At 34.9% G+C, this 60,948-nt stretch overlaps 9 protein-coding genes, 1 long non-coding RNA gene and 1 pseudogene across 11 annotated transcripts; 3 read left to right on the forward strand and 8 right to left on the reverse strand.

Moving 5' to 3' along the window:
* Positions 1 to 1,350: 1,350 nt before the first annotated feature.
* LOC108813648 (wall-associated receptor kinase-like 14) lies at positions 1,351 to 4,101 on the forward strand. Its single transcript, XM_056989085.1, has 4 exons — positions 1,351 to 1,509; positions 1,710 to 2,507; positions 2,578 to 2,649; positions 2,737 to 4,101. Exons 2-4 carry the CDS (start codon positions 1,739 to 1,741, stop codon positions 4,002 to 4,004), a joined length of 2,109 nt encoding a protein of 702 aa, XP_056845065.1. The 5' UTR covers positions 1,351 to 1,509; positions 1,710 to 1,738; the 3' UTR covers positions 4,005 to 4,101.
* Positions 4,102 to 10,980: 6,879 nt separating this feature from the next.
* LOC130496082 (uncharacterized) lies at positions 10,981 to 11,857 on the reverse strand. Its single transcript, XR_008935114.1, has 2 exons — positions 11,510 to 11,857; positions 10,981 to 11,422 (listed from the first exon to the last, which is right to left on the reverse strand). It is a non-coding gene; the product is annotated as an uncharacterized LOC130496082 (long non-coding RNA).
* A 3,058-nt stretch (positions 11,858 to 14,915) lies between these two features.
* Positions 14,916 to 15,725, reverse strand: LOC130495843 (secreted RxLR effector protein 161-like). Its single transcript, XM_056987382.1, has one exon. The coding sequence runs from the start codon at positions 15,723 to 15,725 to the stop codon at positions 14,916 to 14,918; it is 810 nt and encodes a 269-aa protein (XP_056843362.1).
* A 2,952-nt stretch (positions 15,726 to 18,677) lies between these two features.
* Positions 18,678 to 20,707, reverse strand: LOC108808565 (uncharacterized). The gene is made up of 2 exons (XM_018580689.2): positions 20,499 to 20,707; positions 18,678 to 19,844 (listed from the first exon to the last, which is right to left on the reverse strand). The coding sequence occupies exon 2, from the start codon at positions 19,842 to 19,844 to the stop codon at positions 18,810 to 18,812; it is 1,035 nt and encodes a 344-aa protein (XP_018436191.2). The 5' UTR covers positions 20,499 to 20,707; the 3' UTR covers positions 18,678 to 18,809.
* Positions 20,708 to 28,144: 7,437 nt separating this feature from the next.
* LOC108811418 (precursor of CEP3-like) lies at positions 28,145 to 28,416 on the reverse strand. Its single transcript, XM_018583468.2, has one exon. The coding sequence runs from the start codon at positions 28,394 to 28,396 to the stop codon at positions 28,145 to 28,147; it is 252 nt and encodes an 83-aa protein (XP_018438970.1). The 5' UTR covers positions 28,397 to 28,416.
* A 2,773-nt stretch (positions 28,417 to 31,189) lies between these two features.
* Positions 31,190 to 32,667, forward strand: LOC108807014 (cyclin-dependent kinase inhibitor 1). 2 transcript variants are annotated; one of them, XM_018579246.2, is made up of 4 exons: positions 31,190 to 31,424; positions 31,629 to 31,678; positions 31,789 to 32,049; positions 32,233 to 32,667. In XM_018579246.2, the coding sequence occupies exons 1-4, from the start codon at positions 31,272 to 31,274 to the stop codon at positions 32,300 to 32,302; spliced, it is 534 nt and encodes a 177-aa protein (XP_018434748.2). In that variant the 5' UTR covers positions 31,190 to 31,271; the 3' UTR covers positions 32,303 to 32,667. The 2 variants fall into 2 exon arrangements, with proteins under 2 accessions (XP_018434748.2, XP_018434749.2); XM_018579247.2 differs by having other exon boundaries at positions 31,638 to 31,678.
* A 3,584-nt stretch (positions 32,668 to 36,251) lies between these two features.
* Positions 36,252 to 39,680, reverse strand: LOC108805982 (nicotinate phosphoribosyltransferase 2). Its single transcript, XM_018577992.2, has 15 exons — positions 39,407 to 39,680; positions 39,186 to 39,330; positions 38,993 to 39,112; positions 38,781 to 38,915; positions 38,641 to 38,702; positions 38,449 to 38,524; positions 38,107 to 38,208; positions 37,895 to 38,011; positions 37,760 to 37,818; positions 37,496 to 37,670; positions 37,271 to 37,405; positions 37,098 to 37,196; positions 36,896 to 37,004; positions 36,712 to 36,824; positions 36,252 to 36,608 (listed from the first exon to the last, which is right to left on the reverse strand). The coding sequence occupies exons 1-15, from the start codon at positions 39,550 to 39,552 to the stop codon at positions 36,531 to 36,533; spliced, it is 1,671 nt and encodes a 556-aa protein (XP_018433494.1). The 5' UTR covers positions 39,553 to 39,680; the 3' UTR covers positions 36,252 to 36,530.
* Positions 39,681 to 40,961: 1,281 nt separating this feature from the next.
* On the forward strand, positions 40,962 to 43,156 carry LOC108813788 (protein IN CHLOROPLAST ATPASE BIOGENESIS, chloroplastic). Its single transcript, XM_018586443.2, is given in 12 exon segments — positions 40,962 to 41,039; positions 41,041 to 41,152; positions 41,278 to 41,361; positions 41,444 to 41,518; positions 41,608 to 41,650; positions 41,719 to 41,776; positions 41,864 to 42,031; positions 42,115 to 42,177; positions 42,257 to 42,351; positions 42,439 to 42,520; positions 42,614 to 42,724; positions 42,810 to 43,156. Coding segments are annotated over 12 exon segments (1,110 nt in total). The 3' UTR covers positions 42,951 to 43,156.
* Positions 43,157 to 43,196: 40 nt separating this feature from the next.
* LOC108813787 (filament-like plant protein 7) lies at positions 43,197 to 47,073 on the reverse strand. The gene is made up of 6 exons (XM_018586442.2): positions 46,728 to 47,073; positions 46,202 to 46,313; positions 45,774 to 45,897; positions 44,031 to 45,672; positions 43,897 to 43,945; positions 43,197 to 43,820 (listed from the first exon to the last, which is right to left on the reverse strand). The coding sequence occupies exons 2-6, from the start codon at positions 46,277 to 46,279 to the stop codon at positions 43,311 to 43,313; spliced, it is 2,403 nt and encodes an 800-aa protein (XP_018441944.1). The 5' UTR covers positions 46,280 to 46,313; positions 46,728 to 47,073; the 3' UTR covers positions 43,197 to 43,310.
* Positions 47,074 to 47,796: 723 nt separating this feature from the next.
* On the reverse strand, positions 47,797 to 50,914 carry LOC108812739 (polyadenylate-binding protein 4). Its single transcript, XM_018585085.2, has 8 exons — positions 50,482 to 50,914; positions 50,086 to 50,204; positions 49,317 to 49,979; positions 49,151 to 49,228; positions 48,969 to 49,058; positions 48,587 to 48,892; positions 48,314 to 48,499; positions 47,797 to 48,216 (listed from the first exon to the last, which is right to left on the reverse strand). The coding sequence occupies exons 1-8, from the start codon at positions 50,729 to 50,731 to the stop codon at positions 47,977 to 47,979; spliced, it is 1,932 nt and encodes a 643-aa protein (XP_018440587.1). The 5' UTR covers positions 50,732 to 50,914; the 3' UTR covers positions 47,797 to 47,976.
* Positions 50,915 to 53,664: 2,750 nt separating this feature from the next.
* LOC108811772 (probable cadmium/zinc-transporting ATPase HMA1, chloroplastic) lies at positions 53,665 to 59,538 on the reverse strand (annotated as a pseudogene).
* Positions 59,539 to 60,948: the final 1,410 nt, after the last annotated feature.

The raw sequence follows: 60,948 nt of genomic DNA on the forward strand, positions 1-60,948 counted from the left end.
GATCAATGGGAATCATAATCTTCTCCACTTGTTCTTACATCATCAGCAATGTTGTTATTCTTTGGAAGTTTCGACTTCTGTCTTTCCATGAGGGAGGAACAAAGTGGTGTCTCTTTTTCTTTTGAGGACGAAGAGGAGACGGACATCGATAACCAAAACAACAAGAAAACATTTCTTTTACAAAATATTAGCGCAACATATTAAATAAATCAAATATATGCAAAATATATGCATAATAATATAAGTACAATATATAAAAAATTATCATATATTTTAGTACTTTTGAGATTGGATTCTATATCCCTAACTTCTTGATTGCTTAATATTGTAAGTGATTATAGTATTCTACATTTTGTATCTCAAAGACTTAGATCAATTTTTTTTTTACATTTTGGTGTTGCAACTGAAATTTTCAGAGAAAATGTTATCAAAAAAATTATTATTGATTGCACAGAAGTTTGTTAAAGGATCCTTACACACATTTGGTAGGAGGTTATTATAATGGTGAAAAAGCTATTAGATACTACATCCTCATGCATTATGCCATAACAATGATGAGTTGAAGCATTATTGAGAATAGCTTCAAGTACAAGCTGCTGGCGAATTCAGCCATGTTGAAAAATTCACTAACTATTGTTTTGTTACAAGAGTTTTCTTTGTTTTTTTAAATCAATTTTTTTTGTAACGGAAAGAAATGTTGACAGTAAGGATGTTCAATACAGTAAAACCGAACAAACTAAAATCGAATCGAACCAAAATAGAGAAAATAGTTTGAATTTTGCCATACCGAATATACCGAATGAATGTCAGTTTTACGTAGGATTGTCTAATCCATATATCGGTTCAATTTTTTTGGTTTTTGGTTTTTCGGTTTCTAAAAAATACTTACCATATTAAAAACATATTTATTTTGGTTTGGTTCAGTTTATATACCGTTGATTTTTTTGATATATTCAGTTAGTTAGTTATATATATATATATATATATCCTAATGGTGGATTTGTTTTTCTGATAAACACAAAACGGTGGCTGGGATTTGTTTGATAAACACAAAACGATGGTTCGAGGGGTTCAACAGCTACTAATAATTTCCTCACGTAATATTTTATCGAAAAGGAACGAAAATCACTCGATTAAATCAAAAGTCTGTTCTGAAAAAAAAAAAAAAATGGTATGCTGTCCACTCACACACGCATCAATTAAAATTGAGAAAAAAAGAAAAATCTCAATGCCAAGTCAAAGATTACCAAGTTGCTCGCTGACCTTGACCATACAAGGGTATATCCGTCATTTAAATAACGTTCCCACCATTTTCCCAAGGGTTCATCCGTCTTTATAGAAAAAATAAACACCCACTAGTCACGCTACCTTACCTGCCTACCATCCGTCTCTCTCTAATCAAACTTCAATTCACGATTACGAAGAAGCAGATCACCGGAAAAAAAAAACTCAAAACGGAGATTTCGACTCGCCGATCAAACAGATGAACTGAAGCTCGTAGTCGAAGAGGTATTTTGATTAATATATATATCTATGGAAATGATGTGGACGAATCAGTCTCTCTCTCTAGTCTCCATGTGTGTATTTATTTCAGTGTGTAGTTGTACCGTTGAGGAGGTGGAGAGCTTTAATAGCTCTAAGTCTCTAACTAATCTCCACGTCTTAGGGTTTTAGCCTCACCACATGATATTCTTATGATATGGTTTCAGGAAGCTGCTTATCGGATTCTATCACGAAGATGTTGAATTTGATTTTGATCGCAATCTTCATCATCGTCGTCGGATCCGTCTCTTCATCGTCTCCGTTTAACTCCACAACAGAGCCTTGTAACGGACGATGCGGCGGAACGATCCTACCCCACCCCTTCGGATTCTCACCCGCCTGTCCGATCCAACTCACCTGCTCCGCCGCCGGAGCGCAGATCGGAGGCATCTTCTCCGTGCAGAACGTGACGGAGAGGAGCATATTCGTCGGCGTTCCGCACGACTGCAACCGTAGCGTCGAAGCCATGGGACCGTTATTCAGCGAGCATTACGCGCCGACGTCGGAGAACAGTTTCCTCATGGAGGAGTGCGCGAACGCGACCGACGAAGGGTGCTCAATCAAGCAGAAGTTTCTCGAGACTCAGCTGAATCTCAAGAGCTGCGATCCTCTCGGGAAGGATAGGGTTAGCTGTTTCTCCACCGATGCGAACTCGAGCAGCTCCAACGGCTCCTCGTCGCCGTCAGAGTTTTTCAGGATGGAGGATCTGAGGAGGAGCTCGTGCAAGAAGCTGTTCTCGTCGATTGCGTTCGAGTCTGTGGGTGGGAATGCGGGGATAGCGCTGGAGTTTGAGCGTGTTAGGTTGGGTTGGTGGGTGAAGGGAGAGTGTGGGACGAGTGAGTCTACTTGCGAGGTTAATGCCACGTGTAAGAGAGTTCGTACTCCTGATGGGAGTGCGGGGCACAGGTGCTCGTGTATGAAGGGATACCACGGGGACGGATTCATCAAATCTCCTTGCCGAAAAGGTTAAAAGCAAGAGTTACTTGTTAATGATGTTGCTTCTTGATTCAAAGTTTCAATTTTTAACCTTTGCAGTGATACCGAACTGCCATGGTTCAAGGCTTGTCCGGGGACATTGTAGATCGAATCTTGCTATTGTTGTAGGAGGTAGGTAACTCTTGCTTTAGTGTGTTTATAAATACTCGGAACTTTTTGTTCTTTGTTCATTGTTTTTATGGATCTTTGGCTGCATAGGAACTGTTGGTGGAGCAATTTTGCTAGCTGGATTGGCGATTTTGTGCGTTTGTAAGCGGAGACGGTCTGCTTCTTTGAGAAGCCATTTAAGCGCAAAGCGTCTTTTGAGTGAAGCTACAGGGAACACAAGTGTGGCGTTTTTCCCTTACAAGGACGTGGAGAAAGCAACGAATTGTTTCTCTGAGAAGCAGAGGCTAGGAACAGGTGCCTACGGTACAGTCTATAAAGGAAAGCTCCAAAACGATGAATGGGTTGCTATCAAAAGACTCAAACACAGAGATTCAGAGAGTGTTGAACAAGTCATGAATGAGATCAAGCTTCTTTCCTCTGTGAGTCACCCAAACCTTGTCCGTCTCTTGGGTTGCTGTATAGACCAAGGTGACCCGGTTCTCGTTTACGAGTTCATGCCAAACAGAACTTTATCAGAACATCTACAGAGAGAGATAGGGGACGGTCTTCCGTGGACTGTGCGTCTCACTGTCGCAACTCAAACAGCTAAAGCTATCGCGTATCTCCACTCTGCAATGAACCCACCTATCTATCACCGTGACATCAAATCCAGCAACATCCTTCTCGACTACGATTTCAACTCCAAAGTTGCCGACTTCGGACTCTCTAGGCTCGGAATGACTGAAACTTCACACATTTCCACGGCTCCTCAAGGGACCCCTGGCTATCTAGACCCGCAGTACCATCAGTGCTTCCATCTTTCTGATAAGAGCGACGTCTACAGCTTTGGTGTCGTTCTTGCTGAGATTATTACGGGACTGAAAGTTGTCGATTTCACCCGACCGCATACTGAAATCAACTTGGCAGCACTTGCTGTTGACAAAATCGGGTCAGGTTGTCTTGACGAGATTATAGACCCGGTTCTCGACCTGAATCTTGACGCATGGACTCTCTCGTCTATACACAGCGTGGCTGAGCTCGCATTCCGATGCTTAGCCTTTCACAGTGACATGAGACCTACGATGACTGAAGTAGCGGACGAGCTTGAGCAGATACGGCTCAGCGGTTGGATCCCAAACATGAGCTTGGATTCACCAACCGGTTCTCTCAGGTCATCTGATCAAGGAAGCGAAAGATCAGCATCGGTTAAGAAAACATTAGCAGGAAGCAGAAGACTTGTTGTCCCTCCCAAGCAACCTGATATCCTCGCTTCTGTCGAAGAGATGAATGATAACTCTCCAGTCTCGGTTCAAGATCCTTGGTTAAGTGCACAGAGCTCACCGTCTACAAATACATTACTCGGTAACATGCCTAGGTGATGATACAGAACGCTTTGTTCCACTTTATTGTTTGTAAGTTCATCTTTGTGTAGCTTGTAACATCATTTTTCATAATGATAAGTAGAGAGATTAACGATGGAGGCTGCAATTTCTCGCAAGAGAAATATTACTACATAAAGTCTAGTAAGAATGTTCTAATTGTACGTATCAGATTACAAGTTACAATATTCAGGCTGTCTTAACATTTTTGCAGACCCTAAACAGGAAATATTTTAATACCTTAAAAATTTCGTATTTTAAAAGACTATTAAATCTTTCTAAGAGATTATGAATAATTTTCTAATGCAAGGAAAATTTATACGAAAAGTATATTTGGGTCTTTTTAATATTTACAAAATTTAATAGACTTCTTGTGAAATATCATCAAATAATTTCATAAAAAACCTCTCTCTAAGTTTCTCTCTCTAATGTCTCTCTAAAGTTCTCTAGTTTTCCAGACCTTATCTCATTTTTGATAAGCTCTGATTCCTATCTTCCATACACAAGATGCGATCCAACTCTTAGCTGTAATTCTTCTTGATCGGTTTTCGTCAATACGACTCTGTCAACACGACTTTCGGGGTAGGTGATTATCCTAACAGTGGTTGAGCTTGATCGAAAGGGCCGAGGTAGTGCCTAAATCGCTCCCAATACCTGGAAAATCACCGAGCTCGTCTGATCAATAAGACTTTGTCAACACGACGTAATCGGTTTAAAGACAGCTATTATTATGGTATCAGAGCCTTCATCTTGGGTTTTGGATGATAGAATCTTTGTTTATTAATGAATGTTTTGAGTGTTCTGGAAAACATTCTTCTTAATGATGATATTTCACAAGGGGGTACACACATATTTATAGATGAGGATAAGGCGCTGACATAAGCGCTTACCTCATTGCTTGCATCATGCTTACATAGCGATTACATCATCGCTTGCCTCATGCTTACCTAGCGATTACATCATCGCTTTATTTGATTTAAAGCACACATATTTTACATAATTATACATTAATAACGGATGCTTATTTTAATGATCGATCTCGAACTCGATGATGTGCTTGTCGCAGCATCCGTAATATTCACCTGGGCAGACGTACTCTTCTTCATAATCTTCAATCATTTTTGCTGCCTCTTCGTCGATTTCAATGTTGAACTTCTTTTCTATCTCGTCGATATTCATCTCGTCGTCTGGAAGTTGCGCATCTTGAAAGAACTCTGGAGGGCATTCTTGTGGTTGTTCGTTTTCTTGCGTTGCTTGGGCTTCTATGGGAACTTGGGCTTCTATGGGCCTTTTCTTCTTGGGCTCTATGCTAGCCGACAGAGGGGCACGTTTCTCCATAAAGAATTGGAGATCTTCATCAAGATCCATCTGGTAATCAATAGGGTAGTAGAACCAATTCGGGTTGAAAGGAATAGGGAATGTCTGACTTGCATTGTTGAGTCGGAATGCATGAGTCTGGAAGTCTTCATAGGCTTTGGTGTCATTAAGGTTGAAATCAGGTCTGACTCCTCTTGATAGTCGTTGTGGTGGATGAGTGTAGGTAGTGCATGGACCTTTTTTGTTTTGTTGTTGACTTGAACAGGACGGTGAAAGAAATAGATGGTGTGAGGATTGAAGAAGGGGTTAAGACCTCCTTGGCCTCTTAACTTCTTGAATGGTAATCCAGTTGTTTTTGCTGATTTTCTTAATTTACCGTTCCAGGCAGATAACGGCGCGAACCATGTTAAGAAAGTGGAGAGGCATTCGTTGTGTCCACGAAGAGGGCCGTTGAATTGAGCATTGATGTATTGGTACAGCCATTGAATATCAAAGACTATACTGATGGTGTAGCTCGAGCAAAGATACCAGAGGAAGCAGAAGACTTCTTCTGGCATGAAGGTGTTCTCGATCCTGTAGAGATATGCGAATGAGAAGTCAGGGTGAATCCCCATTGGGCTGATGAAGTGATTGCTGGGTCCATATCTTGACAGAATAGTTGACTGGTATCGAAAGATCATTTGTCTGAGACGCTCGTGTAAAGTGTTTTTGTTGATGAGTTCTTGGGCGTCTTCAGGCATGTTGGCTGCGAAGTTGTAGAAACTTTTTGAGTTAGAGCTCTCCATCATATGTATTTCTTTCGGTGGGTTTCTACTGAGCATGTCTGCTAGAGTGTTCTTCGAGCCTTTTAAATAGACGGATTCGAAATCGTATTTCGAAAACCACTCGCTCAATTTCAATAATTGTTGGTGTGGGACCATCTTCTGCTTGAATTGTAACATCTTTGGAAAAGATGACATATCCATTTCGATTCGAAATTTATGTCCAATCAGATGAAACTCGAACTTCTCGATAGCTTTCTTGACCGCCAATATCTCTTTGAACGTGGAGTGATAATGCATTTCAGAATCTTTAAAGCGTCCGCTTCTGTATCCGCAGATTTGACGTTTCCCGTTTATCTCTTCAAATAAAATAGCTCCCCAATATTTGTCACTCGCATCAGTCTGCAGTATGCGCGTTCCTGTGGAAGGAATCTTTAAAGGTGGTAGCCTCTGCACCTCTAGTTTTAGGCTTTTGACCGCCTCGATTTGTCGGTTTGCCCATTGAAGTGGATTCTTTGTCAGCATCTTCTGGAGTGGTCTTGTCAGTTGCGAAAGTTGCGGGATGAGGTCGCTTACATAATTGATTACACCAAGAAATTGCTGGACTTGTCGCTTAGTTAGGTTTTCGTCGGAAAAATCGAGAAGCGTCGTAGCTAAATGGGCCTAAGGTGTAAAGTTGCCATCTTTTATCTGCATTCCAAGGAATTCAATGTCGGGCTGGGCTATGACCATTTTGCGGGCTGATAGCATAATTCCATACTGTAGGACGATACTTTGGAACTGTTGAAGAAGTTGAATATGTTATTTCTCATTTGACGAGAACAATAGGATGTCGTCTATGTATATCAAAGCTGATTCGAGAAGAGGCTTGAATATACGTAGCATTGCCTCCTGAAACAGTGACGGTGCTGTCTTAAGACCAAAAGGTAGGACATTCCATTGAAGGTGCCGATTTGGTAAACAAAATGCGGTCTTGTATCTTTCTTCTGGTTGAACGCCAAGTTGCCAAAATCCAGACTTGAGGTCAAACTTTGAGAATACAGTTGCTCCTTGAAGGTGCTGAAGGAGCGCATTTTTGTTTGGTAGAGGAAACTTGAAGTCTTGGAGGAATTGGTTTAGTGGCTTGTAGTCAATTACTAGCCGAAGTTTTCCTCTTGCTTGCTCTGCACGGTTGTTGACGTAGAATGCCTTACATGCCCATGGAGAAGTTGTGTTTGAAACTACTCCTTGCTCTACTAGTTGATCGCATTCTTCATTAGCCTGCTTTAAAAGGGTTGGTGGCATCCCTGCGTGACTTGCTTTTGTCGTTGACTGTAGATCAGACTCTCTAAGCTCCGTTGGAGGTCTTTTAATTGATTTTTGAGGCTTGCCGTCTCTGCTTCTTTGCTTCGAAATTGAGTCGTGTCAACCATCATGTGCTTCGCCATCGTCATCATTTCCTGATGGAGACTGTTGAGCCGACCGTGTATTTCTGTTATTGAGTTTTGAAGACTAAGATGCCTTTTGTTAACTCCTTCAGTCAGCTGATCGACCTTCTGGTTTATTGTTGTTAACAGATAATTCTGAGCAAGAGAATTTTCTGTTTGCCAGTTTATAACCTTTTCTGCTTGGCTAAGCTGAGTAGGTCCAGAAGAACCTATTGCTGCAGAAAGGATTTTTGGGGTATGAGCAATGTCGTTTTTGATGAAATCTTCTGGTGGAGGAAAGTTGTTTGGGCTGATCATCAATAAGTCTTGCTCTGGTTCTTTCTTTGCGCTGGGGTATTCAACTATAAAGTCATACCTATCATCGCCTAACGGACCAACAGAAGGATCTCCTTCGAGATACCTTTTGTATAGAGGGTCTTTTTTCTTTTTTCTTTGTCTTCGTTTTTCATCGTCGGATTCGTAGCTCCAGTAGGCATCTGAACAGGCTGTGCAGTTGCAACGTTAGCTTTCATTCTTCTTTGTTTATTAATGAATGTTTTGAGTGTTCTGGAAAACATCCCTCTTAATGATGATATTTTACAAGGGGGTACACACATATTTATAGATGAGGATAAGGCGCTGACATAAGCGCTTACCTCATTGCTTGCATCATGCTTACATAGCGATTACATCATCGCTTGATATCTGGCGAGGAATTTGTATCGAATTTGGTGCCTGAGATGCTGATGTGACTTCGAGATATAGGGCTTCGTCAGTCGAAGGTAGTACAAGATCGAGAGCGTGGTCTTGAATTCGGTAGACGATCTGATGATGCAAAGTGGCTGCTACACTCTTCTCTTGCATAGGTGCTCCAATTAATTGAAGCTGTACCTTGAGCGTTTTCAACAGATTTGGATCTTGTAGCGAAACATTAAAATTTGGAAACAGCGTTACGAATATTGTTCCTGCATTTAATGTTGTCTGGACTGTTCCGATACATGCTTGTTGATATGACTTTAATCGGGAATCGATTAAAGCTATCTTAGCAATGACAGGTAGACCTTTTCTGGCGTGTAAGGTCAGACCAATTCTCACTACACCGAAGTGGAGATGGGTGTAGCCTTGTTGTTGCCATAATCTGGATAGGTGCTCCGGAATGTTCAATGATATGAACTGTTCTTCTTCAGTGGCTGGTACTTGGCAAGATGAGAACTTGCTGGATTGAACATACTCCATAACCTTTCGGTTTGAGGATGGTTTTATGAGTTCACGAACGCTTTTAACAGAGAAGGCGCTAGGCTTTTTTGCAAAGTATTCATATGGATTTACTAAAGGAAGAGTTGTTTCTGGTAACTGGTCACCCGGAATATACTCGATTTCGTAAAGGAAGTTTATAGCGGAGGAGGAAGAAGAAGTGCGACTTTTGCTTTTAGGAAGAGTTGAGATTGCAAACTGGGAATTGATTGAAGAAGGTTGTGAAGTAGACGTCATTAAGACGCCTACTGAAGCTAAAAATCCGACGATGAAAAACGAAGACGAAAAAGAAAGAAAAAAATAATAGCTGTCTTTCTCGAAAATTAAGATTTTTATTTAGTAAGGTACGGATAATCGGTCGCATTGTCCCATCTAAGAGCCGCCGGAACTGATAATCTACAGAATAAATGACTTCTTTAGTTGGAAAAAGAAACAGATCAATTTATTGTTAAATTGTCATCATGATTAGATTTGAAATAGGATTTGAACGCGTTTTCAGCTATGATTGTCGTTGCTAACGAACTGGAGTTCTTTACTATATTGTTTTCTAGTTATCATATTTTATTTCAATTAAAAACGAATTAGTTAGCCAACCAACATTAGTTTATACATCTGTGGAGCAGCAGGAACCGACTACAATGATCTTAAGCTAATTGTCTTTTTCTGTTTCACAGCACTATAAAATTAGATGTCAATTAGGCAATAATTTTCAACAATTTGACCAAAACTACATTATTATTGAAACCTTTATCATTAAACAGACTTCAGGAATTGGAGTGGCCTCTTGATTAAATTTATGATAATGAAATCTCAGATCTAATTTGATAGTTTGAACATGTTTTCCCTTTTACACACTTGAGCATACACACGTTAGCTTTACCAAAAATTCAATCACTTTTTAAATTGATTTTTAAATAATAATCATTTTTATAAACACGGTAAGTGTATTATGAAAAAAACAAAGTTAACTCTCATAAACTATTTATAAATGTTTAAAAGTTATTTATAGAAGTTTGCAAACTCAATTTCATCTCTTAAATATTAAATTCTAAATGATAATCACTAATTCATCCATACAAATTTTATGAAATACCTCATTTTCTAATCAACAAATATTGTTTAAATCAATTAACTTTAACCGAATTGTAATTCTAACACCCAATAAACCTCTTAACTACTTACGATAAATCTCAAATCTCACAAACCAAATTTTAACTCTAATATTCGTATGGTATATCATTTTAGGAATAAGAGTATTTTTTTGTATGGATTTATCTTGATCTTTGGTTCCATGAAAACTAGTTTTTTCGACTGTTTATGTTTCTGCAGATGAATTTATTTTCCGCTACTGTATTTCTCTCTTTTAAACGTATGTAGAATCAACCATTTTTTTCAATAAAATCTAGATGATCAAAAACATATATACAGTATATTGATTTCTCTTTCTGTTCGTAAATAAACTAATAAAAATATTGTTGATTTCATTTGTGAGAGAAAGATAGAACTGAATGGGGTGGGCAACTAAAAACGAACTCTCGAAAATCCAAACCAACCCGACCCGAAAAAGTATATCCGAACCAAACTACATCTGACACAATATTTTAAAGGATTTTTTTACAATATTTTGAGTTTTGGATTTTATCTAAATTGAATTTTAATGAATATCCAAAAAAGCCTAAAAAAACCCACGACAAACTCAGACTAAATCCTAAATTATTATCCAAGATACTCAAAGATTCCAATAATTATCAATTACATAAATAGTTAATTCATATTCTAATTTAATGTATATTTGGGTATTTGGTCAAATATCGGTATTTTATGATCTTAATATTGCATTTGTAGTTTGACTATGAATTAGTTTTCTTATGAAGTTTCAACAATGTTGCTATATTTTTGAAGTTTAAATAATATTTTCTTCGCTTATAGAGTTGCTACTTGATAATTTTGACTTGCTTGTGTTTCTCTCCTTTTAACAACCATTTCTTAATTATGCCACTAAGCTTCTGTTAGTTCAAATTGATTAAGGTTTTCAGGGTTTTGAACTAAATTGTTATTGGGTCCATAAACCGTGCACTTGAGGTAATTAAAGGAAATTGTGGGCCGAAAGGAGGAAGAATGGGCCAAAGATCGAGCACGAGTTCAAAAACGAAAGAATGTACGACTTCGACCAAGTCAAGAAAAGATTCAGCATTCTCACCATCAAGTTATCAATAAGAGTAAGAAATTGTCGGAAGAGATTAGGAAAGAACAATTATAAAAGGAAAATGAGGAACGATCAGAGATGACACATCTTTATAAACACGCTTTGACCTATGGATCTAAAGACCTCGACTAACCATCTCACCCTCATCTCTTATCTTGTTCTTAGTCTAGCTTAGTTTGATTGTTATCCACATACTTTGTAAACCATTTTAAACGTCACTATATTAAATCTGCCACCAACAGGAGTGACTGGAGACATCTTCTTATGGATCGTTTGGACCATCTGGACAATGCGTAACCAACTGCTATTCGAATCAAAACACTCCTCTCCTCTGGATGTAATCACAAGAGCCCTTACAAATTCTCAGGAATGGACTCTGGTTCAGTCGCCTTTGATCCCTCTTGACAAGATTCCATCGCAACCTCCATCGCCTTTGATCCCTCCTGACACGATCCTATGTAACTCCGATGCAGCCTGGAACTCAATCACGAAAGCTACATGATTAGGATGGATCTTCACAAAACAAGAAACCAAAACTCATTAAGGTTTCCAATCGCATACGCATGCTTTTTCTAGCAGAAGCACTGGTTGTTCGTGTTGCACTCTCACATGCCATCCATCTTGGCTACACCAAAACCTGGCTTAGATCAGACTCCCTTGGGCTGATCGAAAGCCATCTTTTCGATCACAAAACAAAGAATCTCCATGAGATTTTATTGGATATCGAAACTCTATCTTCCTTTTTCAGATTTTGCTTCTTCTCTTCTGTTCCAAGAATACATAATGGGCATGTACATTATGTGGTAAAATCTGCCATGTGTAATATGAGTTCATTATGGGTTTGGGCCTAATTTAAATCTATAAATCTTGGTTGCTCCAAAAGAGAATGTTCGAACAAAAAAAACTATGTTTAACTCAAGCTCAAATCTGTTTTGACCAGCTAGTGTGGTGGAATCTTATTAATCAAAGGTCGTCAGAAAAAAACATGGGCTCAAATTAAATTTGAAAAGAACTCGGTATCAGATTGGCGTCTGTTGGATTTTGCATATAGTCGTCGTCCCTTAATTATCGCCTTTTTGTCTTCTTCTTTTTCTCAGGGTGCCTTTATCACCATTTTCTTCCGTAGGAAAAAGACCATAAAACTCTCATAGACATACAATACTTTGCTTCCAAATAGTAAAATATTTCCAACATAAAATAACAAAGAAGTCTATTTTTTTTTTGTAACTAAAAAAAAAAAAAAAATAGTTTGTTGAAGCTAACCATAATAAACAAAATCTTACTTAGTTTGTTGAACTTACTTAACAAACACAAGTCAAACATAGACTTTCTATTTGCAAACTGCCGAAAAAGGCCTATACTGTTACGCAAGGGCGAGGTAAATGGAGAGTAGGTAGGGCAGTTGCTCACCATAGTTATTTTTAGTCAATGTATTTCATGTATTATTGTATTGAATTTTAAGTATTACCCCTGATAAAAAATTTGAATTTGCAAATGTATTACTAGTATTTTATAAATTTGCCCCGGCTAAAAACTAATCATAGATCCGCCGATATGGAAACAAAAACTTCGATTGGTGACCACATTTTATGGAAAAAATTATGATAAATTTGTTATTCCTCAAAATTAATACTAGTTATGTTAATTTTTTTGTCAAATTATTATGTATGGACCCTACCACATTTCTTTATGTTCCTCACAAAAAGTGGAATTAATGAAGAAGTATTTTCTCCTTGTAAGATTGATAAGGTACGTTTGTTCCTCAATTTTTTTTTTTTCAATTCAATTTTTTAAATGAAAACTTGTTCAATTTTTTTCTGTTCATTTTTTTGGTTACCAATTAGAGCCAAAATAAAATTGCAAAATACAAACCATGTTTATAACTTTTGTAATCATCTTTTAGATTACTGAAGTGCAATAAAAATAGACTTCTTTGTCATTTTTCATCAAATCTTTTTCAACCGTGCACCTTCCTCAATTACACTGCATATATCATGTGGAGCACCAATGAATCTAAACTTTTATTAATACTTTTTTAACTTTAACTTTATTCTTTTTGACCCTACTTTTTCGGAAGTCCAGACCCGCTTGTTTTTTGTACCACATACTAGGGCCTGGACATAAAATACGAAACCCAAGATCCGAATCTAACTCTAACTGAAAAATCTAACCCGTTATCATATCCAAAACGTAAAAACACTCAAATTGATTTTGTAGGATGGTACAAAACATATATGGACCAAACAATACTTTTTCATGTTTGATTTAACATTTTATAGTTATTTTATCAATTTGATGTGTACTGGATTAATTTCTATTCAATTAAGTATTTTTCTTCGTACTATGCTTTCAAATTTTGTCTTATATTTGATATAACTTAAATTCGAACGATATATGACTATTTTATGAGTTGTAAAACACAATGCAAATTTGAATGAAACTCAAAGTGTTATTGTCTAAATCTGACTCAATGCTAATAAAATATTAAAATGAAACCAAAGAGTGTAAACCTGAAAATCCATATTTGGAATACCTATCTGAATCTAAACGGGTATGCAAATGCTTATGCCTACCACATACAATGTTTAGTCCAATAGATTAAAGTATTTCTCTCTATATGTATTATATTGCAAATCCTAACGATCATAAGACGAAAAGAATAAAGAGTGGAAATTATTTGAGTTGGCTACTCGAAGTTAAGAAGAGGCCATAGAGGATTGGTGGCGTTAAACAAGCTCATGCGCCACGAAACAAATTCATATTTATTGCGATGCTGTCGTGCATCTATAACCACTGATTTCTTAATCAAAAGCTTTAGTACAAATTAAGTAGAATTTCATAATTTAGTATTAGAGTGTGCATGTGGAATATATTTGACCCCTTTGCAAATAATATAATTAGTGCTTATACCAAGATACTAACGGAGTTTCGGCCCTAATACGGATCCGTGTTCTAATCCTGTTGGCCACTGGAAAATTAAAATTTCGACATCGTTAGAAATAAAAGACCGATACATAAGCTGAAAACGTAGACTGTAAACACGTGACTATCTTTGACCCACTTATATGGGGTCAGGATACCTCTGTATAATCTAAAAAAAAATGTGGTATATGCTGTATGCATGTTGGCGAAGATGACTTGATTTAACTCGTTTAGGCTCAAATCGGTAACATTTAAGTTGAAACTGTTGCAACAAAAAAAAAATTCTTCTTTTCTGTTCTTTTTCTTTTTGCTAGTAATATCCAATACCCAAGTGATATAAGTCGTGCATAAAAAATTCAGAATAGAAGGTGGAAAATGTTTTTCTTTTCAAGAAATCTTACTTTCATTTTTCTGTTGTTTTTAATTAATTTGGAGGTATTTCAGACTCATGGAGAGACCCAGACTAATCTCTAAGGGAAGGTGTAGTCCACGGATAGACCATCTCTCCGGATATTCAAATATATCCTAAAGCATGGACACATATCTGTATTAGGTGACTAAGATAATTGTGATTTAGTTTCGTGCAGCAGATGAATCAAACCTGAAACATGTTAATGTCACAGACCCGCACTCGGTCAATCTTACTTTTATTAATCTTAAACCTTTTGAATAAAATCACAAGAGAGATTTATCCATTATATTTGATTAAAAAACAACTGCAATAGTAAACAAATAAAATAAAAGTGTTTTGTTACTATGAAAAGCGTGTCTTTATTATTGATCAAGTATCAAGTATATATACTTGATACACATAGTTATCTTCTCAATAAGATAAGTACAAAAAGTAACAATAAGATAAATATGAAGTTAGATATGTCGAGCATAATATCGGTATATAACACTCCCCCTTGATCGACACATCCGGTTCAGGGTTCATTCATGCTTTTGATGTTGCCTCATTAAAACCTTTCCAGGAAAACCCAGTGGGACAAAACCATGGATAAGGAAAAAGAGTACAACACATGAACTCCCCCTGATGAATGCATCACTGAAGATCCTTCAGTCGACGCATGCCTATTTTGTGCACGAGCTTCTTGAACACTGATGTGGCTAAGGACTTGGTGAAGAGATCGGCTGAATTCTCACTTGAACTGACTTGTAACACTTGGACCTCTCCTGCCTTCTGGAGCTCGTGGGTAAAGAAGAACTTTGGAAGAATGTGCTTCGTCCGGTCTCCTTTGATGTATCCATCTTTAAGCTGAGCAATGCAGGCTGTGTTATCTTCGTATAGGACGGTAGGTGGATCCTTTCCTTTGGTTATACCACAGGTGGTACTGATGTGCTGTGTCATGGATCTCAACCATACACTCTCTCGACTAGCTTCATGCATCGCCAATATTTCTGCATGATTTGAGGAAGTAGCTGCCATGGTCTGTTTCATGGATCGCCATGATATTGCTGTCCCTCCATGTGTAAAAACATATCCAGTCTGAGATCTACCGAAATGTGGGTCAGATAGATAACCTGCATCAGCAAAACCAACTAAACCTTCCTTAGATTGGTTAGTAAACATAAGACCCAAATCCTTCGTTCCTTGTAGATAACGAAGTACATGTTTTATCCCATTCCAGTGCCTTTGGGTCGGACATGAGCTGAACCTAGATAGTAAGTTCACAGCAAAACTGATGTCTGGTCGTGTATGGCCAGCTAAGTACATCAGAGCTCCTATGGCACTGAGATATGGCACCTCTGGACCAAGGATCTCTTCATCGTCCCTCTTTGGACCAAATGGATCCGTGTCCGGACCAAGGCTTCTCACGACCATGGGACTGTTTAATGGGTGAGATTTGTCCATATTAAATTTCTTGAGTATCTTTTCTGTATATGTTTCTTGATGCACAAGGATTCCATCTTTTACATACTCAAATTGTAAACCCAAACAAAACTTTGTTTTCCCGAGATCTTTCATCTCGAATTCTTTCTTGAGATATTCAACAGTTTGGGAAATTTCTCCAGATGTTCCTAGGATATTTAAATCATCTACATATACTGCAATGATTACAAAACCCTTATTGAACTTCTTTATGAAAATACATGGACAGACCTGGTCGTTTTTGTATCCTTCTTTCAGGAGATATTCAGATAGTCTATTATACCACATTCGACCTGATTGCTTTAATCCATAAAGAGACTTGTTCAATTTGATACAATGTTGTTCTCGAGAACTCTCTTTGTTTTTCATTTCAATACCATCTGGAATTTTCATGTATATCTCATTATCCAGTGGACCATACAAGTAGGCAGTTACAACATCCATTAACCGCATATCTAGACCTTCTCTTATAGCCAGACTTATTAAAAATCTCAAGGTCGTAGCATCCACCACAGGGGAATAAGTTTCCTCATAATCTATTCCTGGTCTTTGTGAGAATCCTTGTGCAACAAGTCGTGCTTTGTATCTCACAACTTCACCTTTCTCATTTCTTTTTCTCACAAAAACCCATTTGTATCCCACTGGTTTTATATCATGAGGTGTCCGGATGATCAGTCCAAATACACCTCTCTTTTTCAGTGATTCTAACTCCACATTAATGGCTTCTTTCCATTTTAACCAATCTGGTCGTTGCATGCATTCATATATAGATGTGGGTTCTAGATCCTCATTTTCCATCAATTCAAGTGCTACATTGTATGCAAATATATCATCCATGTCGACATGTTTTCTGTTCCATTCCCTTCCAGACATGACATAATTTATTGAGATCTCATTATTGTCAGGAACCTCAGTACCTTGATCCTTGGCGTCCCAAGTTTCTTTTGATGGTACATGAGTTCCCTTTTCCATGTCTAGGGTTTCAAAAGATTCGGATTTCTTTGCACCTTTTCTTTTCCGAACTTCTTTGTCTTTGGAACCAGATGGTCTACCACGTTTTAATTGTGGTTTAGACGTAGTAGCAGCTTGATTATGTCCCTCATGGACGTCAAGTCTTATTGGTGCATTGGCAGCTGGTATATATGACTTGGTTACTCTATTTGGGTCAGCAAAGGAATCTGGCAATTTATTAGCTAGCTCTTGCAAATGTATTATTTTCTGGACTTCTAGATCACAATCTCTAGTCCGAGGATCCTGCCATGTTAAGGATGTTTGATTCCATTTTATATCTTTTTCCAGCTTACCAAAATATCCCCCTAATGCTGGATACTTAGATTCATCAAAATGACAATCCGCAAACCTGGCCTTAAACAAATCACCAGTTGTTGGCTCTAGGTATTTAATAATAGTAGGGGAATCGTATCCAACATATACTCCCATCCTCCTTTGAGGTCCCATCTTTGTTCTCTGTGGTGGTGCTATAGGCACTTGGACTGCACATCCAAAAACTCTTAGATGGGAAATATCTGGCTCATGACCCGTAATTAGTTGGGATGGCGAGTATTTATGCTCACTTGAAGGCCTGAGTCTAATTAACTCGGCTGCATGTAGCACAGCATGTCCCCAAGCTGATATTGGGAGTTTGGTATTCATTAAGAGTGGTCGGGCAATCCACTGAATTCTTTTTATAAAAGATTCAGCCAGACCGTTCTGAGTATGGACATGTGCTACAGAATGTTCCACACTTACCCCCATGGACATACAATAGTCATTAAAAGCTTGGGAAGTGAATTCACTAGCATTGTCAAGACGTATAGTCTTTAAAGGAAAATCTGGAAAGTGTGCTCTAAGTCTTATGATCTGAGCTAGCAACCTCGCAAGTGCTAGATTACGAGTTGATAAGAGACAAACGTGTGACCATCTTGTAGATGCATCAATTAAGACCATAAAATATCTGAAAGTCCCACAAGGTGGGTGTATCGGTCCACAAATATCAACTTGTATTCTTTCCAGAAAATTTATCATTTCCTTATTCACTTTGGCTGGTGATGGCCTAGTGATTAATTTCCCTTGTGAACATGCTTCACATGTGAGGTATTTAGGAATAACTCTTTTATTTTTCCAATTGTGGCCATTTGAATTTGTTATGATTTTTCTCATCATCACTGATCCGGGGTGACCCAACCTGTCATGCCAAAGAGTGAACTCTTCTTTGAGTTCTTTGTTCATCACGGCATTAGCCTCAACCAGACTAGTCTTAACATAGTAAAGTCCAGTCCCACATGCTGGTATAGTCTCAAGGACTCTTTTATTGCCTTGGGTGATATTATAAATCTGAAGAAATTCTTTATTTCCTTCACCCTTGGTTTCAACATGAAAACCATTGAGTCTTATGTCTTTGAAACTTAACAAGCTCCTATTAGAGCTAGGTGAGTACAATGCATCATCTATCTCTAGATGTGTACCATTAGGCAATAAAATGCATGCTTGGCCGCAGCCTTCGATTAGATTAGCTGTACCAGCTATGGTTGTGATGTCGGCTGTTTTATTAATTAGGTTTATGAAGTATCGTTTGTCTCTCAGGATGGTATGGTTGGTGCCACTGTCTACCACAAATGAGTCCATTCCACTTTTCATTCTTCAAAAACAATACATATAATTAATAATAATTTTTATGTATGGTATGAATATATATTAATTTATTTTTTCTTTTCGTATATACTTAATATATATTTATAATTCTTGAAGAATTTATTTTGGTATATAATCGGTTTATATATATATATTTTTCTTTTATTTTTACGATTATGTATATATATTTTTTAATATACGATCATATATATATATTTTATATACGATTATATATATATATATATATATATATATATTTTATTTATGATTTTGGGGTTTTTTTTCTTTTAGGCGTAAAATGAATTATATATATAATAAAAAAAAATTTATTAATGCATAATATAATGTTTAACACCAAAGACTAAACATAAAAAAAATAAGAAAAAAATACCAAAAACCGGGGGAAAATAAAAAAAACTATGGAATTTTAATTCCTTATTTCAGAATGTCTGAAGTCTGAAACTCCATCTCGGTATCTTGGTTTGATCCTTCCTCTTTGTTCTGGACATATTCTGTGTCCTCTTCGTCATCATCTCCTTCATATCCTGAGTCTCGAACCATATGAGCTTCCGGTTTCTCTGTTAGACTTTTGATATAAAGTTCACATAGGTGCTTAGGAGTACGGCAGTTCTTTGCCCAATGGTTCCCCATACCACAACGATGGCACTGATCAGTCTTGATCTGAGGTTTAAACGACACACTACGGCCACGACCACGACCACGGCTGAAGCCTGGTGTGTTCCCGCGACCACGTCCTCGCCTGTGTGCATTAAACGTGCCACCTCGTCCCCTACCTCTACCACGGAATGAGCCGGGTTGGTTATTATGGTGGACAAGGTTACTCTCTTTCTTTTGCTCTATAGCAAGTTTAGAGATGTCAGGTAATGGAGCCGTTCCCGGAGGCCTCATCTCACTGTTTTTCATTAACAGTTCATTATTGGCTTCAGCCAACAAAAGACATTCGATCAACTCAGTGTATGTGGTGAACTTTCTTTCTCTGTATTGCTGTTGCAATACCATGTTACTGGAATGCATCGTCGAGAAAGTCTTATTAAGCATCTCGAGCTCAGTAACTTTTTCACCACATAATTCCATCATGGAAACAATTTTGAACAGGACAGAGTTGTACTCGTCTACTGTTTTATAGTCCTGGAACCTTAAGTGTTTCCAGTCATATTGAGCCCTTGGGAGCATCACCGTTTTCTGGTGGTCATAACGTCGCTGTAAAGCGTTCCAAAGGTCCAATGGATTTTCCGTGGTTCTGTACTGAGTTTTCAAACTCTCTTGGAGATGATGGCGTATTATATAAATAGCACTGTATCGATCTTTATCACTGGACTTATTTTCATTGATGATCGTATCACCAAGTCCTTTTGATGGTAGCATGATCCTTGCATCAAGTGCCCAATCAAGGTAATTTTCACCATTGCTTTTCAAAGCAGGGAAGTCAAGATTTGCCAATTTAGACATCTGAAAAATTTATTTCTCCCATTAGATATAATAATCATACGATAACATATATAAAATTACACAAAAACGAGTTATGCATGATAACAATATGCATGGTCAAACGAGTTATGCATGGTCAAAACCAAAAAAAACAATATACGATGCATGCGATAACAGAGCAATGCGAACTATGCATGATCATTAATTAGTCGAGTTGAAAAATTAACAGAGCGATAAGTATATATATATATATGAGCATTGGAAAACAGAGCAGGGCAAGATATATATATATATAAAAAAAACAGAGCAATACGCATATATGCCGTACGGTTTGCATTAATTGAAACAGAACAAATAAATGGATCAAGTAAGCTGGCCCATACAATAACAATACATATAAAACAGAGTATGCGAACAACGATGAAGCAGAGTAAGCGAGCTATATGTATGTGAAACAGAGCATAACGATATGGTGAAGCTATCTTAGTTAGAAAAATAAATAATGACGATGATAGCTATGGATGGTAAAACGGAAACAAGAGCAATAACTTATATTACGCATAACTTATATAGATTTAGGTTTTTTTTTTTTTCTTTTGCAAGACATGTTAGCTAAATATAGCTTCATGTTTGCGGGTAGGGTTTCAGATTGCGGGTAAGGGTTTCCGATGATACCTTTGATCTCGGAAGTGTTGATCGGTCTCGTCGTTTGGGCAGCTTCTCGTCGCGAACAGCTTCTCCGTCTCAAGCAGCTTCTCGTCACGAACAGTTTCGTCGTCTCAAGCAGCTTCTCGTCACGAACAGTTTCGTCGTCTCAAGCAGCTTCTCGTCGCGGAGGAGGCTAGGGTTTTGTTAGAGCAAATCGTTGCTGATAACGTGTTTTGTTACTATGAAAAGCGTGTCTTTATTATTGATCAAGTATCAAGTATATATACTTGATACACATAGTTATCTTCTCAATAAGATAAGTACAAAAAGTAACAATAAGATAAATATGAAGTTAGATATGTCGAGCATAATATCGGTATATAACAAAAAGATAGATATTTATAAGAAATTGACATCAAATTCGAAACAAATCTTTTAATGTGTCGATAGAATCTTCACAGTAAAATCGCACAACTGAGATTTAGCCATCTCTCACATATGAAAAGCACAAAATAAATTGTATTTTCTAATCCCGTACATATTGTTAGGGGTGGGCACGGAGCGGATATCCGGAATTTTAAGGATATCCGTGATCCGATCCGTGCCTTGCGAATATTCGATTTTTTGATCCGATCTGATCCGTAACTCTTCGGATATCCGGAACACCGGATATCCGCGAATATCCGAATTTTTGCCGGATATCCGATTCGATCCGTAAAAAATAATAAAAAATTAAAAAAATAAATGAAAATAAAAGAAAAAGAAGAAAATTTGAAATAAAATAATAATATTTCATTAATTATTTTTTAAAAATTACATACTTTCAAAATTTTTAATAACTAAATAATTAATTTAGTGAATAAAAACATTATAAAACTTATATAAAGATATAAAAGTGTATATATTATATAATTTTATAAACATGTATACATATATATGTATATAACGGATCGGATCGGATATTCGTTTCTAAAAATATTAGTATTTGTGATTTGCTTCGTCTTTGACGGATATTGGATTTTAGTATTTGCTTCGATTCGTTAAATTACGGATATTCGGATTTTTCGGATCGAATCGAAACGAATAACGGATCGAATCAAAATTTACGAATATTTTGCCCACCCCTACATATTGTTATACAAAATAGCAAACCGGAGATTAAGTTAAAACAATCGCTCAACAATGAATCTCAATATTTAGCAAAAAAAAAAAACTATGAATCCCAATAATACTAATTTTTTCATAGAAATAATCTGTCCACGAAAACAATAAATGTTTTTTCTCGAAAAAAGAAAGAATAAACGTTTTCACGAACGATTTGGTAACAGTCAGTTTAATCAAATACGAAAAGATGTGTTTGTAAATCTCATCTTAATATTAGTTAAATTTTACAATAGTTGGACACAGTGAGTCAGTGACCTCAATAGTCTTGGAGTATGTATGATCTTTTTCTAACAGCAATGTGTGATCTTTGTTTTTAGCAATGAAGATAACATATAGTCAGTATATAGTTGTGACTTTATCAGGGTGAAAAATGTAACATTCAGAACAACTGGTAAAGGTAATATTTCAGGACCTGAGGACAATTGTTGTGTAGTTTTAACAGTAATAAAAATATGATGTCAACAAAAGAAAAAAAAATATAAAATACATGTGAAAATTTTGTTATGTACCGTGAGGTTTGTAAATGTGAAGTCGTTAAACAAGATATCAATGAAGAAATACTAAACACGTGTTATTGACATGATTATGTCTTCTTTTTTTACCCGCCGACATAATTATGTCTAATATTTTAGTTAAGACTACTACTGCTATTGCCAAATATTGAACACAAAAGGAGTACTATTATCTACTAAATTAATAATCCCACTGGTTGTTGCAGCCTACGAAATATTTTAGCGGCTCAGACATCTAAACATTATTCGAATCTCAATCACGATCTTAGTCACTTTTTGGTCTATCTTATGTTTATTTATCATCGAACTTAACATTTTTGGTCCAATATAACGTGAGACCAATTTAATAAATCCTAGGATATTTGGTTTCTTTTTGTACGATTTGCTTTATCTTACCAACCATTTCAACTCAATTTGAACATTTCTATAATCAATAAAAGAAGAACTGAACTTTCATGTGGGTTAGTTAGTTTAAACAAATTAACCTTATAATCAGCAGTACGAACAACTGTCAACTGTAGTCAACACATAATCACATTAAACTATTGATTTAGTTATTTTTGATTGAAAATCAACTATCGATCTTTTTTGACAAAACATCAAATCGATTTTTATAGCTGAATTTAAAAATATCTAGCATTACTTTGTTTTCGGTATATATAAAGTAAATAATATTAAGTAACTAAGTTAGTGGTTTTATTTTGTCATAACAAAACACCAATCACCTTTATTGTGTAATGTCAAAACTATAACCAGTAGTGTGAATTTTGCACGGTTGAACAAAAATATGTATCTACGTGTTATTTTATTGAAGTATGACATCTGGTAAAAATAGTAACAGGTTATTTATGAAAAGGTGATCATGTATTAATATGTTCTCTTTTCTGCTAAAATCATGTACTATTAGACAAACTAACATGTCATTTTCTACATCATGAACAAAACATTTACTAGTTCAAGGGTCAAATGGTAATCAATCAAATTGTTGTTTACTTTATAAAAAATAGCCAACGGTGTTTTACTTATGTATGAATAATGTAGGATTATGTAGTGTAGAACACCGTTGGCTATTTTTTATAAAGTAAACAACAATTTGATTGATTACCATTTGACCCTTGAACTAGTAAATGTTTTGTTCATGATGTAGAAAATGACATGTTAGTTCGGGTACCCGTTCGGGTACCCGTTCGGGAACGGGTATTTAGTTCGGGTACCCGTTCGGGTTCGGATCGGGTATTTCGGATTTTCGGGTATTTCGGTATAGGAGTATAATACCTATTCGGGTATTTCTGAACTTCGGATCGGGTTCGGGTATTTTTAGTTCGGGTTCAGTTATTTCGGATCGGGTTCGGATATTTAGATTTTAAAAGAAATAAAAATAAAATTTTATTTTTTAAAGTTTTTTATATTTAAAAATATAGATTTTACTTAACTGATTTTTTTTTCTTTTTATAGATTGAATGATTAATAGATTTGGAGATAACATTTCCAAAATAAATATATTAATTTGGCTATTGTTTTTCAACTTTGGATGTAACTTTGGTTAATACATGAAATAAAAAGTTTAACATGCATTTTAAATGAATATCAAATTATTTTCTCCATAGTTATATATATATACTATATGATTTTAAAGTATGTCTAACATCAATATAAATATTTTAAATAAAATGAGAGATGTAAACTAGAAATATAAGGGTAAGTATACACATGTTCGGTTATTTTCGGATATCCATTCGGGTTCGGGTATTACCCGTTCGGGTTCGGATATCCAATCTCTCCTAACTTAATACCCGTTCGGGTATTTTACTACTTCGGTTCGGATTTCGGTTCGGGTTTTTCGGGTCGGGTTCGGATGCCACTTCGGATATCGGATAAAGTGCCCACCCCTATCTTTTTGTCTGTTCACTGAAAAAGGGATCTAATATTTGGAACAAAAACAGGAAGGTCAAAAAAGAAATAATGTATTGTTCTTTGGTTAATAATATGGGCTTATTTGCTATCTAGCTAAATTTGGAAGTGAAATTAGTACATAGCATTGATTTTAACATAATGAAAAATCTATTTATACTCAAAGTGAGTCGGTTATGCCATTTTTATTTGCAGTTACCTGGTAAGCATGAAATATCACAAATAATATATGATCAGGAGTGACTGAAAACTATTACATGTGAAAGAAGAAAGAGACGCCTACGTTATATGTTTATTAACCACATACATATAGACTGAGTGTTCTATTCTATATAGTTGAAGTGGTATAGAAAGACTCAAAACACACCCACAATCTTTAAATACTAAACACTACTTCAATTCCAACTCTTAAATACTAAATTCTTTAACTCTAATTACTATACCATAAACCTAAATTTAAACTATGATCACATGATTAAATGGCAGTAAAATGAATAGATAAAATAGAAGATTTTTTAATAAATAATGTATTTTATATCACCGAAATAGTATAAGATTCTAATCCAATACACAAATCCTAAATAATAAACCCAGCCCCAATTTTAAATACTAAACCCTAAATTATTAGGACTAAACTCAAACCTAAATGTAAACTATATTATATATTTATAATTTTTCAATAAAATTAAAATCTGAAAATTACATACAATATATTGTGATATTAAACTATATTATATAATCATTTGAAAATAGTATATAAGATAAACTTGTGTGAATTTACACTTGTATGGATGTAGTTGACGAAAAAAGAAATTAACTATATAAATGCTTAGTTTTAATCATTAGGCATAAACCAAAATTGTATGAGTGATACAATTACAAAAAAAAACACATCATGCTTTTTTAGGAGTTAATAGTATCAATGTTTAACTTTTTTTCAATACAAATCACAAATTTTAACAAACATAAAACAGTGATTAGTACATACTATCGTTCTAAACAAGATAGAACATTTTTCTCAAGCAACGAATGGAATAGAACATGACAAATAACATAATACATTAATATGAACACATCAAATAAGAGAATTTTTGACTTTGAAAGGCACGAGAAACTGTTATATATATTTCATAAATATAGTATAGAAATATGTGTATAAGAGTAGACTATTTCATATATAATATAGTAATCTCAAACAAATATGTATAATATATAAGTATATCCTTCCTCGTCTTCATCAACTACGTTTCTTCACCCACTTCCTCGTCAATCGAAACTAAGCAATCTAAGAGTTGCCTTGATTTCGTTGTACTTTGTCATCGTCTTACTTTGTGTGGCTTTCTCACCTATTTTCTTATCTTCTTTGTCGTTATTGCTTCGTCATGGTAATAAATCATGGCATCCGGATAATCAAATAAGAGTCACCTCCGCGATGATATCATTGTACATGGTCTTTTCGTTATCGGAAATATTCGCCAAGATTAAAGGCGGTGAAAAAGCAGTGGATAAAATTTGAAAATGAAAGGTTATGATTTTCAATTGCCACAATTTACTTTTGTTACATAATAATTTTTTTTTCTCTACAGGTTTTACCGGTTATTTCAAACGACAATATATAAATATTACACAAAATACACACAAAAATAGGGCAATTCGTCATAGACTTAATTATAATTTTTTGATGGCTATACAATGCAATTTATCGAAACATATTGACTGTTTTTTTGCCAACAATAACCATACTAGTTCGAACTAGACACATAATAAGAAATTCAAATTGATGAAACATAATTAACATAAACTATTGCGGAAAGAAGATTTTGAACACCTCGTAAAAATTTGTCCATTATTGTGTCATTGCTCAAGTAAAATGTCGGATTTACACTATTGAAATTCATCCAAGTAGAAAGTAAAAGCCAACTATTTCATCAATGTTTATCTTCACCAGGTAAGAATAGTTTGTTGCAACACTGTTTCTAAGAACTGTAGGATCTTCATGTGTTGTATATCTCAAGTCAAAGCTTCACATTCTATACGTAAAAGTAAATACTTTGTCGAACCATAATGTTTTTTGTTTAGCCTCATGCACTATCGATACATCCTTAACCTGTAAAAATATTTTATTCTCTTCAAACTACATCATACCATCTAACATTTCCCATTTTTTGTTCGATTGAATATCATATTTCTCCTCTATTGCTGAGGCACAAAATCAAGATATTTTTTTAGTCTCATTTTTCTTCTTTTAAACCTTATTAATTATTGTTTTTTCTAAGAAGATAAAACTAAATTAGAAAATTATAAGAAAACTGAATTGTTATTATTAATATTTATATACCAAGCAATTTTATTTTTTCATACTTCATTTAACTGTTTGTATATATATATATATTCTCATTTAACTTCTGGTTAAATATGGTATTAAACGATGAGAAATATTTATAGACAATTCTATAACTAATATTCTACCGCCTTATGAAAATACATGTCTAATTTCTCCACTCCAAACCGTCTTATGAGATCTATGTTCGATGATATGTCATGTACTATGCTGGAAATCTTTTGTAACTCTTTTATAATCTATATAATTTATATTTTTGGAGTTGAAAGCCTAGATTTCATGATATTTAAATATTAATGAACTCTTATTCAATCATCTAGATCAAGAGAGATTCCACAACTTTTTGTTATATATTGACTACGGATCTTGAACAGACTTATTGAAAAGTTATGAACAAATTAATTAACAGAAATTAAACAACAGTTTTGTTCCTAAATATGTACCACTATGGTTCTTAAATTGGGCAAGTTCGTGTTTGCGGCCCTTTTTTAAAATAAAGTTAGTTCTACAACTTTATACAATCTTTTAAGGTTACTGCCAAAATTAATTTAAAGAAGAAAAGATTTTGTAACCAAGCATCAGTATATTCGAAACTCCATATTGTGAATGGTTCTGATTTCTTTTCTAATTTACAAACTTCTAAAACTCAGAGCCGTTCTCTATTTAAAAAGTCCATTGTCTTTTTAAAACTCATATAAGTATGTTTTTATGGAAATATATAATATATCTTTATATAGCAGCTATAATTATATAATATAGTTAAAAGGTCACGGTTTACTATCTTTTATATATTAATTTAGAAATATTACAACATTTGGGATAAAGTGTCATCACTAAGATGAATAGTAATGATTTTTAGAATCCTTAAAACATATTGATCCATTTAAATATAGTATATTTTTATTAAACTAATTCAAATTAGTTGGTAGTGTAAAAAATATATTCTTCATTATTTCTTTAATAAAAGTATGAAATTACCTAGATGATTAATATATATTTGAAAATTAATGATTTTAAATAATAAAGATTTGAAAACAATTTTGAAAAATATTCATAGCAAAGTAACTTTGGTGAATATCAATGAAATTAGCGTTTGGCACACCCCCACAAAAACATGCAAGATACAAGTACATGTCTAGTTTAAATCCGGAAACAAAGATACGGTTTTCTACAATGTGGGAATTATTTTAGGAATGAAACTATAGCGAACTATCTTAGAGATATTTTTTGTACGTACCGATTTCGAAGATAAACAAGTATTCATTTTTTCTGTAAATCGGTTTGCTGATACTTTTTTCTTTCACTTTCTTTTTCCATTTTTGGTCAACATGGTCTACTGGAAGTAGGCCCTAACTGGAAGGACCAATAGTAAGGTTATCTGATCCATGCAGCGGTTAAAGTTATGATTAGTTTCGTATGGTTTCAGTTCAGCAAAGAGATGTCTCGACTGATAGATATGTTTTAAAGTAGAGAATGTATGAGAAAAAGCTGATATTATTTTCAAAACAAGAAAAGCTGATAAATTGAAAAAAAAAACAGTTTAAATAAACATTATTAGTTATTACAATCACACTTGCACAAAACTGAATATGACGAAATATTACATATACTAAATAAGAATCCATATTCAGAAAAAAAAAGCCAACACAAATAACAACACAAGCACAAGCTTGTGTTCAATACGGTACCATATATTAAGAAAACATCGATTTATAATCACATAAACATGCTATTGTCCATCTCCGTTAATTGTGTACGGAATGTCCAATACCAGGGCTATGTCCAGGTACCGTGGGCCTAAAGGTATCAACCCCGTGGCTCGGTGGCGGTTGAAATGGCTCAGCCGGTGGTGACAGCGTCATAGAGCCATCCTCACCGATTTCCTCAACCGTCCTCATGGTGGACTTGGTGAGTGTTCGGCCTTCAACGGAACCAAACTCTTGATTAATTGTCAAAAGCAACATAAATGCAAAAAGGTAAACATTAATTCTCGCCATTGATTAAAAACCCTAAACGAGAATTAGAAAAAAAATTGTAGTTTATAATAAATAGTCGAAGGTGAGTATGTATTATGTTTTGATGCATGTAATCTCTTGGAACATTTGCTCTATTTATAGAGATGAAATATAGTACATCACATGGGCGCAACACTTGAGATGTTATTTTAAATACTTAGTTAAAGAGTCCGTGTGCTTTACAACTATTACTAAGTACTAAATAATTTTTAAGAAAATTAAGAATATAATTTAGTTAATTATATATTTTTCCTTAATTCATAGCTGCCCTTTCATGATTTAACCTTAGTCGTCTTTATCCATGGATATCCCGAATAGATTCTGTTTGTTGAAGTTTATTTTAATATATCCGTCAAGTTATAGTTTCGATTACATAGTATGTTTTGTAACTATTCATAATACAAATGACATATCAACAATTGACTCACAAGTATAAACCAAGAACTAGAGCCCGCACTTACATGCAGATATTTTTTATTTTATAAATATATAATTTTAATATCATCATAAAGTTTTAAATATATAATTTACATTTAATGTTATCTATTGTATTAATTCTATAATGTTATTGTGCTTGTTCGTCATGATTAATATACATTTATTTGCTTTATTAATTGTTATTACTTATATTAATATATTTTAGAGTTCAGCACAATACAATCTGAAATAATCAAATTACACAATCTCTTTTAATATAGCTTTCTAATTTCTATAGTTTGTATACAATATATTTTAAAATTATTTAGTTATACCATAAATGGATATTTGTTTACGATAATTAATATTTTGATATCGTGTTTAATAAAATATACATGAACATGTATCAATTTTTTGCATTTTGCGAAATTTTTTTGAGGCAAGATTTTGAAAAACAATTGGCTCAGAAATTACTTCGCACACCTAGATTGGATTATCTCTCCTCACCATCAGCAAGAAATAGTACTCCAATTAACTCTCTGACATCTCATAAAGGGATAAACACAAAAGAAGACATTATGAAGTCCTTTCGACACCATCAACCATTGTCAAACTAGTAGAAAAACTCTATTATTATTATTATTATTTTTTTTTTTAGAAAAAAACTCTATAATAGCATATATTAAAACATAATTATCTCTATAATAGAGATCTAATTTAAAAAAATTATAGAGATATATTTTAGAGATGCTCTAAAAAATTTAATACATGTTATTGTACAATATGCTTCTCATATCTCAGGAAAAGAATCAACTATAGCCTATGTGGTTAAGTAGAAGAGTCTCATAATCATTAGAGCATCATTATCCATTAGAACACCTCTAAAGCTCTCAACAAAATAAAAATTTAATATTATAATTTAATAAGGCTGAAATTTTTAATTTTAATTTAGAAATAAAATTTTGATTAATAGAGAGTTGACAAATGTTATTTAGACGATCTCCAACCCACCTCTATTTTCATCTCTATATTTTTTCATAAAATAAAGAAACTCTATTATAGAGGTGGATTTACTCCAATATATGCCTCTATAATAGAGTTCCTCTATTTATAAGTGAAAATATAGAAAATTGCTATTTTAGAGGCAAAAAATATGATTCCTCTATATTTTTCTCTAAAACTGAAAAATTCTATTATAAAAACATACATTGAAACAAATACATCTGTATAATAAAAATTTCTATTTAAGAGAAAAATATAGAGATATTCATTGGAATGCTCTCAAGATTTTCTCAAGAATACAATTGTATTCTTTTACTTAGTTTTTTATTATGTTTGTTTTGTTTAACAGTGAGAACACCCATGAAAATACCCCAATGCAAGTGCCCTTATATTTTACCTACAGTTGTTGTAGCAAGATTTTGAGAAAAAGATCTGTCTCAAAAATTACTTCGCACACCTAGAATGGATTATCTCTCTTCTCACCATCAGCAGGAAATAGTACTCCAATTAAACTCTTTAACATCTCTTAAAGGGATAAACAAAAGCAGACATTATGAAGTCCTTTCGACACCATCAATCATTGTCAAACTAGTGGAAAATAAATTCATCACCTCAATACGAACATGGAATACAAGGCTTTATGAAGTGATGTGCATTAGTATGCCTGGCGTACCAACCAATAAACAATAAAGATGTTTTATAATAATCATTATTTTCTATGGTTTTCAACAAATTACCTCTTTTTGTTTTCAATCTTAATGCACGGTTTTATCTTCTTCTTTTGTTTTGAAAACTTAAAAACAATGAAACAATACGAACTAAACATTAACGTTGCTATGAGATTTGATATACCAAAAAAGAAAAGAAAAGACATATTTAACTAGTGCCGTCAGCTCACTTTTAAAGTTTTATCAAACATGCATGAAAAGGTGTAAAATCACCCCAAATTAAATAAACATTATTAAGAACAAAAAGACCCCAATTTTTTTTTTTAAAACTAATCTAATTACAATTCCCTCCATCAAATTTTATATTTTTATTTTGTTGGTACATGTAATGGCAAATATGTGATTTAGCGACAGATGGGAGGGTTTATTAAAAGTAGTTACACCACAATTATTACGCTACCTTATTCCCGTCCCGTTAAGTCACCGTCGAGAACCGACACGTGTCACTCAACCTACTCAACAGCATGCGATCCAAATAACGGCGCCTTCAGTTACCCCGTCAAAGATTCCCCGTCACTGTAACGGGACCACAGAAACAACGCCATTTCTCTATCACGACACAAACTCAAAACTCAATCCTGACCGTTAAAGCAAAACTCCATCACCATCTTCTTCTTCTTCTTGCTTCTGTTTTTCGTCTTCCTCTTCCTCTCAGCTCTAATCATCTCTCTCTCTCTCTCTCTCGGAGACATTAACGTCACGGACACGCAATGGTGAGAAAATGCAGAAAAGCTAAAGAGACGGTCGGAGCTTCGTCTACATATATGCAGCTTCGCAGCCGGAGAATCTTTTACCGATCGGAAAAGGAGAGCTCATCGTCTTCTTACTGCGCAAGTAACAACAATGGAGTCATAGATCTGAAGGTGATTCAATACAATACTAATAAGTAGTATTAAATACGGATTCTAGAATCTTGTAACTGTAGATAACAATCATTAATGTCTATTTATTTAATGTTTTTCTGAAAATTTATGAGGATTTCATTTACTGCTCTCGAGCTAGATCTTCGGTTTGTTTTTATTCTTTTTCGAAAATTTGAATTTTTATCTTATTTGTTGTTGTCCTAGTTGTTACAGGAGGAAAGAGATGGTGAGACCGAAACGTCGTCGTGTCGACGGTGAGTTAAATGTTTTTAAAACATTTTGAAATTTGAAGGTTTATGAATTTTCCCGGTTCTTGTGTTTATTATATTAATTCACTCTCACTTCTCATTGTTATTTTTTTCAGGACTAGTAGTAAGAGGAAGCTATTTGAAAGCCTTACAGAGAAAGAGTCGAGCAAATCTATGGAGAATTCACAGCAAACCGTAGCTGGTTTCGATTCCGCCGTGAAAGAATCATCGGATTGTTGTTGCAGCCGGAGAACATCTTTGTCGACGACGACGGAGGAGAAGGTGAAATCAACGACGGAGCAACCACCAACGGCTGAGGAGATTGAAGAGTTTTTCGTGGTGGCTGAGAAACAGGTCCATGATAAATTCAAGAAGAAGTAAGTTTTAAAAAAAAATTACAACTTTATTTATTTTCCATTTTACAACTAAGAGAGAGTTTAAGAAAAAAAATAATTGAGTATTATATACCATTTTGATTTTTTTTTTTTGATAAACTACACAGAGATTACAACAAGTAACTGAAGACTAAAAAGAGTTTGATTTTTGTTTGTTCATTATAGGTATAACTTTGATTTCGAGAAGGAGAAGCCATTAGAAGGACGCTACGAGTGGGTTAAATTATCAGAGTAATGAAGGAAATGAAGATGGTGATGAAGCATACGTTTATTAACTTTTAGTGTCTAATTTTCAGAGAATAATTCCAATTTTATTATTTGTTTCTAAAATAGAAGCTTTTGTGAGGAAAGACTTGTAGCAGAATGTTTGAAAGTACGAATCTGCACAGAAAGAACGGTTTTTTTGGGGGTGTTTCAGAACAGATTTTGTTTTCTGCAAAAGTGGAAAAGATAAACCCAGAAAAGTCGTGTCTTTTTGCTTATCTCTTTCTCTTCTTCTTCTCCTCTCATGTTGTACAGTTTTGTTTTGTTTTGTGGACAATTTATTTCTGCATCCCCACTCATTTTTTTGTCCTCTAATTATTATGATCTTTTCGAAAATTCCTTAAGCGTTTTGGTCTTTCGGTGCGTTTTAAACATCCCAAAAGCTTCTCTTAAATTTTGAATATTCTTAGCCAAACAAAGACAACTTAATTTTTGATAAGAACTATTAACTCAACCAACAAGTTTACTTCTTAGTTTTCTGACTTATTTTTGCTTTAGTGAATTACTAATGCGAACATAATATATTAAAAATAAACCACTCGAATGAAATTAATTATTCGGGTCATTTTACCAAATAATTTTGTGAAATTGATTAATATTTAAAATAATTTTAGTCCGCTTGTCGACAATTTAATTACCCTTTTGTGCACCAACCCGTACCAAACATACCAACTGTTCTACCAATCAGAATATCAAATATGAAGATGGACCCTGATTGTCTTAAACAATTACTCTAATATATGCAAGATTAATAGCAAACCATCAGCATTCCTTCTCACGGCACTTTCGTTGAAACAAAAAGGAATTGGAAGCAGGGGCGGACCCACAGCAGAAGGACCTGTGGCACATGCCACATACACATTTTTTATTTTTCTTTAGTAGCTAATTTTTTTTTTTGTTTTCTTTAGTTCAAACCAATGAAAAATGTGACGTGCCTCACCCAATTAGAATCAAACGGAAATGTATTACAACCTAATTAAAAATAAAATCTGTGTGTCACAGCCAACAAAAATGAAAACCAATTTTAGATACAATTTTTAATTATACAGTTCAAATAATTGTGTCTAATATTTAGAAAATCTAATCTTCCTAAGTTTCTGTGGAAAAAAACTTCTTTATTTTACCTTTTTCACAAATATCAAAATAAAGAAATCTTATTTATAAAAGTTATTTATCTGCCATAAACAAATTTATCCACCATCTTTAATATTTTATTGTTTATTGCTTACAAATATAATCTTTTAAAATAACTGTGGAAATCTATACTAAAAATAGTGTGCATCAGCATCAAAAGTTAATTTAGAGAATTTACTTCAAGTTCTTCGGTATCAAAATCAACTTAGAAAATTTTATTCTTTTAAAGTTTTATGGTTTTAAGGCAATAAACTATTTCAGTTTATTGTTATTTTTAGTATTTTATTTAATATATATAATAAATATATTATGTTAACTATTTTATCAATTATAATTAAATATTTATGTGCCACAGTCTAACTAAATTTCTAGATCCGCCACTGATTGGAAGTATAACAAATCACTACGCATACGTCATCCTCATCCGTCTCGAGATAACTGTTCCTTTACCAGGTTTCATGCAAATTATAAAAATAAAATATTTGCTTACACTCAAACAAATACATGTGACTCCTTGAACTTTTGTTAAATTTCACTTTTTGTGACTAAAATCACAGAATATGATATATTGTCCATATAAGTTCCTACATTAATCCTAAGAAGATACTTTTATGTAACAAACAATCAGCATTCCTTCACTTCATATTAAATGTTGATGTAAAGTAAATTTTTTATTACAAACAAATGTCGTTTTAAAATTTTAATGCAAAATTTATTAATTTTATATGCTATAGATTTTTTTTCTATTTTTAGTTAATTTTTATTAGTTGAAATATAATTATATGTATATGTAATGATGTTTTCATTTTAAAATATATAAAATTAACTGTTTTTTTAATATGTGTGTGTCCAAATCTAAAACGATAGTTAAAATGAAATTTAAAAATATTTATCAATATTTATTTAAATCGAGAAGAATATTAGGATATAGTGGCTCGAGTAATCTTTTAAATATTTTTTTCTAAAATACCTATATTGTTTTTTTTAAACATTTATTGTTGTTTAAATCACATTATTACAAATGATACAAAAATGATTTTGGACTAGTGTCCGGGAACTTGAAAACAAAATTTTCCTCATGGACCATTTGGGTACGTTTGTCTAAATTTTTCCCATGGACCATTTGTTTTCTTTTCTAACTCGACGTTGTAGTTTTCTTCTTAAAAAAAAAAGTAAGCACCACCCTTTAAAAAACCCTTTGTTTCTTATCTCGATAAATTTACATTTAACCCAATAAAAACCCTTTCCAGGATGGAGCTACCCATAACTAGTCAGGGAAGGAGCTACAATGTTTCCAAGACGCACACATATGACACGTATATAGTATAATCTATAAACGAACAATAGATGATAGAAAATGTCATAGGTTACATAAATATGTAGCCACAGGTTGGTGGGGTTCACTGATAGGCAGTCTAGTTGCCCTGCCCTCTAATCCACTCCACTCAACTCCACGACTATTTGTACAAAACGAAATATAGTTCATTATGGCTTAGCTTTGGCCATTCTTAGCAATTAATGTTAGTGTAAAATGCAACACAATAAAATACCGCTCAAGTTATATCAAGAAATAATGGACATAAGCAAATCAAAAAGCGAACACTGTTTGCTATATTAAAAATCACATTAAACAATTTATTACTATGTACTCCCTCTGTTTCATTATAAGTGTCGTTTTAGACTTGTGCACACGGATTAAGAAAGCATTTAATTTTGCATATTTTCAATATAAAAACATCATTACCGATACAATTCAACCAATAGAAAAATAGAATGGAGAATAAAGTTAATAAATTTTGCATTGAAACTCTAAAACGACACTTATTTTGCAACGAAAAAAATTCTCTAAAACGACACTTAATATGAAACGGAGGGAGTATATGATTTGTTAACACCATAACAATCGCTACTAAAAATATTCTTAAGCTACCTAAGCTACTAAATAATCAATTTCACATTAAACAATTTATTACTATGTATATGATTTGTTAACACCATAACAATCACTACTAAAAATATTCTTAACCTACCTAAGCTTAATACTCTTTGGGCTAATACATCAACCTCTCACGATATAAAACTATCAAGAGCATTTACCAAGACATTCTCACTTTTTCTTAATAAAATCACTACTTGGTGTTTACCGATGTTTGATCGATCCCTTGGCTATTTTATTATGATCTCCATGTTCTTAAAATTCTAGTCCAAAGATCTCGAAAGAATCTATAAATATGTATAACTCCCATATTAATAAGTTAGTGTGTCTTTTTAGAATTTTAAACTTATTCATTTTTAAGATATAAATTTACCTTCTAAGTCTATCTTATTTTTTCTTCTCTAAAACATATTTTTTCTTCAAGTTACTTTACTCTATCTCAGTATTTTGCATACATATGATATCTTCGCTCTGCATGATTTTTGTGCTAACGACGGATGCACCTTCATACATGACTTTGTCACGGAGTTCATGAAGATACACTATTGACATCTAAATGTTTTGACTTGCATCTTCATATATTCTTAATTTGATTTTTAAGGTTCGCTATATGTGATATGCATGTGAGTTGTTACAGGAAAAATTAACAACAATATAGTAGTTAACTTAACTATGATTCGACTGCATAATAAAATGTCTTCTTGCTTTTGTTCATTTTAACTCTGTGATTTGTATTGCCTAATGCCTTAAACGAAGAGATTCTTCCAAATCATTGTTTTCACCGATTTTTTTTTTGTGCACCTATGTTTTCACCGATTAAATATGATATTTTAATCGGCAACCACTGAAATATGCTGAAATTCATTTCAACTATTAATATGAATCAAATCCAAAACAAATGTCAAATGAGCGCAAAAAGTTTCTTTCCTCTTCAAGAAGATGAAACTTAATGCGACAAAATACATGAAATCAATCAAATGTTTGTAAAACAGAAAAAAACAATAAGTGAAAAACCTCTTATTGCACGTCCTAGTGATGTGGTATAAATGATATATACATTACTCCAACCAAAACAAGATTTATCTTCTTCGTTTTTGGTCGTCACTGCAATTCTCTTCTTCTGTGGTCGTCACTGTAATTCACCAACAGGTGCCTCGTTGAGCCATAGGAAGTGAATGAAATCGTACAGCTTTGCGCTGACACTAACCTGCAACCACGGAAAAACATATCCAAAGGGGTTTTGTCATAAAAACGAGAACATGAGTTTTTTTTTCAAACCTTTTTGTTTGAAGGAGAGAATGAATATAAACCTTGTAAGGAGTTGGATTTAATCTTCTCATATGATCAGGTCGCATGTTTTCAAGCTGTTTGATGCAACGGTCTCTTATCTCTTTCAATGGTGGTAATTCTTCTCTTGCTTCATCTTTTCATCATACAGACAACAAAATCAGTTACAAGATTCATGGCTTTTACAGTGATGAAATATATTTTTACCTGAACTTCCACGCCAATAACATTTGAGAAGCTCTTCAACACGTTGTGGCACTACATATGCTCTTTTGGATTCATTAAAAGGATGTCGACACAGTAAACGCTCACCAACCTTTATAATCCATATTTAAAAAAAGAAAAAAAAAAGAATAATCATGTAAAATGAAATAAGGTAATAATGTTACTAATATCTTTTTTTTTTTACCTTTGGAGGTGGTTCATTCTCTCCTGTCATTATATCCACTAGTGGGTAACCTTCTTTTCCGTACAATCTGTAACTTCGCTTTTTACATGGTATTGATACCTAAGCAGATGAGAATGATAAATCATATTAAATGCAATGTTACATTGAATGATAGAGAGAGTGTTATATATAACCTTTGTAACATCTTCAGAAAGCTTGATCCGAGGCTGAGTGTTTATCTCCACAAGTTTGAAAACGCAGCCTAAGGCAGCTTGCGCATAGCAAGTGACTAAGTAAGTCCCAATACCAAAAGCATCCACCTCATGTCCCTAACAAGATTAGAAGAAGCCTATGATTCATACAAATATATCATATCTTTCTTATGGTAGCACTTGGAAGAAAAAGGTTAAGGAACTCACCTGTTTGTTTAAAGCGTCGATAGTCTCTTCATTTAGATCATTACTAGCGGTGACGACCATCTTCCCAAAACCAGGCACTTTTAGTTCTCTCTCTACCGCGCAGAAGAAACGTCTTGCCTCTGTAGATAGATATGCTAAGTCACCTGAGTCCAGTCTAATACCTAATGCTTTGTATCTGCACATCAACAAACACCTCAGTCATTCTCGTATGCACCTGAAGAAGAAGAACAAAAGATAAGGTAGTGATGAGAGATTCTTACACACCCTAAGTCATTCAGTGCTAAAGCAACTGCACAGAAGTTAGGGACCCCACTCTTCATCACCTGTGAGAACACGTTGACAACAGTTATTACTTTGTAAACGTTAGCACCAGGCAACAGCTAAGCTATTATTACTCACATCGTATGTATCTACAAGGGCAAGAAAGGCTTTGGGGAATGCCAGTGCATATGAGATGAAAGCTACTAGCTCGCTTTGATTCGTCTCAGAAAAAAATCCACGTAGAGAAGGTGAATACTATCATCATCATCCACAAGTAACCAAAAATAAGAAAAAAAACAGCAAAAGAAAAATGTAACGGGAGAAGTAGAACAATGAATCCTGCGATAAACCTGAATCTTTGTTAACCATGTCTGAACCAGGCTAGCAAAGTCATCACACGTGGTTTTCCCATCAGCACTTTTAAGCACTTTGTCAACAATCTCATCAGTGCTCTGCATACCAAAGTTCAAGTAACTCTATATTATAAACTGCTAGTGATATTGACACAACATAAGATCAAAAGTGTATATCAGAGCCATTGCTAACAAAGTTCCAACACAAAAGGCATTGATTCATTCAAAACCTTTCCTTGAAATTTACATATTAACAAGAACCACTTGTTTTCAAGAAACTTCATATTATTTTTCAAAAAAAAATTGATTTTTTTTTTTGTTTTGGTGAAGAGAACTGACCATGAAGGAGCTAACAAAAGCATGGGAATGTGTGCCACGGAGAGGTATCCCAAAAAGTTTTCCAGCTGCTACATTGCTGACATTGGCATAATATAATATATACATAAAAACAAAACGCATATCATTTCTACTTTTATAACTGTTTTAAGAAGAAACAACAAAGATCAAAAAACACTTTAAGCTAAGACTTGCCTTGTTGCATCAAAACCTCCAAGATAGCAATACTTGGATGCACTTATTGCGCCATCCGGTCCCTAAGATTACCAAAGAAGGTTAGAATCAAATATGAAACCAGAGGGACAGATTTGAATTAAAAAATAAATAAAGAAAACCTGAGCTCGTCGAGCACCAAACTCAAGCAGACTCTTAGACTTTCCGGCAACAAACCGGTGTCTTGCTGCGTTGGTAGCTACCAAAGATGCAAAATTCACAAGATTGAGGAACGGAGTTTCCAACAATTGAACAACCTATATGATTGAGAGATTTTAACAACCGTTTTATTTATAATCTTCTGAGAAAAAAAAAACAGAGTTAGGAAACTCACGCCAACAGGACCTTCAACTCTCATGAGAGGCACTTTAGGGAAAACAACAGACCCTTCAGGTATTGCATAGACTTCAACGTCAGAGCAATCAAGCCCTCTAAGATAATCACAGAAAGCTTCCTAATTTCAAATCAAAAACAACAAATCAGACAGAACCCAACACGACAAGAAATCAAATTTCAAAACCATATACCTCAGATCCAGGCAAGGAGTCACGAACGTAATCGATCTCTTGATGGGTCAATTTGAAACTGGCGAGGAACTTGATACACTCATCTAGCCCAGCGAACACAGTGTACTCTCCACCAAATGGGTTCTTACGAAAGTACAGATCGAAGCTGTAAAGATGACAACTTTATCAGATAGGAAGAGAGAGAGAAGAGCAAAAGGGAGGATGATGAAGAGGAGGTTTACACGGATCGTTCGTTTTGTTTGCCAGCTTTCCAATAAGCGTAAGCCATGGTGAATTGGTAGAGATCGTTGAGGAGCGGTGTGACCATGGGGTTGGTGGGTCCTTCCATGACCCGACCCAGTTGGTTTCCATTCTCTTTAGGCTCCATTGTTGTTGTTGTTGTGTCGTGTTCGTTTTCGTCGTGTGTTTGTGTGGTTATGAGAGAGAGAGTGGAAACGGAGGAAGGAAGGAGAGACTGGTTGTTTGGTGGTCAAAGGAAAAGAAAAAAAAATTGGAGAATTTAGAGAGACAACGACAGCCACATAAACAAAAACCAGTTTTGACCTAGTCTTTGCCTTTAATTGTGCAAATGAATTTATTTATTGTTCTTCTTTTCTTTTAGTAAGTAACAAAATTGGTTTAAAATTCAGTGGAAAATTTTGGCCAAGAAAAAGAAATCATTAGGAAGATGATTTTAAAACTTGTTTTTCAAGGAAAATGTTCCACAGTCTTGCTAAGATTCATTGTTGTATGTGTGGTCTTTGTACTAATTTATGGGAGAATAAAATAGTAGATGTTTGAGCAAAAAAACTTCTTTGACCAGGTGGGTGAACTGGACTCAATGATTTCAATATTCAGCACTCTCTTTTACATATTTTAACATTCCAAATCTTTTTTTTTCCACTTCATTGTTCAACATACATTTAACTCTTATTCAATACAATGTAATAAAACTCAATATTCTATTTTACTGATTAACAATTATTTTTATATCTAAAATTAAATAAAATTATTTTCTATTTATAGAGAACTCGAAATAATAAATTTTAGTATACTCATAAATAAAATAAATTATTTAATTTATAATAAAAATTATTAGTTTTAAGTAATTATAATGATATGAAATATCATACATATCTAAAATTTGACATGTGTCATCAACAACTCTACATTTTTGGGCATTCAATTCTGTTTAATCCACCTATGCAATTTTAGAAATTCAGTAACCATTTGCAATGGTTTTAATAGTTGAATATTTTATTGTACATAGTCTATAGTCTTATTCAAAATGACACCACACAATAAAATTTTATCTTTTTAAATATTACCCATCAATATGACTTTCTAAACAAACTTTTATTTATTCAGTTATGTCGTCTTTATATGCTATACATTTTATTTATTAGAAATAAATTCACATACGAAGCTAGAAAAAAATTCATATAATCTATTTATTACTAACCGGTTTTAGATTGGAAATCCATTTAATATAATAATTTTATTAGGAAACAAAACTATCTCTTGATACATATACATTACATTTCTTAAAATAAGTATGAGTAAAAAAAAAAAAAATAAGCATGAGTATTTTCATTTCTATATAAACAAAGCTATATAAAATCACATTTATGGTTTTGCTGAAATCAAAATATAAAAGTAACAAATGAAAAATATTATTTTAAAATATATTATCTCTGCTGTACATCGGATAATTGTTTATCCGGTGAAAATGACGGTCACGTTGCTGGGCCTTTAAACCCTAATATATGGGCTTTATTTGGGGTTTTTCTTTACACAATGCGTCTTCTCTGTACTGTACGACTGTATTACCATCACATCGGAAGAGAAACAAACAATACGACGATCGGAAAAACTTGAAGAGATGCACTGCGGCGCGGTAGTTAACGGACGGAATCGACGGCTGATACTTGGCGTAGGCAGGAACTTCGCCGCCAGATCATTTTCCTCTTCTTCTTCTCCATTATCTGGTGATTGATTGATAGTATTTTTCCCCTTCGCATTTCCGCTATTTAGTTTTCAACGTCTAGAAATGTTGCTTGAGAATGTTAAGATTTGATTCTTAATGGATTGAAGTGATTATTCGTTTTTGCAGATCATGAATGTTTCATCAAGGAGGTAGCCAAAGCTGAGCCTCCTCAGCATTTGAATCAGCTGATTAGCATTTTCACAGCTAGAGGTTGATCAAATCTTTTGCATTGACTTGGTTTGTGTGTGTGTGATTTTGTATTGACTTGTTTTTTGGTTTTTATGTACAAAAGGCAAATCCATAGTTTCTCCAGGTGCTAAGCAAGGTTTGTTGCCTCTTACTATTCCATTGGTGAGGATGAGCCCCGGTATGTTACAATACAATTTTTTATTCATTTGGACTTATAAGTTGGAGCTCTGTGATTTTTGTGCTGACTTTAATCTTTTCATTTTTCAGGTTCTTCAATCGCTCTACTACGGTGGCCAACAGCTCGTCCTAGGTCAGAGTCTCTTTTCTATTGCTGTGTCATCCTCTTTGATCTCATATCATTGGTTCCTGTGTTTGCAGTATGGAGATGCCTGTGGTGGAAGTTCAGAAACATGGGGTTTGGTTTTTAGCCAATAATGTAATGAGATTGCCTTGAGCTAGGTTCATTTTCTGTTTTAGCATGGCTGTTCATTCTCATATTAGAATTCATTGGCCAACGTTTCAGGTTGATCAGTTCATTCACAGAATATTGGTGGAAGAGGATATCTCTAAACCCGTGGAATCCAGCCAAGTGATCTTCGATGCTGCAGGTGAAGCTGGGAAGAAACTTTACAGTAAGGGTGACTTTGCCAGATCAGAACTGATGGATTTAGATCTCTATCTTTTAAGAAAGGTACATATGTTGAACGTGTTGATATCATACTCTTTCTCGGCACTTGGATGTTTGTTGGGATGATTATTAGATTTGTTGTTCAGGTTGGACTGTTTCCAGATTCTCTAGAACGCAAAGTTATTCGACATATTGAGAATGGAGACCATGTAAGGCTAGTAATAACATCCCTGTTGTTGGTTGACCTTTTTCTTTCTTAATTAAGTTCATGTGCTACTATAACACAAGGTTTCAGCTTTGGTGGCTGCCGAGTTTTATACAAAGAGAGGAAACTTTCCCGGATTTGCTCGGCCTTTTGCTTTCAACGCAAAGGTTTTGCTAAAGTTCGTATAATCCTCCCTCACCAGCCCTTTCTTTCTTTCATGTTAATGTGTCTAGAAAGCTCTTAAGAGACCTTTATGGTTATGTAGACTTGGGCGTAGCCTAGAAGCGAAAGATGCGGCTAGAGGTGCTCTGAAATCTTCATGGTGGACCTTAGGATGTAGATATGAGGTATAAAGAACTCTTGAATGTCGTTAAATCATTTCGGTAATTGAAAAGAGAAGAGAAGAGAAGAAAGTGTTGAATATATGAAATGGTTCACAGGAAATTGCTCGAATAGCAGAGTTGGGAGAAGAGCAAATTGTGCAGTACAAAGAGAAAGTTACAGGAGAAGGACGACAACGGGATATATCTAGGGGAAAGCCAAGGGCCCAGGTTTGTTCTTTACCTTGTATTCATATTCAGATGCTCATGCTTTTTTTTCTTTCTGGATACAAGGGATTGAAATAATAATTGTCAGGCGTCTTACGACGAGGCTGGGTTGTTATTGGACCTAGCGTCACTTGAAGGGACATGGGACGAGTCACTGGAACGGGTTGCTCAGTGCTACAAAGATGCTGGACTAAACGACATGGCCAACTTTGTTCTCTACAGAGACTGAGATATCTCTTTTCAAGGTCACTCGATCATTACTCCTGATGTTTGTTTTCCGAGACTTAACAAGACGTGGAAGGCGAATGTGATTTGCATTGTGTGTCCACATTTGAAATTTACATAAACCCTTAAAGCTAGATTCATTGGGTCAGAAGATTACTGATTGTATCTTTTCTGAGACTAGAGGTGAAATGAAACAGAATGATCATCTCATTGGGTAAGCAAGCTACGTAGAGATTTATATATATATATATACTGCCAAAACGTTCTATGAAAATTTTCCAGTTTTAGTTTGCTTAGTACGGGTAAAAATAGAAAAAACATGATCAAGGTATTAGATGATATAGTCTAGATGATGTTGTCTTCTCTAGGTAGCAAATAGATTAGGGAGCTTCTTGCTCTTGCGGTTATTTTTCCTCCCCAACAGCCTTCTCCAGAGGCTCCTAACTCCGCTGCTCTTCTTCTGGGGAGTAATGGCGAAGCAGTTTGATTCAGAACCTTTGCTTTTCTTGTCTGAGAGAAGAATATGTTCTAATGCGTCAATGGTTTCATTGTAGACAGAACCGCCTCCTTTTCCGTTTTTATCAGCTGTTTCAGGTTTCTTCTGATGCGTGGGTTCTCCAGTGTCGTCATCTTCTGCCTTCATCTGATCCAAAAGAGATGATCTCTGAGTGGTCAATCTCTTCTCTGGTTTTATCTCTTGTGAAGGTAGTGCAGTAGCTAAGTTGTTCGATTTGTCGGTATGCTGAGGTGTGAGTTTGTCTGAAAGTAAAGCTGCTTCTTTTGAGTTAGTCAATGCTTTGAGCTGCTTTCCGAGGTTAAGAATCGTCTCTTGACACTCGGCTAGCTTTTCAGAAGCTGCAGTTATCTCCAATTCCTGTGTCATCAAACACAGAAGAAAACCTCAGCCTCTCGTCAAAATGTAAGAATTTGATCTTGCGCTGGTTACTTACAGTTCGCATGTTCTGTTGTTCCTCCCGCTTGAGCTCGTTCGCTGAAGCACTGCAACAAGAGTACCACAGGATGCATCATGCATCAGAGATAAATCTATGATTGATCAAAGTGTTCACGCATGCACATACTGTACCTGGCCATCTTGTCCTTTGCCTCTTCTTCAACAATTTTGCTTGTCGGCTCGTGATCTTTGCAAGCTAAAGAGGAAACATCGCTTCCACTCAGCGACTCATCCCATTCGAACTGCTTCTTGATCTCTTCTCTCATGCTTGAAACATTTTGAAGAGAGAAGCAATGGTTCACCATCCATTCCAACACAGAGCTTAACTCTTCTGCAAACTTCTTCATGTCTGCTTTTCTGTCTATTAGATCGTAACAAGTCTGAAGAAACCGCTGCAATACACTACTTAGCTCTGTACTTCTCCACTGCAAGACACGAGCAGTGTAACCCGAAAGCCTTTCATCTTTTAAGCTGACTCCTTCGATAATTCCAACGATTCTGCGGATCCATTTGCTGATATCACACTCTGTGTCTGGTCTACCCTCCACAGTGAGAGTCTCGGTCTGTTTTAAGCTTGTATGGTCTACATCAGTGTGCCTCTGAATTTTCATTGCTTCTGTTGAATCTTCATTAGATTCGTTCTCTACCGGACCAGTAGCTGAAATGGAATCAGAAGAGAAGATAGGAGAGCTTCCAGGTACTGTACTTGTAGCCATTGCAAGCTTCTCCATTTCAGCAAAGTCATCCATCAGTTTCATCTCCGAAACTTTAGGGATCGAGCTCATTTGCTTCTTCTTCTTCTTGAAATTCTCCAGGTCTGAAAGCAATGCAGAAGCCCAAGATTCAGAACAGCTAACTTTATCATCATTGTCAAACTCTGGAAACGATGCAAGAGAGACTTCATGGGACACATTGCTCCTCCGGCTTGGCTCAATGTTTGTTGTTGTGCTTTTAGAAGATTCCTCGAGTTCTAGTAGTCTAGAAGCTGTTCTCGAACACATGTTTCTTGAGAACTGAAGCTCACTGGCTTTCTTGTTTAAGGCATCCCTCAGAGTCTTGTTCTCTTCTTCCAGTAAGCATAACTGCTCAGTGAGGTTATTGATCTTTTCTGAATCGATCGTCGCGCCAATAAGGGTTCTTCTCCTTCCTAACATCTCTACTTCGTGTCTCGTTTTGGACAGAGCAACAGGTCCCGGTAACCGTTTCCTGACAAGTATCCGTAACCTTTGACACTCTTGTTCTAGCTTTGCAACTTTCTTCACATTCTCTAAGTTAAGTCTATGAGATGCTTCAGCGGTTCGACGACTAAACTCTCTTTCTTCATTCCGAAGCTCCAACTCTTTCTCCAGCACTCTAATTTCATATCTCAGCGTAACGGTTTCCTTTTCCTTTGACTCTAAACTACCCACCAAAGCATTGAAATCAGACACGATGCGGTCCCTCTCTCTGTTCAAGTCTTCAACTGTTTTGTTCTTTGCTAACAAAGCCTTTGAGAGCCGAGTGTTCTCGCCTTCTGCTTCTGCAAGTTTCTTACACGTGTCCGCCATTTCTGTCTTTACAACATTCAATCTTCTTTCGTATTCATGTGATGCTTTTGTCAAAGCATCATGCATCCTTTGCTCCTGCTCGTCCCGGACAAAACGTAGCTGCAGCATACATTCTTTTAGACCAGCATCTGTGTGACTCGACCTCTCCTCGCTCCTGTGTTTCTCAGTCAAAGCTTCTTCTAGCTTCTTCTTGAGAGATGCTGATTCAGCTTTTGTCTTCTCCCATCCTGTTAACATAAAATGCATATGGGAACAAGTACGACTTGTGAAGAGAACAAAAGGAAAAAATAAGATTCGATCACAAGAGCTTAAGATTTAGTAAAGTTACCAATAATTGCTTCTTGCATCTCAGACTTATGCTTACTGCTCTCAGCTTCGAGAGAGGTAAGCTTATCGTTTAGACTTGTAAGGCGATTCTCCAGATGTAATTTGTCAGCGACAAGCTTCTCAATCTAGTTTTAAGAACACAATCAAGCTCATGATCAGCAAAGCTGTATAGGTTTCTCAATCAATGGTGCTTCAGATTTTAGTACATCTTTAGCAAAAAAAGAAGCTTGAAGGGCTTTGCTTTTGTCTCACCAAGAAAGACAATTAAAAACATAGTGAAACGAAAGAGTTGAATCTCAAACCAGACCACACTCTGGTATTCAAGTAGTAACGGTAGAAACATGTCTCAAGAAGGGTACATAAGAAGATACATTGTCCAACCTAACAACAAGAAAGACACAAATGTCACATCATTAATGTCCACCTTACCTCTTCATTGGAGGATATGCCATTACTTTGGACAAGGGTTGATTTCTTCTTCCAGGACCATGATGCTTTATGGTCCATCTATTACCCACACAACTACTCTTCAAGACAATATCTTATTACACAAGCAAAAACGAAAGACTTTTTTAGTAACTCATTTGCATAACTTATAAGAAGATAAAATAAAGTCCTGACTTTTTTGGATCCCACATTTCTAAAAAGGACCCACATTTACAGGTGAATGCGACTCAAAATCAAGATTAAGACTGAAGAACAAAACCCCCAAAAAAGAACCCAAAAAAAGTTCCCAAATATAGAATAACAAATCTCCCAAAATGCATAAAAGATAAAGCTCAATCGGTGTGGCTTCTACATGCACTAAACAAAAAAAAAGTTGAAAGACTTTAATAGAAGAAACACATGACGAATCAATAAAGTTAGATTTGTTTTTAACCCACATTAAGAAGATTCGTAGAAAGAAAGCCAAGAAAGAAACCAAAAAACAAAACAAAACAAAAACTCTACTCACTTTGAATCGAAAGAAACTAGCACCAGACTCCTCCGATCGTCTGGAGGAAATAACAATGGAGATTAGTAAACAAAGGAGGAAGAGATTGAACAAGACAAAAGAAATAAAGATAACAGAGGTATTGACAAATGAAAGTGTAAGGAAAAGGGACTGTTTGACGAAGTTTAAGAGAGAGAAGAGACAGTAGAGTGAGGGAGTGACGTGTCGGGTAGCATCTGATCGAGATGGTCCACGTACGCTTCATGAACGTTGGATCCTACGATACTAGTTACTTAAATGTAAACATGTTTAGAAAAAGTTAATTTGTATTTAAATGTAAACATGTTTATGAATTTAATGGACCTCGGAATGCTTAATACGTTGAGCTTATAATTCTATTTTTATTATTTTATTGAAAGAGTGAGTAGTAATTAGCTAATTACTAGGAATGCTTTATGCTTACTGGAATAATTATTTGGTTTAAGCGTGCAATCTAATCAACTTTTGAGCAGAGCTTTTGTTTTGTAGTTTACCTTACGATCTCTATCTTAAGACTTAAACTACTGGTATCTTTTAAATGGAAATTAACTCAAAACTAATAACAAGCTTCTCGAATCAAAAAGCATACTAAATTACTTCTTTTTTGTAGGAGGAATATAACCTTATTTGTATTTTCTTTTTACATAGATGCCTTAACTTAAACTAGCTATTAGCTAATCACTTAAATTAACAAGCAGCATGCGCCTTCTTTATTCAGAGACTTCATACTGGGTCAAATAAAGATTTAATTCGCAAACTAGGTGATTTGTCTTTGTACATGAATCAACACTACTCAAAAGTTTCTAAGATGCTCACTCAGCAGTCGCAAATCAGTGTAACTTTAATCTACTTCAATTTAAATCCAATTAATGATGTTACTTTTTAGTGCAATTAAAACCAAAAACTCGAGTTCAGCATCTCAGATGCTCACTCATCAGTAGCAAACTTTTAGATGATGATGCTTTTTTAGTGCAAGGGACTTGTTGGCAAAGCTGATTTAAAAGTGAATCATAAAAGACTTTTCACCACTCGCAAATTTGCAATAGTAAAAGATAATCCAACCCAAAAAAAAACATCATTCCAAGTCTTGAGTGTGGTCCAAAAAGAAACAACAATCATAATATCCAGCAAAAGTCTAGAAACGCAAACCAGTTCCCACAAAAATTTTAGTCAATCAGAGATAGAAAGAGAGAGAAAGTTAAGAGTACGAACTCAGACAAAAGCTTACTCATCAGTGATCATTAATGGTAAGTGAAGCCAAGAGATCACTTGGGCTTGCACTCACCTGAGTTGGCTGATTCACGTTTCTCAGCACATCTAATGCCTCTGAAACTTTAGCATTTAGAGCCTCAGGCGACTCGAGCAGATGCAAAACTTCGGTCTGATCCATCTCCAGAAGCATACCCGTCACTTTGGCTGCGTTCTCGTGCTCTATCTGATCCACCAATGGGTATAGAGCCTCTCCCAGCATCTACACAAACCCCAAAAGAAAACAAACCATGTAAGTAAACTTGCTCTTCTCCAAGCCCTTAAAAACTCGATTTGAATGACCATGCAAGTAATCTTACAGTTCTCTGCTGAGCAGGCGAAGCTTGAGCAAGGGAAGAAGCCAGTGAAGCAGTACCAGCAGGCATATGCTGACCAAGAGGCACTCCATTAACGTCATAAGGTGGAAATGGTCCTGGCATTGGACCTTCGTCGGGCATGTTTCTACCAGGAGGGTAACGGTGTCCACGTCCTCTTGGCATCATCATCTAGACAAGAGAACAAAGTATAAGCAAATGGCCTCAAGGATCATAGTTTTTTTCTTTTTTTAAAAAAAATCTAAAGCACTAACTAACCTGTGGCTGCATAAAGGGCATTGGTTGCTGAGGCTGATGGTGGCGTATGGGTCCATCACCGGGCCGCCTTCCACCTGGTCGTGGGCCTACTTGCTGCATCATCGGCCCGAAGAAGCCTGGCCTCATTCCAGGAACCATCTGAGGCGGAGGCGGATATCCGAATCCAGCCTGGTTCAGAGGGATGACTGCTGGAGGCACTTGACTGTAAAACATGGGTTGTCCAATACCTGGAGCAACACCTGGGAACATAGGCATACGAGGACTCATAGCAGGGATAAAGGCAGGTCTCATCTGAGAAAACTGTGCCTGAAACAACACCATAATAGGTCAAACCAAAGTAAACTGATGATGATAGGTTGGTCAATTTAAGTATAATTAATACCTGCAGCTTAGCCCTTCTTTCTTCCTTCCTTTGTGCAAGAGCCACATACAATGGTTTGCCACTAACCATTTTACCATTCATCTCGTTCAGCTGCAAATAGCCCCCAAAAAAAAAAAAATACATAAAGAGCAAAAAAATAGAGACTGAACTGAAGTGATCCTTTAAAGCTAAAGTTGTCTTACCACTCTAGAAGCTTCACTGGTAGCAGAAAAGGCAACAAATCCTGATCCTTTGCTAGTACCACTAGGGTCTCTCATAACCTAAAGTAAAGAGATTCAATATCAATCAAGAGACAAAAAGTAAAAAGAGTATGATCAATCAAATCAAATGCAAACAAACAATACTGACCTTGCAGGAAGTGATTGTACCAAACTCAGCAAACAGCTCACGCAACTTTTCATCCGTGACCGTCTCGTCAAGGTTCTTAACATACAAATTCAAACCATCAAACCTGTTTCCGTTCTCCCTCACGCCTTCATCATGTCTTCTGCTCAACTCAAGCTCCCTCTCAGACTTCTTCTGAGCTTTCCCCACATACCACTCCTTGTCATCAAACTTCTTCCCGTTAAGGGCCTCAACAGCACGAGCCGCGTCATCAGCGTCCTCGAAGTTGACGAACCCGAAACACCTGGACCTCCCATCTCCGTCCCTCATCACCACCGCGCTCGAGATACCACCGTACTGTCCGAAAGTGGTCTTCAGCTCATCATCATCCGTCGTCTCCGACAGATTCTTGACAAAGACATTGGTGAACTTCGTCTTATCACCACCAGCAGAAGACTCTCGCTCCTCCTTCTTGAGGAAAGGTCCAACGAAAAGCTCTTTGCCGTTGAGGGCTCTACCGTTGAGCTTCTCGATAGCGGTTTTAGCCGAATCCTCGCTCTCGAACTGCACAAAACCGTATCCTCTGGACTGGCCCATGTGATCAGTAGCGACCTTGCAGGAGGCAATGCTTCCACACTCTGAGAACGTCTCGTGCAGTGTCTTGTTGTCAACTGACTTGTCCAAATTCTGAAAAAAACACAAACACAAACACAGAATCAGGGCATCACCAACCAAAACAGAACATAAAGCTGGTGGTGGTACAGAGGTAAAAAAAAGTAAAAAAGAAAAAAACCTTGACGAATAAGTTGCCAACGCCACTTTTACGAGCAGCAGAGTCACGAGTAGAGTAAGTAACCCTGATCATCTTCCCATTCAGACTAGTGTAGTTCAGCGCCTTCATTGCCTTTTCAGCTGTCATCACACACACACACACAAACACACAAATAAATAAATAAATAAATAAAACTTCAAATTAGACGCAAAGAAACATACTTTTACGCAATCTAATTATGATTTGACCCAATTATGCATTCTAAAGCCCTAAAGACACAACCAAGACTTGAAGAGACATACTTTATGCAAACTGAGACTAACCAAAAACAGATCATAAGGATAAATGTGGGAGTGATGATAATAAATATCAAATCAAAAAAGGAGGAAACTTTAGGGCACAAAAGAAAAAAAGAACCATGATCGATGTTGGTGTAGTTGACGTAGCCGTATCCAAGAGAAGCATTGGTGGCTGAGTCACGGCAAACGCGGACGGAAACGACCGGGCAGACCTCGGTGAAATAGTCGTAGAGCTGAGAGTCAGTGACGCTGACATCCAGATCTCCGATGTAGAGCGAACACATAGAGCCCAGATTCACTCCGTCGGGAGCAGCCACCGTGCCCTCTGTAACCTGAGGAGGAGGAAGAGGAGGAGAAGCCTGTGCCATTTTTTTTGTTTTTTGTTTTTTGTTTTTTTAAATAAAAGAGAGATAAATAAGGACGACGGCTATGGAGGAAGACGAAGTCGAGGTGTTGTGGGCAGCACGGCGAGACCGCAGCGGAGAGAGATGGAGAAAAGTGTTTGAGTTTATATACTTTGGTCCAAGTCTCTCTCTCTCTCTCTCTGTCTTTGCTCGAAAACCCTAGCCCTCAGTTAAAAAATATATACTATTATTTTATTTTTGACGGTTCAGATTAATAAGAAGATTGTGCTCCGCTTTCTTTTCATCCGTACGATTCTCTGTTTTTCTTTTTTCAACTCGGTTGAAGATAAAATTATAAGACATGGTATGTGTTTTGTTCTCAGCCGTCCGATTATTTTTAAGAAGTAACGGTGGGTGGGGTCTCTGCTTATCTCACGTGATCACCTCGTGTCTTTTTCTTTCCAGTGAGAACTTTCTTTGCCACTTTGGAGTGTGTTTATATTCCACTTTTATGGATGGGTATCTTTACATTCTCTTGCCTAGAATCTAGATTGTTCTTTAATGCGTGATTGTTTATACGAACTTTTGAGTTGGAAAAAACAAGAGAAAGTCCATAAAACAAAAAAAAAAAAAAAGAAGAAGAGTCCATGGTCTATCTCTGGACGACTGTCCTCCTAACTGCTCGATCAGAGGTCCTTGACAACATTCAATGGGAGTGCCAGTGCAGCAGCACGAAAGATCTAGTCGCAGCGCCTAATATAGGGCTGCCAATGATGGTAGAAACTTATAGTTGTAACGATGATCTAGGAGAGAAGAATGAAAACAAGGAAATCAGAATCGCCTATTTAAAAGATAAAAGATAAAAGATTCAGAAAAGGGAGATAGACATAATATGTCTAGCTCTCAAATAATTTGGCTCTATGCTCTATTGTTCTAAGGAGCTCAAATATGTATCAAAAAAAATTTTCTCGTCAATACACTTCATTTAAACGGAATCACTAGCCCGTTCTTTTCTGTTAATGTTAACTTGTTTGTAGATTGGTGCACGAAGTCCTGGATGCAGCTCAAACATCATATCATAATCGCACACTGGCCACCACTTAAGGAACCAACACATCAATCATGACATGTTCTCAGACAATTGGTGTGAGTTAGAACGGCTCTATGACACAGCTTGTATCCTTAGATAAATTCCAAAGAAAACTACAAGACATTTCTATACGAACTCATCATTCACACAATGCAAACCATAAAGGTAACCAGCATAAAAGGAAGGTGATATGAGAATCAGCTCTGCTTACTACAGTTGCTAAGGTTGTGAGGGACCATCAGCGGAGGAGACATAGAATCCAAGGTCACAATGTCATTGAAGATCTCATAGAAACTGTACGAGGCAAAATGGAAAAAGAAGTGGATATTTATCTGAAGAAGACGATCAGATCTCAACAAAAAATTATCTATGTATGAAACATGGCATATAACATGGGTGGTGCATCAGAAATGTGGTTGGGCGAAGGCATTATGGTTCCCTCAGGCTACACCAAAATACTTTTTTTTATTGTGTGGCTAACAATACATAATATACTAGTCACAGCAGACAGAATGGAGAAGTGGAACAAAGATACACAAAACTATGTGTTCTTTGCCATGTCTGTGACGAAACACGTAACCATCTATTTTTTGCTTGCCATCCCGAGTAGGTTTGACATCAGCTCACTGGTGGGATCCTTTCCTAAAACTATTCTATGGTAGAGTATGAAATTCTATTGATAACCTTGGATGATCAACTTGATTTTCAATATGTGTTTGTTATAAATAACAAGCTTCCATTCACATGATATAGACTAAGAGGAATAAGCGATTACATGAAGATCAGCCTCATACCTCTGATGGGATCCTTCACAAGATCATTGACAAGAATATCAGAAATTGTCTAAATCTCCTTTGTTGCTCAGCTAACAAGAAATATGAAGAGTTACAGCGATTTTGTTTTAGCACCTTGTTGTAAGCAGAAAACTTAAAGGTAAGACTGAATTTGATTTAATATTGTACTTGGTGTACAAACAGTTTTTTTTAATATAGTTTAACATTCATTCAAGAGAAGAAAAAAAACAAAAACAAAAACAAAAAGAATCGGGCAGTTAACCATGCCCTTATGACCCCAAAGCATATGCAAACTGGATCCATTTGTTGATTAGTCTATAGCAACATCTGTCCTGAGTGAACAATATATGTATCTTTTCACATAAACACAAGTTTTATCACCATGTTATTTGGGATGTGACCGAAACTTTACGGTTCTATTTGTATTGAGAGTGTTTTCTCTTGAAATAGTTAAATTATAGGGTTAAGATTTTCGTATGAATATATGGTATTAAAACTAAAAATTAAATTAAACAACATTAAATAATACACAATTACTTTATTTAAACTTATAATATTTATGTTAAATCAAAACTTATTATGATATTTCTTCCAATGTTCACTCATTAGTTTGATTTGTTTCCTTTCGGAAGGAAACTACAAGGTAGTAATTACTACGATGCAGAAGAAATGATATTTTTAGCTTGCGACGCAAAACGAAAAACGTAGCATGAAATGTAGGGTTTGAATGGGGTGCAAAATCAATGCAGATAAAATACAGATCATTTAGCATGCAGATCAAACTGCATTTATTTTTCATTCATGCTTTTAAATACATAACAAAAAAATAAAAAAAAATATAATTATATGCAGATTAGTATGTTCACATACACTTATTTATATTCTCATTACATATTCATAGTTTTTATATAATAACTATTTATGCTGTTATTTTTGTATAATAGAAAATATATAACTTCACTAAATATATAACCTTATATAATATTTTGAAAAATATGAAAACATATTTCTTATAATTTCTTTTATTATTTCGATGATTTATAAATAAATTAATAGTTGTGTATAAAAATAAATCAGTTAATGAATTTATGCATTTTATTGATAATTCATATATTGTAAAATTTATAACGAACAAAAACTAAAACTAGAAATTTAATGAACGCATACACAATGAATCAAACATAATCTTTGCTTTTGAAAGATTTTGAGATTCAATTCAAATATTCTAAAACTTTTGAATAAATGAAAATCGAGTTCGATCATTACACTAAGTGTCTTAGTTGAAGTTGCTGATCACTTGAGTTATGTCTTGTCTCCATGACCATGATGGATGATGGATCGTTTAAACCGCGTATCGAGTTAAGGCAAACAAGAAGCGTTCCACCTTCATGTAACAGCACCTGTGATTTAGAGTAACTCTATGAGTCAATAGAAACAGTTTTAAAAAAAGCTTTGGAGAAGCAATGACTGTTACCGTTAACCATAAAGGAAGATATCCGAGAACTGATGGGAGAGCAGCCAAGAATATCGAGGTTAACGCAATAGCCACGTTTTGCTTAACCTGCAAAATGATGTTAACGAAATATAAACCTGACAAGTTTACATCTGGTTTTCGTGTTATTAAGTCTTTTGTTAGAGTACCAGAGTTGTTGTTTGGCGGGATTTTGCTATACAGAAGGGAACACCAGTGATGTTGTCTCGAAGCAGTAATACATCAGCAACTGCTATAGCCGTGGCACTTGCACGTTGAGCAAGAACAAATCCTACCGTTGCAGCTGCTAAAGCCGGACCATCGTTAATGCCTTCACCCACCATGATTAATCCTCCACCTAAACAAAAATTCAATCCTCTGACTTCAATTTTCGGCCTCTTATACGGTTCTAGCTAGGCCTTCGAGTTTGGTTCAATTGGTAGTTCGGTTTAAATAGTTTGGTTTTCGGTTAGTTCGGTTTGCCCAAAATCTAGCCAAATTTAACCAAATAAAAACTCGGTTTAATAATCGCTTAGTTAAATATTTTAAAGTTCTGCCGAATTGAACCGATTACCGTTGAAAAGAATCTACCGAACCTGAATCGAAACCAAAATTTTAGTTCAGATAATATTTGCAGGCCTACTTCTAGCATTTATTTTAAGACCATCACCTGAATCTCTGATGGTTTTGACATGATTCAGTTTGTCTTCTGGTTTCAGGTTACAATAGACTTCATCAATACCCACAGCATTTGCAACTCGCAAAGCACTTGACTCATGGTCTCCTGTTAACATCATTATCCTGAGCCTACCCCAAATTTTAAGTTCTTCTATAACTTTTGATACCTCCGGACGAGGCTGATCCTCGAGGTGAATCAATGTTACCTAGTAAAAAGATTTGGACAAAGGTTTTTAACACCACTAGACTTTCAATCCAGAAAGAGTTATGGTGTAGCTAGCAAAGTATACCTTTCGATCAAGCGAAAGAACGGCATGGACAAAGTCATTTCCGTACAGAGAGGAACTAACAGCATCCTTGACCTTCCTAGACTCATCTTGCGATTTTAAGAGTGAAGTGATGAATTCTACTGAACCAAGTGACGCTTTCTGCAGTTTACTGCCTTCAGTTACGGACTACATAACAAAGCAATAAAAGTTAGTGTTGAGAGAGATTGGTTGCAATTATTAAATGAATTGAATATAATCTAAATTAAATAAAATTGCTTGCACCTCATCACAGTTAACTGTAGCAGTAAGGCCTCTACCAGGAAAATACTCAAAGCTTTCAACGGAAACAGAAGGCAGGTCCTTGCCAATACTGTGGTCTACCATGGCTCTGCAAATAATAAGTTAGCTAGTTCTAGCTTCGTTCTTGGAGTTTGAATGTTGAAATGGACACATAGTTAAAATCTCAAAGACTGGTATACTGAAAGAATTTGAGATAAATTAATCAAGCCGTAAAAGAAAACTGATTCTTTTAGCAAGCAGTACCTTCCAATAGGATGCGTTGTACCTTTCTCCATAGCAGCTACAACGGCTAATGCTTCTTTTTCACAATTTGGCATACAACAGGGAGTTACACTCGCATTATTTACTTCTTCATGCCCATAAATGGGTTCAATTGCTTTGCATGTAAGGCCACCAGTTGTTAAGGTCCCGGTTTTGTCAAAGCCAATAGTATGGCAAGAAGCTAGAGCATCCAGTACATGTCCACCTTTCAGCAATATTCCCTATAAAAAGAGCACAGCTTAACATGAAGATACATCTATGCAGCAAATAAATTATGAACATATATAAATGACAAATTTCAGTTTTCGGGCAAGCTTCAAGGATCAATTTTTTTTTTTTTTTTTTGTAATATTTATGGTTGGAATCTTATTGTAGAATATGTCAGACATGAAAAGTGATTTCTCCAAAACTTAAGCATAGTAAGATACCTTTCTAGCACAGGAGCTAATAGCAGTAGCATAAGCTAATGGAGCAACTGCCAATGCACACGGTGATGCCGCCATCATAAATCCTAATGCTCTGTAAACAGATCCTCGACATGCTGTACATCATCAAATATCAACCATATTGGAGACTTTAAAAGCAAGTATATACTCGAAACCCAGCTAACACAAAAAAAAAGGAAAGGAATGGTATACATACCTACGGTACTGAGAAAGGGCCAATTGAACAAAACAGGACCAAGGAAGGCAATAGATACTGATAAAACAACCACCACCTTGCTGTAAACCTCACCAAACTCATCCAGCCATCTCTGAATTTTGGGTTTACTAGAGTTTGATTCCTCAGTCAACTTCAGAATCTTGTTAAGTGTCGACTCATTCCATGCCTTTGTAGCCTATAGTCCATCGAAGAAAGATAAGCTAGAGGACATAAGCTTGAGTACTCTATATATCTAGTCAAATTATTATCCCTAGACTATATTTGAGAAGTGATTTTGCCACGTGTCTTCTCTACAATCGTTTTCACAAAAAAAATTGTGACGTGGCTATTAAGATTGATGACATGTCATATGGTTAAATATGACATGGACAAGTACATTTAATAATGATATATATTTTTGGAAATCTTTTTAAAATATGGCAATAACTCATATATTACATTTAATATTGATTTATATTTTTGGTAAACTTTGTAGAATATGGTAATAACTCATAAATCATCACTAAAATAAATATATTCAAATCTGACATTTTTAATTTCGAAATATTATATAATTTTACTTCTATAGTTATAAAATTTTATCACCTAAAATTTTCTAAATTTCTGAAATTTTCTAAATTTTCTGAATTTAAAAAAAAAAATCGTAATATCATTAGTTTTTTTTAGATATCTACAAATTATACTAAATATTATTTAGTTTAATTTTTGATAACTATACAATTTTATATGATTTTAGTAATTTTGTACAAGTTGATTTAATACATTTAACAAAAAGAAATAAATAAATTTTTATCTAAGATTTTAACTTTATATATATACATATATATTCTTAAATATAATTAAAAAAAAAAATTTTCTTTTAACTTTATGCTTAATTAGTGATATTTATATTAATTATTGGCCAAAATAATAAATAATAATATATAATAAATTACATTTTAAAATATAAAATATAACTTTTAAAAATTCATCACTACATATGGTGTAGGAAACACCTAGATTAATAATTGTGACATGACTACTAAAAATTGTTAACATGTCTTATAGATTAATACGACATAGACAATTATATTTAATGTTAATTTATATTTTGGTAAACTTTTTAAAATATGGTAATAACTCATAATTATTATATTTTGGACTTTTTAAAAATATTGTAATAACTCATAAATCATCATTAAAATAAATATAATTCAATTATGGTATTTTTAAATTTCGAAATATCATTTAAATTAAAAATATTTCAAAAATATATACATATTTTTATAAAATTATAAAAATTAAATCATAAAATCAAATTAAATCGTAAAATCATTAGTTTCTTATATATATATACAGATTTTATAAGTATTGTTTAATTTTAATTTTTGTCAATTATGCAATTTCACATATTTATTTAATATATTTAATTAAAATAAATATATAGAAAAATCTACATAAAATTATAATTTTAAAATATACATGCACGTTCTTAAATATAATTCAAAATAAACAAAATTGTTTTTTATCTTAGTTTTAATGTTCAGTTAAATCAAATTTATATTAAATATTGATAAGAAAAAAGAAAATTTATAATATTAATAAAAAATTAAATATAATTTATATTTATCTATTAAAAATATTTTAAAATTCTTTTACTGCACATGGTGCAGGAAAACACCTAGTATATATATATATATATATATACCTTCACAATTATTCTACCATCCAAATTCCTTGCCCCACCAGGCACTCTATCTCCAGCTTTTGCTTCCAATGGCTTCACTTCACCAGTCAAATGCTCAATTGTTATGGTTGCATTACCTTGATAGACTTGGCAATCCACAGGCACAATCTATATACAAATAACAACATATAAGATTTTAAAAAAACGGCAGAAATGAATTTAAGTGTTTAAGAATTTCAAGAAATGGAAAGAGACAGAGATTTCACAAACCTCACCAGTTCCTACCAAAATATAGGATCCAACTTCTACATTGTGCACATGGACGCTTTTGTACGACAAATTGAAGAAGTTAAGTGCATTGTCATTATCCACATCAATCACCAGTGCAGTCTCTGGATTACTCTCCTTCAACTCTCTAACATCCACCACCGAACGGCTAGTGAAGAACTCCTCAGCTGCAGAAAATCAATGTCAAGATACAGACTCAAACCAGAACCCGAGCTGAACTCGTCAGCTGCGGGTTTGGTTTGAAAGGTTACTTCGGTTCGGGTAGTTCGGTTTTGCACAAATTCTTCTTGAATAGAATAGAACCAAACAAAACTTTGACTCGGTTTAGGTTGGTATTTGGTTAGTTCATCTCATGAACTGGTGAGGTTTGAGTTTTTCTTTTCTTCCTATGAGCTTGATTTGGTTTAAAATTAAGGCAATTTTGGGTTTTCGGTTACATCGGTTCAAAATTTTGGTTAGTTCGGTATGGATTTTTAGTTAGGATTCGCATGATTTGGTTAGAATTTTTGTACAATCAAACTAACCAACTGCCAAACCAAGAAGTTTTGGTTTGGTTTGGCGAGTTGAGTTAGGGTCAAAATCCCACCCACGAACGAACTACAAGTAGGTTCTCACCGATATGAGCAAGATTGAACATGGATAGAAGCAATCCTCCCTCTAACGCGTTTCCCATAAACACAGATGCAAAAGCTGCCAACGCCATTAAAACATGGATGTTCACTCTTCCTCCAGCTACATCCATAAGTGCGTCTAAAGATGCTGAGATCTAATTAACACCAAAACGACTCTCTACTCTTTAGTAACTAAGCTTCTACAAAAAAAAACAGAGTATGGAGAGGAAGAAGAAGCAAGAATCCTTACTCCAACAAGAGGGAAGGCAACAATCATGAAGGAGTTCTGAAGAGGTTTGATGTAAGGCTTAGGAGTCACGCAAGGGCAAGCGGCGGCTGCGAAGAAGAGTAGGGCGGAAGTGCAGCAAAGATGAAGATTCTCTCTGAGGAAGTTGCCTAGTCGAATCCATCCGATAGATTTAGCGAAATCGATCAGCACTTTCTGAGGATAATTCGATGCCTTTAGTCCCACGGAACAACAATGTCTGTGATGATGCACTTGCTCGTGCTCGTGGTGGTGGTGGTGGCGATGGTGGTTTTGGCAGGCTGATTTCGTCGTCAGAAGATGAAATGATCGTCGGGGAGAGGCAGAGGTACGAATGGGTTGAAGTAAGAAGGAGTTGAGTCGAGCGAGACGGAGCGTGGATTTGAGAGGGGAAGGGAATATAGTGAGAGAAGAAGAATGTATAAGAGCAGCTGGTTCCATAGTTAAGATTGCTACTGTTTCGCTTATGATCAATGGCGATCAGACGGAAGTGAAATAAAGAATAAGAAGGAGAAAGTGAAGGGAAGGGAGCCATTTGGAATTATACGAAAATGTCGTAAAATGGCCTCATTATGATCCCATCTTACAGAAATATATGCATTTTTTTTTGACAATTTTGCAAACTGTATTTATTCAGGAACCGAATAACAGAAACTTGTTTTGGTTCTGTTCAGGTTTGGATTCTATCTGAAAAATTAAAACTGAACCAGAACCAAACTGAAAACTAAATCAGTACCCAAAATTACTATAGTTTAATTTATATACTTATAAATATTAACTATATTTAGTTTTAAAATAATCAAACAATTTAAAAATATTATTTATAAACTGACATACCAGAAAAAATGAAGTACTGTAATACTTTTGTCGGAAAATATTTAAATTATTCAGAATTTTATCCTAAAACCCAAACATTCTGATATTTAATCTGCAAAAACTTAGATTTTATGACTTTTTAATTTATATTAGCCGAAAATTCAGAATAAATCCAAAATTAACTTCAAGATTAGCCAGTTCTCAACTTTGTTAATCGAAACAAACCGAAATAATCGAACCAAAACCAAATTCAATTTTATAAATATCTGAACGGATTCTGGATCTCTAGAACTGAAGAACTAAAAGAACCAAACTGGATCGAAATCGAGAACCGAATACCCAAAACTAGTTTTACATAATAAATCATTTTTGTTTTCATCTTTGTTAGCCAATTTTCTCTGCCACAACACCATCTACTCCGCTAATCTCACTATATTATTTAGGCCATGTTCCTTTTTTGTTCCAAATATTGCATCTTGATTTGATTCAAGTGTTTATAATATATGTTCGATTAGACACATATTTATCTTGATGATGGATATGGATGCAAACATTTACGCAAAGAATTTGGATTCAAAATCTACATTCCAAAATTTACAAGACATATATACTCCTTAATACAAATATTAAATAAGTATATTTCAGTAAAATATTTTTAAACCACAAAATCATGTTTTCTGTTTAATTTTTAGGAGACAGCTAAATCTTATTTTTTCACTAGAACTGCAAATTGGTTTTGTTTTGCCAAAACCTTGAAATAATATTTTTCTTTCAAAACCAAAGAAAAGATAAATTGAACGATTTTGTTTATTTTAAATTATATTTTTTAAAATATATGTATATGTTTTTAATTTATAATCTTAGATAGATTTTTAATCAGTTTTTTTGGATAAAATAAATTAAACCAACTTGTATAAAATTAATTAAAAACATTTGGTATAAAATTTGTATAATTACCAGAAAGTAAAACTAAATAACATTTCTAAAATTTGTAGATATATAAAAGAAAGATATAAAGATTAAAAATAATAATTTTAAAAAATCGTACAAAAATTGAAAAATAGAAATA

This window comes from Raphanus sativus, chromosome 6 (genome assembly GCF_000801105.2).
Source record: "Raphanus sativus cultivar WK10039 chromosome 6, ASM80110v3, whole genome shotgun sequence".
NCBI lineage: Eukaryota > Viridiplantae > Streptophyta > Magnoliopsida > Brassicales > Brassicaceae > Raphanus > Raphanus sativus.

Coding starts and splice junctions, on each gene's coding strand:
- LOC108808565 (XM_018580689.2), bottom strand. CDS start 19,844: ATGTCTAAATTGGCAAATCTTGACTTCCCTGCTTTGAAAAGCAATGGT.
- LOC108813648 (XM_056989085.1), top strand. CDS start 1,739: ATGTTGAATTTGATTTTGATCGCAATCTTCATCATCGTCGTCGGATCC. Junction 2,508..2,577: donor CAAATCTCCTTGCCGAAAAG/GTTAAAAGCAAG, acceptor TAACCTTTGCAG/TGATACCGAACTGCCATGGT. Junction 2,650..2,736: donor TCTTGCTATTGTTGTAGGAG/GTAGGTAACTCT, acceptor TTGGCTGCATAG/GAACTGTTGGTGGAGCAATT.
- LOC108805982 (XM_018577992.2), bottom strand. CDS start 39,552: ATGGAGCCTAAAGAGAATGGAAACCAACTGGGTCGGGTCATGGAAGGA. Junction 38,209..38,448: donor CTTTTGTTAGCTCCTTCATG/GTCAGTTCTCTT, acceptor TTTGGTATGCAG/AGCACTGATGAGATTGTTGA. Junction 37,671..37,759: donor TTAGCACTGAATGACTTAGG/GTGTGTAAGAAT, acceptor GTTGATGTGCAG/ATACAAAGCATTAGGTATTA.
- LOC108811418 (XM_018583468.2), bottom strand. CDS start 28,396: ATGGCGAGAATTAATGTTTACCTTTTTGCATTTATGTTGCTTTTGACA.
- LOC108812739 (XM_018585085.2), bottom strand. CDS start 50,731: ATGGCACAGGCTTCTCCTCCTCTTCCTCCTCCTCAGGTTACAGAGGGC. Junction 50,205..50,481: donor CTACACCAACATCGATCATG/GTTCTTTTTTTC, acceptor GTGTGATGACAG/CTGAAAAGGCAATGAAGGCG. Junction 49,059..49,150: donor CCAGTGAAGCTTCTAGAGTG/GTAAGACAACTT, acceptor GGCTATTTGCAG/CTGAACGAGATGAATGGTAA.
- LOC130495843 (XM_056987382.1), bottom strand. CDS start 15,725: ATGGACAAATCTCACCCATTAAACAGTCCCATGGTCGTGAGAAGCCTT.
- LOC108813787 (XM_018586442.2), bottom strand. CDS start 46,279: ATGGACCATAAAGCATCATGGTCCTGGAAGAAGAAATCAACCCTTGTC. Junction 45,673..45,773: donor GATGCAAGAAGCAATTATTG/GTAACTTTACTA, acceptor TTATGTTAACAG/GATGGGAGAAGACAAAAGCT. Junction 43,946..44,030: donor GCAAAGGACAAGATGGCCAG/GTACAGTATGTG, acceptor CTCTTGTTGCAG/TGCTTCAGCGAACGAGCTCA.
- LOC108807014 (XM_018579246.2), top strand. CDS start 31,272: ATGGTGAGAAAATGCAGAAAAGCTAAAGAGACGGTCGGAGCTTCGTCT. Junction 31,679..31,788: donor GAAACGTCGTCGTGTCGACG/GTGAGTTAAATG, acceptor TATTTTTTTCAG/GACTAGTAGTAAGAGGAAGC. Junction 32,050..32,232: donor CATGATAAATTCAAGAAGAA/GTAAGTTTTAAA, acceptor TGTTCATTATAG/GTATAACTTTGATTTCGAGA.